At 43.9% G+C, this 72089-nt stretch overlaps 1 protein-coding gene across 3 annotated transcripts; it reads right to left on the bottom strand.

Moving 5' to 3' along the window:
- Positions 1-24155: 24155 nt before the first annotated feature.
- Positions 24156-53900, bottom strand: PTGFR (prostaglandin F receptor). 3 transcript variants are annotated; one of them, XM_030573966.1, is made up of 3 exons: positions 53659-53900; positions 50267-50784; positions 24156-25024 (listed from the first exon to the last, which is right to left on the bottom strand). In XM_030573966.1, exons 2-3 carry the CDS (start codon positions 50723-50725, stop codon positions 24719-24721), a joined length of 765 nt encoding a protein of 254 aa, XP_030429826.1. In that variant the 5' UTR covers positions 50726-50784; positions 53659-53900; the 3' UTR covers positions 24156-24718. The 3 variants fall into 3 exon arrangements, with proteins under 3 accessions (XP_030429826.1, XP_030429824.1, XP_030429825.1); XM_030573964.1 differs by having other exon boundaries at positions 49946-50784; XM_030573965.1 differs by lacking the exon at positions 53659-53900 and adding an exon at positions 51754-51856 and having other exon boundaries at positions 49946-50784.
- Positions 53901-72089: the final 18189 nt, after the last annotated feature.

Raw genomic sequence — 72089 nt, forward strand, 5'->3', positions numbered from 1 at the left:
GGCATTTCAGCTGCCACCTCTGCTAAAGGTCCACTGAGCTGTGGCCTCAATTCCACCATGTACTGGTCTTCAGGGATGCTGTACCCAAGACAGGCTCTTTCAAAATTTTTTAAGAAGGCCTCAGTGTCATCACCTGCCTTGTAGGTGGGAAATTTCTTGGGATGTGGAACCATAATTGGTGAAGGGTTGTTAGGATTGGCTGGAGCATGCTGCCCAGCCTGTGCTAACTCCAGTTCATGTTTTCTCTGTTTTTCCCTCTCTTCGCTTTCTTTTTGTTGTTTTTCCATTTCTCGGCGGTGGGCCATCTCTTCTTCTTCTAGTTTTCTGTGGTGGGCTGCATTTTTGGCATCTTGTTCTCTTTTATGGGCTGCCTGTTTGATCTGTTCTTCTCTTTCTTTCAGCTCCACCTCTTTTTCTCTTGTTCCCAGTTGTCGCCTGTGTTCTGCTTCTTTGATTTGTTTCCCCGCCTCCATTTTTGCCTTGGAAGTCATGGTTCTTGTTTTCTTGTGTTGGGGTGCCCTCCGGTGTTTATTGTCTGAACTGCAGGCTCTCTGTTGCCTCCTGGGGTCTGCCTAGCAACAGTGCCTTTTTCCCTTTCTTCCTCTAACTAATCTTTTAAATGTACAGTAAACCAGAAAAACCATTTTTTTTGCATGTGTATTGTGCTGGGTACTTGACTGTCAATCGGAGTGCTATTGTCTCACAAAAGACCCTTTGTCAATCCTTAATGGTTCCTTGCTTAATATGCAAGCTACTGCCAGGAGAGTACAGGAAAAAAATTTTCTCTCTGGTTCCTTTTAAAACCAAACCCTCTCTGCTTAAAAGCCCCTAGCAGAGAAAAGAAAATATAATATTCCTACTCGCTTCTGGATTCTATCTTTCCCACAACGCTGCACACCATGTCATAACATTTTTTCCCAGATCTGGACCTTAGCGTCCAAAATATGGGTGTTAGCATGAAAACCTCCAAGCTTAGTTACCAGCTTGGATGTGATAAAGCTGCCACCAGCCAGGTATTATACGGTGCCTAGCTCACTGTGGTCTCCCCAAAACCTTCCCTGGGGGACCCCCAGACTCAGATGCCTTGAGTCCTACAACAAAGGGAAATAGCCCCCTCCCCTTGTTTCCTGGTTACTTCCTCCCAGGCTCCCCTCCCTTGATGACCCTAGGAGATTCCCTGCTTCCAGCCCTGGAAACACAAGTACCGAGAGAGCTAATCTCTCTCCCCCCATCACCCAGAGGGTATGCAAAGTCAGGCTTAATAAATCTAACACAAAGAGATTGTCCCCCTGACTTCTTCCTCCCACCAATTCCCTGGTGAACTGTAGACTCAATTCCCTGGAGTCCCCACTAAAGAAAAACTCCAACAGGTCTTAAAAAGAAAGCTTTATAAAAAGAAAGAAAAATACATTAAAAATAGTGTCTGTATAAGGTGACAATCTACAGGGTCAATTGCTTAAGAAAAAAAAGTGAATAAACAGCCTTATTCCAAAAGAATACAATTTAACACATTCCAGCAACTACACACATGCAAACACAAAAAAACAATATAAACCTATTGTCTTACTATCCTTGTACTTACAACTTGGAAACAGCAGATTAGAAAGCCAGGAGATAGAAAAAAATCACTCTCAGAGCTGAGAGGGCACAGACACAAGACAAAGAACAGAAACTCACACCCAAACTTCCCTCCACCCAGATTTGAAAAAGTCTTGTTTCCTGATTGGTCCTCTGGTCAGGTGTTTGGTTCCCTGTGTTAACCCTTTACAGGTAAAAGAACATTAACCCTTAGCTATCTGTTTATGACACAACCAAATCCAACAGCAGTAGAGAAGGAATGAGGGGGCGGTTGGCTGCGCACACTGGGTAGCCGCTTGGAGTGGCACAAGACAGCTGCTGCACTTGCGCGGCCAACCGGGGCACTGCTACTGCAAATCTCCGACTAGAAGCACTGGGGTGCCCAAACGCCTAAAGTGGAGCACCCACATGGACACTCATTGAAGAAGTATAAAATATTCTGGATAAGTATCTGCAATTAGTACTGGTAAAGTTATTGACCGCAAATAATATTCTATTTAGATAATCCTGATTTCTGTTTGCAAATCATTTGCAAACAGAGCCTCATTTCTGGGAATATTTGTTAATTATTAGTTGCTGCATCATTTAGACAAATAATTTTCAGCCTATTGCATGTTCATGAATGGTGCAGTCTGGCTATTGTCATTCCTGTTTATATAGTATTCTTTCTGCTTCATGAGCGGCTGCTTGACATATTTATATTCGTGGTGGAGAGTCATTTAAAATATATATATCTGTTCTTCACAAAATTTGAAATTGTTCCACTATAGCTCTTTCATAGTATTCCAATATTCACCTAGGTCTTGATGCTGGCACTGGGAGTTTTGCCATAGCTTTCAATCCGAGCAGTATCAAATTCACAGGAAGAATGCAGAATAAAATATAGCACATTACAGCCTTGGAAAAAAACCCTTTTATTTAATTTTGTTCTAAGGCACTGATGGGGAATGATTTTGAAGTTTGAACTGAAATAGTACAGATGCCATGGCAGAAGAATGGTCCTGTCTTGCTTCAATGCATTTTTGAAAGAAAAGATGGATTACTGGAAAGAAGTGTGTATCAGTGATTGACATATTTATATAAAATTTAACTACTCTTTGCACGAAAGATACATCTGAGAATAGGGTAGAAAATACATTCACTCCGCACTAAATGCTAAAACAGTGCTGTCATAAACAGATGGTTAAGGGTTCATGCCTCTTTTACCTGTAAAGGGTTAAAAAGTTCACCTAGCCTAGCTAACACCTGACCAGAGGAACCAATGGGGGAACAGGATGTTTCAAAAGGAAGGAGGGAAGTTTTTCCTTTGTTTAGAGTTTCAGTTTCAGCCAGAGTGAAAAAGATCAAGGAACCAGCCTCTTATCAGAGTAGTAAGTTTTAGAAAGGAATAAATAGGGGCGGAGGGTGGGCGGGACATGCCCTCTCGCAGGACCCAGTCGAGGTAGGCCCGAGCAGCGGGCAGTAAAGCAGCCTTCACCTCCTGAAGTACGTGCCGGGGAGCACAAGGTCTGGAGAGTCCCATGCGCTGAGCGAGCATCAGGGGATCCAGCCAGTCTCCCCGGTCGTAGTCCAGGAGGTCTCTGACCCTGGTGACTCTCACCAAGACCAGCCTCTGGTGCACTGTGGGCTGGACTACCTGCGCCATACAGGAGCCTCTGCAGGGCCTGGAGGCAGAAGACATGGACCTGAGTGTGTAGGCACTCCAGGGGCAGGTGAAGGACCCCTGCAGAGACCCAGTGCATCCCCGGCCAAAAGAACTCCAGAATCGTCGTCCGGAGGTTGGCCAGGAAACCCGGGGCCGGGACCAGGGTGTTGAGCCGGTACCAGAGCACGGACAGGACTAGTTGATTGAGCACCACCGCCCTTCGTCGAACAGAGAGGCACCAGAGTAGTCCTCTCCATTTCCGGAGCTGTTCCGTCACCCTGCCCTCCAAACCGTGCCAGTTCTCCAATGGAGATGGATGCGTGGCAGAAAGGTAAACGCCGAGCTAGAGCAGCGGACCTGCGCTCCACCGGATGGCCTGAAGCGTGGGTGGGAGGGAGCTTGCCTGCCACCCGTCCCCGACCACCAGGCCAGAGCTCTTGACCCAGTTGACTCAGGCGGAGGAGGCTGCCGAGTAGATGGCCTGGCAAGCCTCCACCTGCACCAAGTCGCCAGGGTCCTGGACCACGAGGAGCACATCGTTGGCATACGCCGACACAACCAGCTGCAGCTTCAGCTCTCGAAGCACCAACCCCATCAGCTTCCAATGGAGGAGACAGAGGAAGAACTTGATCGCCAGAGCGTACAGCTGACCCGAGAGGGGACACACCTGCCGCACCCCTCGCCCGAAGCTGACCGGCTTGGTCAGGGTCCAGTTGAGCCTGACCAGACACTCTGCAGAAGCGTACAGCACCTAGAGAAAACCCACAAACCGGGGTCCAAAGTCGCACGCTCGCAGAGTGCTCAGGAGATACCCGTGAACCACCCTGTCAAACGCCTTCTCCTGATGCAGGGGCAAGAGGGCGAACAACAGACCATCCCTACACCCTAATTCCAGAAGGTCCCGGACCAGATACAGGTTATCAAAGATGGTGCAGCCCGGGACGGTGTAGGTCTGGTCTGGGTGGATCATGTCCACCAGCACGGACCCTAGCCACTTCGAGATGGCCTTCGCAATGATTTTGTAGTCTGTGCTGAGGAGCGAGATGGGATGCCAATTCCGTAAGTCACGGAGGTCCCCGCTCTTTGGCAATAAGGCGAGCACGTCCCAGAACATGCGGTAGAACTCCACGGTCAGCCCGTCCATGCCCGGAGATGTATTGGTGGACATGTGACGGAGGGCTTCCGAGAACTCAGTTGAGTGAGAGACAGCTCTAGCCGATCCCGGTAGCCCATGCTGACTGTCAGGAGACCATCCCAGAGCATTCTGCAAGCGTTAGGATCGGTCGGATCCGGGGAGAAAAGAGCCACGTAGAAGGCCAGGGCCCACTCGCACATCTCCATTGGATCCGTGAGGGGGGTGCCATCCTCCGCTAGGAGGCAGGTGACGTGCTTCTTGGCCTCCCTCCTTTTCTCCAAGGCATAGAAGAAGCGGGAGCCATGATCCATCTCCCAAAGGAGGAGATGCGTGATCGAACAAAGGCACCCCACGCCCTATGGTCTTTGAGGGCCCGGAGCTCCTCCCGCTTCTCCCGGCATGCTCCGCAGAGGGATGGATCCTCAGGGCTGGCAGCCAGACGCCTCTCCACCTCCAAGACCTCCCGTTCCAACTGCCCTATCACCAGATCCCTCCATCGGTGGCGCCCTGGGTGTAGTCAAGGCAGACGAGCCGGGCACAAACCTTCCCCAGATCCCACCACCGCCGCGCCAAGGGAAAGGCGCGCCTCTGCCCTCACCAGGCCAGTCAGAACTCCCGGAAGGACACCACGAAGCCCGCATCCTCCAGCAAACTATTATTAAAGTGCCAATAGGCCAGCCCCGGCCTCTCCACGCAGAGAGAGGCCATCACTGTGGCAAGGTGGTGATCTGAAAAGGGGGCCGGCCGAACGCTGGAGGAGTGGGCCCGTGAAAGGTGGAAACATGACAGGTAAATGCAGTCCAGCCGGGAGTGGCGAGACCGATGGGCCTCCACCCAGATGAAGGTGAACGTCAAGACATCGTCCAGGTGGTGGTCGCACCAGACGTCCACCAGGGAGTGGCGTTCGATGATCTCCCGGAGGACATCCACGGTGGCTGGGCACTGCTCGGTCCCCGAGCGGTCTCATTCCTCGAAGGTGGTGTTAAAGTCCCCTCCCAGGACCAGGCTCTCACGAGGATCCAGGGAGTTGAGGAAGGTACACGCCTGCTGAAAAAAACGCAACCTCTCCGGGCGTAGACATTGGGTGTCAGGGCGTAGACATTGACAAGATTAACCACAAGCCCTTCCATGCAGACCCGGAGGTGTAGCAGGCGGCCCAGCACAGCCTCGGCGACCCCCAGCACCTCGGGCCATAGGTCGGGGGAGAACAGGGTCGCCACTCCAGCCGTGCGAACCGAGAGGTGGCTAAAGTAGACCCTGTCCCCCAACTCCAGCCACTAGCTAGCCTCAGCGGCCGGATCCGTATGGGTGTCCTGCAGGAAAACCACAGAGTACCCCCCCTCCCGGAGGAAGGAAAGCACCTGGCTCCTGCGGAGACCCATCCTACAGCCCCAAGTGTTTAATGTGGCAAAGATGATCGATGCCATGAGGAGGGCTGAGGGGGATCCTTGCCAGCAGATATGCCCACGGCCTCCGTCGGGCCGCACAGCAATCCGTGACTTATCCTGTAGGTGAGTAAAGAGTCGCCGAAGAGGCGGACCTGCTGGTAGGCCGCAGCTGCCTGCTTCCCGGTCCTTTTACCTTCCCCCATGAGGGCCCTCACAGCCCGGAGGATCTGATGGAAATCCCCCCACCACTAAAGCACAAGTTGGACTTTGTTACGGGCTGACGCCAAGCGACCTACCCCACTCCTCGGTTCAACAAGGGGTGGTGGAAGGAAAACAGCAGTCCCTGATTCATCGAGACAGGGAAAAACTTCAAAAATCGCTCCTTGGGGGGCATCCCCAGGGGCGGCAATGGCATCACCGGAGGTGGAGGGGACAAGGACAGGGCTGGCATCAGGGATAGGGCAGGGGACAGGAGCATGGCGGGGATCAGGAAGAGAATCGGAGAGGGGGGCAGAAGTAGGATCCTGAGCCTCTATAGTCGGGCCACTGGAAGGTGGCCCCTCCTGGTTAGGCTCGGAGATCTGGGGAGTGGGAAGGAGACCCCCCAGCAATGCCGGGCTCAGCCCCTATGGTTTGGGCGGTAGCCCCGGCGTCAGGAGATGGATGGTCATCAACGGCGTCCCTGCCCGGGAAGGAGGTTGGGTGCTCCACACCCAAGAGGGACACCCCCTGGGAACCGGGTCCCGGCAGCAGAGCACCAGCCATTGCCTCAATGGGCTCGGCGGCGTCAGTAGGGTGCCACCTGCAGCCGGGCTGATGGAAGATTCCAGGGGACTCTCAGAGGCGGGAGCAGAAGCAGCGATTAGGGGAAGGGAACATGGGGACAAGGGGACCGGGGTGAGGTCCCCCAGATCGAGGCCTGCTGGCAGAGGGTCATCCTCCCCCTGCATGACCAGGGTCAGACCCAGGGCCTCGATCTCTTCATAGATGGAAGGGAGATCACCGTCCACCATCCCAGGGCCTTCCCTGCCAGCACCCGAGGCGACGCCCACCTCGGCGCTCGCAGGGGCTTTGGGTGGGAAGGGGGTGAGAGAGGCTCCCTCGGGGGTTTCCACAGGAAGGGACCCTGGAGGAGGGGCGGTTTCACCTACCGGTGCTGCCACGGTGTCCCCAGCCGGCACCACAGAACAGGAGTCATCAAAGGGCAAGGCAGAAAGCTCGTCATCGGTCCCCCCCTTCCTGCTCTTCCGGGGGGGTCTCCAAATCTAAAGGATGTAACAGGGCCCGAGCTTTCCGCTTGCCCCGCTTCCCCTGCACTAAGGACCAGTCCTCCATGGCATCATCCGGAGGCTGGCTAACAGGGGTCGGGTCGGGGGGCAAGGGCAATAGCTCAGGGACTCGTGGAGGCAATGGTGAGGTAGCAGGAATGAGGGAAGTTTCCCCCTGGGGCGAGCCCTCTCCCACATCCGGTGGTATCTCCACCAAACCCTCCTGCACAGCGATGGACCAAGAAGGAGGAGGGGCAGCTTCGGGTGCCGGACAGCCAGGGGTATTGGCGATGACAGGGCCGGCGCCTTGCCGGGGCTCGGGGATACCGGACGCTCCTCCGTGCTGGGCCAAGGGGCAGTCCCTCCAGACATGCCCCATCACCCAGCAGAGGTAGCATCGGGCCTCCCCCGTCAAATAATGCACCCGGTAGTGGGCTCCCTGGTAGGGGACCAGAAAGGACCCCTCGAGCACCTCTCCGCCACGCGCCGCCGGTGGCAGTTGAAGGTGCACTTGCCGGCAGAATGAGAGGACCTGACGGAGGGCGGGGTCCTTGCAGCCCAACGGGAGAGGGCTGATGACGGAGATGGGGTGCCCCAGGGCAGAAAGGGCGGGCAGCAGGGCGGCATTGGGCAGGAAGGGAGGGACGGAGGTCAGGATCAAGCGGATCCCCAGGTCTTCCAAAGGCTCCAGGGGGACGAACACGCCCCCCACTGCCAGGCCCGTCTCTACTGCCCTCCGATGCCAGGAAGAAGACCACCCTCCCATACATTTTGGAGGCCACCATGATGGCCGTGGGCCCCACCACCCTCTCCAACGCCCGCACGTAGGTCTCCACATGGGGTGAGGCGGACGCCATGCTTCCTGGTCAAGGTGGGGAAGGGGCCCCAGCCGCTGTAGATGGTAGTGGAAGCGGTGGTGGGAGAAGCAGAGGCAGACGGAGGGGCCGCCGCCACCTGGGCGTACGCCCTGGGAGCCAGGGGAGGGACACCTGCGGAGCTGGTGGAGGGAGTAGCGGGGAGGGACGCCGCGGCCGGTAGCAGGGCTGCGGCAGCGGGGGCAGTCCCTGCCATGGAGGGTCTGGCCTTCTAGTGGGGCCCTTACCCTTCTTCCCACCCGGACCCTTCCCACCGGCTGGGGGGGCTCCCCCCGAATCGGAAGGGGCGAGGGACGTGGCAGCAGCAGAGGTCTCCCCGGTACTCGCTGCCGCCAGTACCCCAGCAGGGGCGGAGGTAGGTGGATCGGCAGCGGCAGTTGAGGTAGAGGCTTGGGAAATGGACACGGGGGCAGGTGGAGGAGGGGCGGTGGGAGCATCGCGAGGGGTCTCCCCCGCCACATCCCCCGCCATAAAGAGAGTGGGGAGGGGGACAAACAGAGAGGGGAGTGGAAGGAGAGGAGGCGACCACCCCTCCCCGCTAGGCTGCAGGCAGGGGAGGAGGGTGCCAGAAGGAGAGGGCTAAAGGGGCTTGGGGAGCAACCAAGGCCTTAGGGGCGGGAGGGTGTCAGGTCACCGATTCAGAGGGGATTCCGGCTTCTCCAGTTGCACTAGGGGATATGGGGGGCCAACAGCATAGGGGAGTGCAGTGAACAAGGGCAAACTCAAATGGGGGAAGGGCACAAGCACATGGGAGGGGGCGTGGGTGCACGAGGGAAGGGACCAATCAGGGCTAGGGGATCACAGGGTGGGGGGAGGAGGGCGAGCTGGGAATGGGGTGGAGGGATCACAGGGCTAGCTGCAGGGCTGGGGCAGGACAATCAGGGCCGCAGAGGGAAACAGGTGGGGCAGACAAATAAGGCACAGGAAATGGGGTCAGTCCAGGGAGTAGGGGGCTGCGCCCATGGGCACTTGTGCAAAAAAGTCAATGCTTGGCTACTGTTGCTGCAGGCTCAATGGTGGAAGTGGGCGTGGTGAGCCAGGCGAGCAGCTCAGTCCCAGAGGCAGGAGTCCAAAGCAGAAGGAAATCAGTCAGCGGGGAAGGTGGAGGGGGCAACAATGGTGGTGGGGGCGAAGGGGGACACGAATGGACCGGGGGCAGGCTCCACGCCACACCCCCGGTGTCCCAACAGACACAGTCCAAACCCCCACCACAAGAGCACAGTTCGAAAAAATACTCAGTCCAGAAAATCCCCCTCCACAGTGGTCCTCACGCGGTCTTCCAGCAGTGGGTGATCCTCTTCTCCTCCTACTCCTTCTCCTCGAGGCTCCGACAGCTCTCCAGCAACAGCCACAGTAGCCCGGGCAGATCCAGGTGGTGGTGGTCTGGTGTCCAGGCAGGAGGGACCCCACTCAGATGGTGGTGTCCTCAGCAACAAGAACTGGGGTCCCTCACTCCCCTCCTTCTCTGGAAAGCAGGCCTTTAGCAGCCTTCCCCTCCCCCCCCAGGGCTGTAGGTGGAGTAACAGCAGTAGTTGAGGATAGCGGGGGTGAGGGGATCAGCAGCCAGCCAACTAGAGGGTAGCAGAGAAGGGGGTGGGTGGGATGAAAGTGGTGGTGTCTGGCCCAGCCAAGGGAGCAGCTGGGAGAACAGCAACAGCAGCAAGGAGGGCCAACGTTCAGCAGCAGCAGCAGCAGCCCTCTGCCTTCCTGCAGCCTCCAGGCCAGAGGGCTACAGAAGAGTGATAGAAGGCAGATATGTTAGTCCCAGATTAAGCAGGTCTCTTTTCCCTGGGTAAGGTAACAGGGGCAGTTCCAGAACAAGCAGGAACTTGCTGGAACCAATTAGGACAGGCTGGATAATCAGGGGACCTAGGTTTAAAAAGGACCTCACCTCAGCCAATGAGGCGTGCGCAAGGAGCTGGGAGCAAGAGGCACTAGGAGCTGAGAGTGGGAAGGCGTACTGCTGGAGGACTGAGGAGTACAAGTGTTATTGGACACCAGGAGGAAGGTCCTGTGGTGAAGATAAAGAAGGTGTTTGGAGGAGGCCATGGGGAAGTAGCCCAGGGAGTTGTAGCTGTCACACAGCTGTTACAGGAGAAAATCTAGACAGCTCAATCCACATGGTCTTGGGCTGGAACCCAGAGTAGAGGTCGAGCCTAGATTCCCCCCAAACCTCCCAACTCCTGATCAGACATAGCAGGAGTTGACCTGAGCTGTGGGTTCCACCAGAGGGAAGATCTCTGATCTGTTCCCCAACCCACTTGGTGGATCAGCAGAGACTGTGGGGATTGTTCTTCTTCCTTTTCCCCATGCTGGACAGTGATGAGGTTAGCTGAGTGAAGGGCAGATTTGAGCCATGAAAGTCGCCAGACTGAGGGCTGCCGTGAATGTCTGAGGCAAGCAAATCTGCCAATAAGCACAGATCCCACCAAAGCAGAGGAGGAACTTTGTTACAATATATATATCAGCATTGAGTGGCTCAGGAAGTGTCACTACAATGATGTGACAAAGCTCTCAGGGACTCATGTACAGTACACAGAAGGAAAAAATGCATATTTTGGGGGTATAGGTTCTTAATGATGTCCTCATTCTTTTTTTCTCTGTGGCTACTGCTCCAAGTACCATTCCCTTACCCTTCTCTGATTCTCCTGACATCATAGTGCAAGAGCAGGAGTGATTGCCTGTTAGAAGTATTTGCAGGGAAATATAAGACATGGGGCTCACACTGGGGGGCGAGAGAAATTTCCAGCAGTGAATGAGTTATTTTAATGTGTAATACATCTTAAAAATCACTTTAGTTTTTCTGAGTGATAAGTTTTCAGCAATGAATAAGATTTTTAACTTGCTATGTTGTATTTTCAAAGCTTTGACCTGAAGGGTGGTTTTTGTTTTGTTTTTTTAGCTTTAACAACGAATCACTACTGCAGTCCCCTCACCCTTTTCAGTGAATGCTCTTAGTAGCTGGTGGCAAGGGCTCTGGATGCATATAGGCCAGAAGAAGAGCAGGAGGATCTGCCCAACTCAGTGATTTTAAGAAGATAACTAGGGATTCTGTGATGAGGCATGATTCCATAGATGCAGAATGCTCCCTAAACTGGCATGTTCAGGAATTGGTATTGTTCAAGAATGTTTCCCTGCTCTTTTGGAACCTCAGAAGGTTCTTAGTGGTACAGAATACAGAATCATAAATCTGGGAACTCTGGTCATTTCATATTAATCAATGTATAAAGGCCAAAAGACTGTGCAAGTCGTGCATTTTCACTTCCTGGGCCAGATGGTAAGGGAAGGTTGTAGAGTGCGTACATAGGCTCTGAGGCCTTTAGCCACAGTAATGCAGAGAGGACTTGAGGGGTCAAAGGGGAGCGGTTTTAACAAGTAGATCTGAGGTTATGCAGATCTAGTGGCTGACCCCTCCAGCCCTCCTGGGTGCATGGGACATGGAGCAGCCAAGAAGTTATGACAGCTCATGAATTGCATTTGTAATATTAGTCCCCTGCCTGCAGGTCGGTATTCCGTCTCCTCAACCCCCATGATGTCCTTTCATTCAGGCACACAGAGGAACTAGACGTAGTGCTAAATCAATGTAAGGAACTACTTTAGGGTGAGCAGATGTCCCGATTTTATAGGGACAGTCCCAAAATTCAGGGCCTTTTTCAAATATAGGCACCTATTACCCCCTACACCCTGTCCTGATTTTTCACACTTGCTATCTGGTGACCCTAAGCTACTTTAACTGACTAGTTTTTACAGCATTAGTTGCTTTTCCTGCCACACTAATGTCTTTTGCTCTTCAGCATATGTACCTTACCTCTATACAACCACCTCTGAATTTGGCTAGGACTTCTGACTGCTTTCGGCCTGCATTGAGTATGACCCACTGTCCAGCCTCGAAAGAGATCCAGACTTCAATTCTAAAACCAGGACTATTCGTTGAAGGTGTCCCTTCAATGTTTAAAGCAAAAACTTGACTTACCTTAAAAACTGAAATAATCTGAGGAAGAATTTCTTGTAGGTTGTAAATATCTATTTTAGTAACTAATTTTAACTAATGACAAACAGAACTGTTGACAATGCAAGTTATTTATTGTTACATTGGCATTAAAAGATCATATGCCAGTCAAGACCATTAAAGATACCATGTACACAATGTAGGGGATTACAGCAGAGCTGAGGCATCGTAAATTATGGGTTATTATACAATATATGTACATTTATTGTAAGTTATAGCAGTAATATTTTTACAATGTATCCTCAAATAGCTCAAGTGTTACTTTAACACAGGCAGTAAGTCATTCCATTTCCCTTCATGCTTTTATTTTTGTAAAGCCCATTTCAATAGAGAATATTTGTTTTGCAACCATGGTGCTGAAATTAAACACAGATACCTGTTTATATTCCTTGTGACTGCAGGCAATAAATACTTATTTTTAAAAAGTCTCCATCAGCGTGTGATGAAAAAACAAAGTACTAAGTACATTCACAGCACCATATAACTGATTTGTGCTAACAATTAGATTTTTTGATTACATTGGGAATGACATTTTTAACTCTCTTACATTTTAACTGTTATTCTGATTACATGTTTTATATGGGACCTACAACACTGGTCATCCTAAGTGGGAAAATGAAGGAAAGGAGGAGGTAGTTTTGATCTTTTCTTAAAGCAGCAGCAAGTAGAGCTGACTAAACTATTAATAGCAAGCACTTTTTGGTCAGATTTTTATTAAATGTGTTAACAAGCTGTAGTACTTCTTAGAATGTTTGAAATTTAGGAGTTAAGTAACCAGTCACACAGTTTGAATACTAAGTCACATGATACGGTTTCTCTTCCCTGATTGGACAACCAGGCCTTTATAAACAGCAAATGTTGAAGAAATGTTAGGGCACTGAATCCCTAGAAAAGGAGGGAAAACTTCGAGGAGGAAAAATAACACTGCAGAAAAAGCTGGCCTGTGAAATTTAAAGCACAATCTTTTCCAGTCCTTTTTTGCCATGCTTAACTTTACGCACTGTGAGTACTGCCTTAGATTTCAGGGAGCCTTTAGAGTATGTAAAGCTCACATTAATCGGTGTTTGCAGGATCAGGGCCTTAGAAGTTAGTCCCTTTGGATCAGGATCTGTCTTTATGTTTGCACTAAGCTGGGTAAAGGCTTTTTCACACTCATCAGTCCACTTAACGGCATTTGGCTGGGTCTTTTTGGTTAGGTCGGTCAATGGGGCAGCGATTTGGCTGTAGTGTGGTACAAATCGCCTGTAGTATCCGGCCAAGCCTAAGAAGGATTGGACCTGCTTCTTGGACCGTGGGACAGGCCACTTTTGGATAGAATCCACCTTGGCCTGTAGGGGGTTTATGGTTCCTCGACCCACCTGGTGCCCCAGGTAAGTCACTCTGTTTTGGCCTATTTGACACTTTTGGGCCTTAACAGTTAGTCCGGCCTGCCTGATGCGCTCAAAGACCTTTTCCAGGTGTAGTAGGTGTTTGGGCCAGGAGTCTGAAAAAATGGCCACATCATCGAGGTAGGCAACTGCAAATTCTCCCAGTCCAGCTAGTAGACCATCTACCAGCCTCTGGAAGGTGGCGGGTGCATTTCGAAAGCCGAAAGGAAGGACATTGAATTCATACACCCCCGCATGGGTGATGAATGCTGACCTCTCCTTGGCAGGTTCATCTAGCGGTACTTGCCAGTACCCCTTGGTTAAGTCTTTTGTAGAGATGAACTGGGCACGTCCCAACTTTTCCAATAGCTCATCGGTGCGTGGCATTGGATAGTTGTCCGGACGAGTTACAGCATTTAGCTTACGGTAGTCCACGCAAAAGCGTATTTCCCCATCTGGTTTGGGTACCAGAACCACTGGAGATGCCCATGCACTGGTAGATGGGCGGATTATACCCATCTGTAGCATGTTCTGGATCTCCCGTTCTATAGCAGCTTGGGCATGAGGAGACACCCGGTAGGGTGGGGTTCTGATTGGGTGAGCATTACCTGTATCAATGGAGTGGTATGCCCGTTCAGTCCGTCCTGGGGTGGCTGAGAACAATGGGGCGAAGCTAGTGCACAGCTCCTTGATTTGTTGCCGCTGCAGACATTCCAGGGTGGTTGAGAGGTTCACCTCTTCCACGCCACCGTCTTTTTTCCCATTGTAGTAGACACCGTCAGGCCACTCAGCATCATCTCCCTGGACTGTAAACTGACAAACCTGTAAGTCTCTGGAATAAAAAGGCTTGAGAGAATTAACATGGTAAACTCTAGGTTTTAGTGAGGAATTGGGAAATGCTATGAGGTAATTCACAGTTCCCAGGCGCTCTTGGACCGTGAATGGCCCTTCCCATGATGCTTCCATCTTATGGGCCTGTTGCGCCTTCAAGACCATAACCTGGTCTCCTACCTTGAAGGAACGTTCTCTGGCATGTCTGTCATACCAGGCCTTTTGCTCTTCCTGAGCATCCTTTAGGTTCTCTCTAGCAAGGGCTAAAGAGTGTTGGAGGGTGCTTTGTAGGTTGCTTACAAAGTCCAGAATGTTAGTTCCTGGAGAAGGCGTAAACCCCTCCCATTGCTGCTTCACCAACTGTAATGGTCCCTTAACCTCGTGACCATACACAAGTTCAAATGGTAAAAACCCTAAACTGGGATGTGGTACAGCCCTGTAGGCAAACAGCAACTGCTGCAACACTAGGTCCCAATTATTGGAGAATTCATTGATGAATTTTCGTATCATGGCCCCCAAAGTTCCATTGAACCTTTCCACCAGGCCATTGGTTTGATGGTGGTACGGGGTGGCAACCAAGTGATTCACCCCATGAGTTTCCCACAGTTTTTCCATGGTCCCTGCCAGGAAATTAGACCCTGAATCTGTAAGGATGTCGGAGGGCCAACCTACCCTGGCAAAGATGTCTGTTAGGGCCAGGCACACAGTGTTAGCCCTGGTGTTGCCTAGAGCTACTGCTTCCGGCCATCGGGTAGCAAAGTCCACTAAAGTCAGTACGTACTGCTTTCCTCTGGGCATCTTTTTTGGGAAAGGGCCCAGAATATCCACAGCTACTCGCTGAAATGGGACCTCAATTATGGGGAGTGGCTGGAGAGGGGCCTTGACCTGGTCTTGAGGCTTTCCCGCTGTTTGGCATACCTCACAAGACCGGACATACTTGGCAACGTCCTTGCCCATCCCCTCCCAGTGGAAGGACTTCCCCAACCGGTCTTTGGTTCTGTTCACCCCAGCATGGCCACTGGGATGATCATGGGCTAAGCTTAAGAACTTCCCCCGGTACTTAGTTGGAACCACCAACTGTTTTTGCGGCTGCCATTCTTCCCGGTGTCCACCAGAAAGAATTTCCTTGTATAAAAGTCCTTGGTCTATAACAAACCGGGATCGATTAGAAGAGCTGAGAGGCGGTGGGGTGCTCCGTGCCGCCGCCCAAGCTTTCTGAAGGCTGTCATCTGCTTCCTGCTCAGTCTGGAACTGTTCCCTTGAGGCTGGGGTCACCAGTTCTTCCTCAGACTGTGGACTTGGGCTTGGTCCCTCTGGAAGCGATGTAGGTGATGGGGTTGTTTCCGTTGCTGGTGAACCACTCTCTGCTGGTGCACCTGAGGGTATTTCAGGCTCTGGCTGAGCCTTTTGGGTATGGCTGTCTTTTGCTTCTGCCAGTTCTGGCTCGCTGGCGCCCTCTGGTGTTGAGTTTGAAGATGTGGTTGCACTTGCTGGTGCTGGTTGCTGTTCCAGTTCCGGGCCTGGGACTGGAGATGCTGTGGCTGTTTCAGTGGTAGGCATGGAATCCGGGTCCACTACCTCTGTCTGGGTCTCTGGTAACACAGACGGGGCGTCTGTGGACGGCTCAGGAACAGGAATAGATCTGGAAGCTTGCCTGGTTTGGCTAGGTGTAACCATTCCCACTCTCTTGGCCCGCCTCACCTGGTTGGCCAAGTCTTCCCCCAGTAGCATGGGGATAGGATAATTGTCATAGACTGCAAAAGTCCACATTCCTGACCAGCCTTTGTACTGGACAGGCAGTTGAGCTGCAGGCAAGTCTACAGCTTGTGACATGAAGGGGTAAATTGTAACTTTGGCCTTTGGGTTGATGAATTTGGGGTCAACGAAGGATTGGTGGATAGCTGACACTTGTGCCCCCGTGTCTCTCCACGCAGTAACCTTCTTTCCGCCCACTCTCAAATTTTCCCTTCGCTCCAAGGGTATTTGAGAGGCATCCGGGCCTGGGGATCTTTGGTGTGATGGTGGTGTAATGAACTGCACTCGCATGGTGTTCTTGGGACAGTTGGCCTTGATATGTCCCAGTTCATTACACTTAAAGCATCTTCCATCTGATGGGTCACTGGGCCGAGGTGAGTTACTGGAGACTGGTGAGGTGGAAGGGTAGGGTGTCTGTGGCTTTACTTGGGTGGTATGTGGGGTCTTTGGCTGTCCTCGGTTGTAGGGTTTATGGTCTGTGTGCCCCCTGGGGTAATCGTTCCCCTTGACAGTAGCTTTCTTGCTTTCTGCCAGTTCCATCCATTTGGCTCCAATCTCCCCCGCCTCAGCGAGATCTTTGGGTTTTCCATCTTGTATGTACCGTGTGATGTCTTCAGGAACACCATCCAAGAACTGCTCCATTTGTATGAGGAGGTGCAGTTCTTCCAAGGTTTGAACGTTGTTTCCTGTTATCCAGGCCTCATAGTTTTTTGCAATGTAGTAGGCGAGTTTGGGAAATGACACCTCTGGTTTCCACTTTTGGGTTCTGAAGCACCGACGGGCATGATCTGGGGTTATTCCCATTCTGTATCTGGGCTTGGTTTGAAAAAGTTTATAGTCATTCATTTGCTGCTTAGGCATTTCAGCTGCCACCTCTGCTAAAGGTCCACTGAGCTGTGACCTCAATTCTACCATGTACTGGTCTTCGGGGATGTTGTACCCAAGACAGGCTCTTTCAAAATTTTCCAAGAAGGCCTCGGTGTCATCACCTGCCTTGTAGGCGGGAAATTTCCTGTGCTGTGGAGCAATAATTGGCGCCGGGTTGTTAGGGTTGGCTGGCACATGCAGCCCAGCTTTTGCCAAGTCCAGTTCATGTTTTCTCTGTTTTTCCTTCTCTTCATTCTCTTTTTGTTGTTTTCCATTTCTTTTTGTTGTTTTTCCATGTCTCGGCGGTGGGCCAACTCTTCTTCTGCTTGTTTCCTTCGGTGGGCCACCTCTTCTTCTTCTAGTTTTCTTTTGTGTGCTGCCTCTTTGGCTGCCTGTTCTCTTTGGAAGGCTGCCAGTTTGATGCTTTCTTCCTTTTCTTTCAGCTCCATCTCTTTTTGTTTTATTTCTAGTTCCTGTTTGTGTTTTTCCATCTCTCGCCTGTGTTCAGCTTCTTTGATTTGTTCTTCAGCCTCAATTTTTGCCTTAGAAGTCATGGTTCCTGTTTTCTTGTGTTGGGGTGCCCTCCGGTGTTTATCTTCTGAACTGCAGGTTCTCTGTTGCCTCCTGAAGTCTGCCTAGCAACAGTGCCTTTAGCTAATCTTCAATGTTAAGTAAACCTGAAAAACCACTTTATTTGCATTTATAGAGTGCTGGTAATGACTCTCAATGGGAGTGCTATTGTGTGACAAAAGACTCTTAATAGCACCTTAACGACTTCTTGCTTAACATGCAAGCCACAAACTGCCAGAGAGAGCAGAAAAAAAATATCTCTGGTTCCCTTTTAAAACCAACTGTTTCTCTCTGCTAAAAAGCCCTTAGCAGAGAAAAGAAAAATATAATATTCCTACTGGCTTCTGGATTCTGTCTATCTCCCAACCGCTGCTACACCATGTCATAACCTTAGTCCCAGATTTGGACCTTAACGTCCAAAATATGGGGGTTAGCATGAAAACCTCCAAGCTTAGCTACCAGCTTGGACCTGGTACTTGCTGCCACCACCCAAAAAATTAGAGTGTTTTGGGGCACTCTGGTCCCCCTGAAAAACCTTCCCTGGGGACCCCAAGACCCAAATCCCTTGAGTCTCACAACAAAGGGAAATAATCCTTTTTCCCTTCCCCCCTCCAGGTGCTCCTGGAGAGATACACAGACACCAGCTCTGTGAATCCAAACAGAGTGACTCCTCCTCTCCGTTTCCAGTCCTGGAAACAAAAGCACTTTCCTCTTCACCCAGAGGGAATGCAAAATCAGGCTAGCAAATCCAACACACACAGATTTCCCCCCTGATTTCTTCCTCCCACCAATTCCCTGGTGAGTACAGACTCAATTTCCCTGAAGTAAAGAAAAACTCCAACAGGTCTTAAAAGAAAGCTTTATATAAAAAGAAAGAAAAATACATACAAATGGTCTCTCTGTATTAAGGTGACACAATACAGGGTCAATTGCTTAAAAGAATATTGAATAAACAGCCTTATTCAAAAAGAAGACAAATCCAAGCACTCCAGCACTTATATTCATGCAAATACCAAAGAAAAGAAACCATATAACTTACTATCTGATCTCTTTGTCCTTACACTTAGAAACAGAAGATTAGAAAACAGAACTACTTCTCCAAAGCTCAGAGAAAGCAGGCAGACAGAAAACAAAAACTCAGACACAAACTTCCCTCCACCCAGAGTTGAAAAAAATCCGGTTTCCTGATTGGTCCTCTGGTCAGGTGCTTCAGGTGGAAGAGACATTAACCCTTAGCTATCTGTTTATGACAATGTTGTTTGTATTTAGGTATGTACAGTGCCTAGCCCAATAGGGTTTGGGCCACGATCCTGGTTTGGATCTCTAGGCACTAGTAAAATATAAATAATTCACAATTATTACATTTAGCTGCGTTATTTAACACAAACCCCAGATTTTAAAATATTCACTTTCCTTTCTGTCTGTGGGAGTGAGAAAGATAAGGCTGTTTAGCACAATTTACATTCACTTGTCTCCTACCATATTGCCATCAAATAACTGAGCATATATATGTGTAGCAGACCAGGCAAGCACTCTGGTGCAAATATGCTCATTCACTTAATATGCTCACTTAAATATTCATTTGCACATGAATACCTCCTATATTCACAAGAATAAAGGTACCTCGCCAAACATTTGTGTAAACAAATCCAAGCTGCTTGAACAGTAATGGCAAAATGAATTGCAACTGTGGTTGTATCGAACTCAGTCAGATTTAACATTTTTCTCATTATTCATCCAGCTCTAATTATTTACTAGTGTTGGCAACTGATCCAAATATTTTTAAGTTTGAGTTAATATTGATAACTCAAGACTGATTTAGAGTAATGAAGTTTAAGGGCAGGAGGGACCACGAAATCATCTAGTCTGACCTCCATATCGTACAGGCCATCAGCACTAGACAGCACCTGCACACTAAACTCAACAACTGAAATTAGAGCAAAGTATGATAGAATACAGGAGACCAAACTATTATGTCCCACAGTCAGAAAATAGGAGGGACGGAGGTGCATCAGTGCCCCAGGCCCCTGCAAAGGCAGGGAATTGATTAAGTGAGCCATACCCAGACCCTGCCGAGGATTTGCTTGGAAGGTAAAATTTTCCAAAAGCAACTAAAAGATTCAAACTCCTAAATCTTGTTTTGAGTTAATCTCAGGAGTCCAAGCCTCAGCCTAGGAAAGAGAAGTTTACTCCATATAAACTGCAATGGTTCTAAAATAAATTACTTTTGGATGAAAATATCAAATGAGAGTATTTTGGAGTGTGGTACTACAAGATATCCAGCTGTGATATTAGATTTTACAACAATCTCTTTTATTTAAAAGTAATTGCAATTTAGAATGTATTTAAATTGTAACTCGTTTATCCCAAATATAGCAGACTTAGGTAGGACCTGAGTGATCTATTAAATATGAAAAAGAAAATAAAAAAGCCTTTCAATAAAGTGAGAATGTGGTATCTCAGGCATAAGAAATGAAAAACTAGGAAGAAAATGTAAGAGGAATTAAAAATACTCAACTGACAGGAAGATGCAGCAACCAGCAGCCAGCTGCTAAATGACCACCACAGGGTGCCAGCTGTTTGTCTCTGACAGATTTAAAGGACTAACAGCCTCCCCCCTCCAAAAGGTATTCTGGTCATCAAAAAGATTGCAGGAGGGGGGGAGACTTAGATGGAGCAGACATTTATGGCATTAGTGGGCATGCAATAACCTATGAAGCAATGTCTTGTAAACTCCTTAAGAAGGGAATATTTTATGCTTAGTAGCTCTCTCCCAGCTTCTTTTCCTGTCCAACGCTCTGGGCCTGGCCACTAAGTTGCACAGACTTGAGTTCCAGAGGCAGGTATGCAGTGAAAGGATGTTACAGCATATTTACTTTTACCCTCCAAGTAACCACCAATACCCATTCCCACTATTTTTTTTGCAACATAGCTTTCTTCCCCACTGTACAGCATCTGTATTATGACTACTGTAACTACTGCAACCTAGAAATAGGTACCCTTTCCCTATCATGTGGAAAGCTGACTAGCGCTAACTATCCATGCTTCAATAGATACAATATAGTCTCTCATTTGATGCACTTGCATAACCCTGATCACTGCTAATGGGCTGTCCATATGCATGCTTAACTCCCATCACACACTGTGTGTTCTGATAACTCAGCTACCATTGAAAATTGTTTACATAAAGGTAGGATGAACTGCATTTTGTTTTTAACTGACATATCAATGTATTACTACAGTGCAATTTTGGCATCTGAAGTGTACATTCAGATTCTTATTGCAAGTGTGTATTGCAATTTTATCGCATTATTATCCTCCACAGGAGTTAATAGTTAAGGACTCTCTCAAGAATATGAAATGCTGCTGCTAATATTTATTTGCACCAGTCCCTTATTTCCATTCCTGTAGAATAAGGAATCTTCATGCATATCAGTTCAAAACTTTGCACTGCCAGTATTTAAGATTGGCCAACTTAAAAATAGTCTATTCTTGGGCAGTAACATTGTTCTGTTCCAAACGAAAGGACTGTTCCTCCCAGCCACGGTCGCACAACTGGGAGTTGGAAGATCTGTCTTACCAAAGTGAGAACAGAGAGCTTTGTTCTTTTTTTTGCTGTTGTTGTCGTCAGATTGATGGAGTTGAAATAAAATGGGTCTTACCATGTCCTCCCACCCTATTCCATCCTGGACAAAACAAAACAGTAAAAGATTTATTTAAGTCATAAACCGCACTTAGTGGAGCTTGCAGAGGTTAGGCTATATTTTAGGCTATACAGTCTGCAGAGATTTAATTACAGGTGCTTGAATAAAAATCCCACTTATTCTGCCTGTCTCCTCCAAAGATGAAATTCCTTGAAGTTCCAAGCTCTACCCTGTAGAAGGCCCAATTCTGTGGGGTGATAGCTGGGTGCTTCTGGAAATATGCTGAACCCTATCAACTCCAGTGGGAGCTGCATCTTGCAAGACTAGGACATCAGAGCCAGATCCTGCCTGCCTTACTTACAGCAGCACCCCCACTTACTTCTATGGGGCTATTCGTGAAATTAACGTGAACAAGGATTCAGCTTTAATTATTCAAAGCACACTGCTACCAAAACTGAAATTTACTAACTGTCTAGAACCCAATATGCCTCTCATGATGAAGAGATATGATTAAAAGCTGTAATCAATTATTTTTCAGTATTTTAGGTTTTTTATCATTGTAAAATATCATTACTCTCAAGACATTGTTTTAATAAGTTTAATGAGGCTCTACAATTTACATTCAATAGATATCAATACACAGAATATATGAAAACACATATACATATAAAGTTAAACCTTTTTACAATTCAGCCAGTATGAAAGTACACAAGCTATATTTATTCACAACACAATGGACTGCAGATATGCTTCATTCACTTGTCAAGTCTCTCAGTCTAACATTATTCTGCAGCCAATGAAGCAAAATTCTCACCCCAAAAGGATGAGCAACTTATTTATGTTACTAGACACATTTACAACAGGTTGTGTACAGTGAGGAGGACACATTCAGCACTAAATCATACTTACATTCATTTCAATGCAACCACATGGAGAGTGTCAGCACTGATTCTGGACCAACAATTTGCCAAAGTGGAACAGTTATATGAAGTGAAGTAGGTGAAGTTAACACTATTGTTTTCCACCCAGAAGCAACTCTTTCCTACTTAGAAACTCTACTCTACCTCCATTTTGTAATAACACAGTACAGTCACAAAATCAAAACTTCTTCTCTGTGACTCTTCTCTTGTTTTTAGAAGGAAATGAATAAGCATGATCAGTTATGCTACAATGATAGACTAATAAGTGCTTATTGAGTGCTTTTTTGTCTTTGATGGATTATATGCATTGGTTAGTAATTCTCTCCACATCCAAGCCAGTCACATGTCTTTTGCTGAAAAATGTGAGAAAGGATACACCTTTCAATCACCTGGCAAAGTTGATTATTCCACTACACTCCACCACTTCTTACAACGTGTTTCATCCAACCTCGGATAACACTGGGGACTGCAGCTGTACATTCTTCTCCTATGGATCATATTCAGTAGATACTGCATAGCAATGCTACCATTCGTATCAATCTCTTGCTCTTCAAGAAAGCCTGCCTATTACATAATAACGTCACAGGTTGACTGCACAATCCTGTGTGAATTCCCACAGTCTCCACAGGCTTGATCCTATTCTCACTGAAGTTAAGGGTTTTGCCACTGACCTCAATGGGGGGAGGATGATACCCTTATGAGTATAAAATGAATATCTACCTAGTGTTAGTACAAGGACTTCCAAAATACTCAGCTGATCCTTGGCATGTAATAATTTGCAACTAGTAGCATTACTTAAATGACATAGGAATGTAGATTACTGTACTTTTTATTTTCATAATATTGAACAAATGACATTCAGACAGTTGGAACTGAAATTTACATTGTACTTTGATATCAAATGAGTGATCAACAATAAGCATACAGGCTATATATAAAAATGATATGGTAAAATTAATTGCGAAGGGCCCTTTTTTCAAGGTGCCTCTAACATAGGTACTGAGGTACTCAGCTTCCACTGTAGGCATTCAGCCTTCAGCCTTGAATCCTACGTTTGCAAAGGAAGGCACAAATACACCTGCAAAAATTGAGAGTACTCCTTGCTCCCACAAATACCACCTATATTTGCTCACACAGGTGCTCATTTTGTTCATGCAAATTCTTGTCTGCATGCATCAGCGTGGGCCTCTGCAGATAAAACAGGCGTACTGTACACGTATTTTTGCAGATGCATCTGTGGCACCTTTCAAGAAATGTGTTACTGTTTTTTGATCAACTCTGTTCTTTACGTAGGCTCACATGGGTTTAGGTCTAAATTTGTTTGCTGCTGACCTCAATGGGAGTACTCATATAAGTAAGAGTTACAGGACTGGGCTCATAATTCTCATCTGTCCTGAGAAACTACATGCCGAGTTTGAGTCTGATAATGTAATTATAAACAGAAGCAATCACTGAGGGATCCGTTCTTGACCCTATGCTACTTAACATTTTTATCAATGACCTGGAATAAAACAAAATCATTGCTGATCAAATCTGCAGACGACACAAAGATTGGGAGCGTGGTAAATAATGAAGAGGACTGGTCACTGATACAGAGTGATCTGGAGCACTTGATAAACCGGTGCAAGCAAACAGGCATTTTAACATGGCAAAGTGTAAAGTCATACAGTACATCTCAGAACAAAGAACATAGACCATACTTACAAGATGGGGGACTCTATCTGGGGAAGCAGTGGATCTGAAAAGGACTGAGGGGTCATAGCAGATAATCAGCTGAACACAAACTCCCAGGGCAACACTGTGGCCACAAGTGCTAATGAGATCCTTAAAAGTATAAGCAGAGGAACATCAAGTAGAGAGGTTATATTACCTCTGTATTTGGCACTGGTGCAACTGCTACTGGAATACTGTATCCAGTTTGGTGTCCACATTTCAGGAAGGCTGTTGAAATATTGGAGAGGGTTCAAAGAAAAGCCACGAGGATGATTAAAGGATTGGAAAACATGCTGTACAGTAAATGACTCAAGGAGCTAATCCAAGAGAAGAGACGAGGTGTCTTGATCACAGTCTATAAGTACCTACATGAGGAGCAGAAATTTGATACAGAGGGCTCTTCAATCTGTCATACAAAAGAAGATCCAATGTCTGAAAGTTGAAACTAGAACAAAGTTAGAAATTATATTCTAATGGTAATTAGCCATCAGAATAATTTATCAAGAGTTCAGTGGATTACTGCACATTTTAAAATCAAGACTGGTTTTTTATTTTAAAGATATGTTCTTGTTTATTGGATTTGAAGCAGGAATTAATTCAGAGGGGTTCTATGTTATGTACGAGGTCAGACGAGATGATCATACTTATCCCTTCTGACCTTAAAAAGCTATGAAGACACTTAACTACTGAGGTGCCACTATCTGACAAAAGATTACCCTATTACCAACCAACAAGTTCTTCCCTCTCTTCACGTGCTCCTTGAGCCTAGTGCTGGTGACCATCTGTACTCACGACACCCAGCTTAACAGTTTCTGCCATTGGGCTCTGTAGTCAGTGGACGATGTGTTTTTGCTGCTGCAGGCACGGTAATGTGGAACTAACTCCACTCTGAAATCTGTCTTGTCTGATTAAACCCCATTTCTGAAAGACACTTCTTTCACCCAAAAGTGTTTTGAGAGTGATCACAGTTACTCAAGGGCACATCTTGGAATAACAATATCAAACTGGTAAACAATAAGACCAAACCACTCACAATTTGAAACAAATACCAAACCAGTTACCCTCATATTACCACAAAGACTAACAAATTTGAAGGTGTTCTCAGGGTATGATCATTACACTCCCATTACTTCTTCATAAGCTGTGTTTGATTTTATTGCCCTGTTGAGCTAAGTGGCTGTTGATTTATTTGTTTGGAACTAACTGGTGACTCAGAAATAGCTGCAACCTTTAAAGAATTCTTGATGGAGCTGAGTTCCCACATATGCAAGTTCATGATGTGCATTCCACAGCATCTCCTAGCAATCTTGTAGAGGGTTTTCAGCACAGCCTTCCTTAGAAGAATGTATACCCAGGGATCTAATATTTGATTCCACGTTGCCATTCGGAGAACAACAAGTATTGTTTCACAGGTTTCCATTGAACGATCTGCATTTATTCCAATATTGGCCATTGTCACCTGGAAAATGGAATATTTTTAATTAAATATTAGAAAGTCATTTTAAAACAGCATGCAAATAACTGAAGTGATTATTTCAAATTACTCTAAGCATTATCTGATAATCTTCCCACAGATTAATGCTCAATAACAAAATAATACTTTGTATGAACATAGCACGTTTCAATCCAGAAAAATCCCAAAATGATCTTATAAACAATATCTATGTTTAATGGAGGTAATCAGAAAATTTCCAGCAGAGCACTGTTTCAATAAAATCTGCTAATTCAGCAAAATCAGATCATTTTGCAAGGATAGCCCAATTTTGCTGAAGTTCCAGCAGAACCCAGGCCGGGTTCAGTACCTTGGCTAGCTTTCTGCCAGTGAGGCCACCTGGATTCTTGGCAACCCCCTCCCACCCACACCTCCCCAAGAACTGCCCTGGAACTCCATTCCCTTTTGCAAAGAATTTTAGAATTTTTGGTTTTCATTCCCAATTGGAATGGAACTAGGTTTCAAACAACCGAAATCCTCTATGAAATAGAATTACCTGTCTCTGCACAGTTCTAATGGTTAGCTACTAAAATGCAACCACCCCTGCAAAGGGGGCTGGCTGGCTGCAAAATAGGGAGGAGAAGATATAGTGGCCAATGATACCAAGGTAAATCTTTGGGCTTGCAAAATATGCCATGGATTCTCTAGATGTAGATTTTCATTTATACAGATATTGGCCATTTTCACTTGGGAAATTTTTACACATAGACCTAGCCTCTCACATTTTGAAAATATAAATCTGTCTAGAGAGCACAGGACCTTCGTTTTCTAAAGTTCCATGCACATTAAACTACAATGGAATGCAACTTAACTACCTCAAAGACAAAGGGTTGAGCTGCCTCTGCCAAGATTCAAACCAGCAGATCCTAAGAGCCTATATACATTGCACACCTGATGCTTAGGCCAATAATCCATCCCCTCTTGCTAATGAACACTCAGAGGATTTCATTCATCCTCAGAAGCACTGGGAGAAAATTACACCTGTATTCCAGCATTACTGCTACTGCCTGCCGTTGTAGTTCCCTCACAGGAAGGCAGTTTTCACTTCCAGATGCCATTCAACAGGACCATTTCTGACAGGGGAAGCCTGGGAGAGACACAGATTCAATGCATTTCAAAGGCACCATGACCATGTCCTCTCTTCCTGGCTAGCCTCACCACTTTCTGGGCTGCTGTGGGTAGCTTTGACACACCACCCAATAAGCAAAGGCTGACAGAGTCTTGTGCCACTGAGACATCTGCCTCTCCATGTAGGCTTTCTGCCACCAGGGACTTGCAACCTGGATTCCTCTGGCTGAGTCAGTCTGCTGGGGAATGTTAAATTGTCTCTTTAGATTAATAACATTAAAAGCACCAGACATTTTTAGCAGGAGTACAAGGTCCAAATTCTCAGACTCAAAAAGGATGCAGCACTATTGGGAACCAGTTCCAAAGCCCATAAAGTGAGTTAGAAAAGTAATTAGGAAACAAGATACTTTATAACTGACACTGTGACTACACTGATCTATTAGGTGTTGTAAGGATAGGTCAGTCTGTTCAAGTGCTAGTCTGGCATTTGTACAAACAGGGAATGGAAAAAAAGAAAAGGAAAAAAAGAAGAGTGAGTGAGGAAAGAAAACTACTGTTGAAGAATCCAACTTGTTTATCTGACATTTTTAAAATAACCTGTTGTATTCCCGGCTCCTGAATCTGGTTTGCTGCAAAGAGGTAGCGCACTGCATCTGATTATAAATTGAAGGGTGCAACAGAGAAGAACTTGAAATGTGACTGCATTTATTTGTATAATGTTTCTGTATGAGCATGTGAAGGAGTGAACTGGAGGACCCATAGAGACTGTCTGAAAAAAAGCTGGTAAGCTTGGCAGGAAGATGGCTGGGAATTGGTATGAAAGTGAGGAATGTCTGAGTGCCATGCCAGTATAAACAGCTTTAAGCCAGCTTCTCTGAACCTGCTTTTCGCTCTACAGTCATTGGGCATATTCCTTTCTGACATCAACAGTCCATCGAGACTTGGAGGACTCTTATGGCTTCTGCATGGGATCTATTCTCAGGAAGCTTTTCATTTTATTTATTAGAAGCACAATTCTGCAAACCTCACACACACACACACACACACACACACACACACACACACACACACACACACACACACACACACACACACACACCTTACTCATTCCATAAAACTAGTTTACAGCAAAAGGAAGCACAAGAAAAAGTAGCAGAATTAGAGCTAAAACAACGGTATAAAGAATTGAAAAAGCAGATATCATATAAGTGTGTATTTTATTCACCATATGATTTTTAAATAGAGATTTATAGTTTTCAAACATACCCCAAGGTCTCTTATTTACATGTACTTTCTAAAGATCCATCTGTTATTGTTCAAATCTGGATTCTGCAATTTTAAGCAATCCAAATTGGAATTCTGTACATTTTGGGGAAAGGGATTGCATAGCTTTCCAAGAAACAGAATTTCTCTATTTTGATTTTATTAAAACTGTGTATTGTTTTTTTCTTCCACACGCATAGTGAATTTTAGAATACTAATCTATACAACTTCTATGATTCTCTTCCATTCTAGTGTTAATCACTTTTAAGGAGGATCAATTTTCCATTATTTATAGTGCTGAAATAGGGAAATATTATTTACTTTAATAGTGAATTTATTCCTTTGTATCATTTTAAGATCAGGAAAAAATATTTGAATTGGATATATAATATTTATGGTTTACATTATTTGGTAAGGTGTAACTGCTAGGACAGTTAATCTACAAGTTTGGTCTGTGTAAGAAATGGACATATGCAAACCCCCAAATAAAAATTGTTATGTATATACTCTACAAAGTGCTGAAATAACTCAGCTTTGGAATCCTTACATAGAACATGTTGCGATAAAGAGATATTATCTATAATATTTTCATAACTATAAAACTTTGCTTCACAACCATGTTATTTAAAATACTTTCTACATAGAGTTCCAGCTTAAGTTCAATGAATGAAAGAGAAAATAACATTTTCTGATTATTAGTCATATGTTTGGACTCCAATCCCACTTAAAAGTAGTATATGACGAATAACTTCATTGAAGTCAATGGAGTAACACTGACATAAAACCAGTCAGATCAGAATCTAGCCATGCAAGCATGCAAATTGCTATACCAAATGCAAGATTACCAAAGATTCTGGAAATCAGGTTCAGAGAAGCCAGTGATGGAAATGCCTAGCAGATAATTAAGTCTATTCTCTTGCCAATGCCAGATTGTAGAACAATCTGTCTGGGGAGGAAGAAGAAAAAGACCCTGTTCTGACCTCTAAACGCCTACATATAATGTTCATGAGATACCCTCCCCTGTATGGGAGAATAAGAGTTAATAGAGTCTGTTCAGACACAATAATTCAGGATTCATTTTATTAACTGAACTGGGTGCCTAGACACTATTATGATAAATACATGATAAATCAGATATGCTTTTAGTGCTTTGTCGAATCTAGAGGGTGACCAGATAGCAAGTTTGAAAAACTGGGACAGAGGTAATAGGAGCCCATATTAAAAAAAAAACAACCAATATTGAGACTGTCCCTATAAAATCGGGACATCTGGTCACCCTAAGTCTTGTTTTAAATGTGCCCAGTAACAGAGCTCCCATTACTTTCCTTGGAAGATTATTTCCATTTCATAGACGTCACCAAAAGGAAAGGATTTTTGATACTTAGCCTAAGTTTTTCTTTTCTCTCTCAACATATTTATTTTTCATTCGTATTATCATAGTGCCTCTAACTTTATCTCATTACTAGATAGTGGAAATTTGTATTTGCAAATAATGTGTACTATACAGTTGACAGACATAACATGTTAACTACCACAGCTATGCCCATTACTCCTTGATCATGTTAAATAATCCCTTGCCCTCCTTAATAGTATTTGCACTAGACATGAGCAAATGCATTTCCAAATCCACTAGAACTTTATCATTTCAGTATTAGGAAGAGAACTTGATTTGCTAATCACTAAGCATTATGTACATTTATTACATGAAGAGTTCACGATGATTTGTGAGGTTATCATAAGCAGAAACATATTCCTTAAAGATAAATGTAACATTACAATAATTCACTACTTCAGACTTGGTTGTCTCACATCTCTCCAACCAGCAACCAAACCCAATGGGGATCCTGGGCCACGTACCCCCATTGAAGCTTGAGGATTGGGGGGGAATAAATCTTCCCAGTCTCTTTCTCCATTAGACCACTTCCAGTTGTGCAGGCTATCTCCATACTTAACTATGGTTCTCTCTGAAGAGGCACAATTGCCTACTAAATTCCATTGCTCTTTGAGAAGCAAGTTATTTTCTCCCATCTTCTTTTATCAGGAAGCCTGCAGCAAAAGCCAATACCACCTTCCAAATCCAAGTAAGGCCTTTCTGGTGGCTAGCCCATCCACAGTCTGAGCTAAGTGGGCCCAGAAAAACACTCCTTCTATGCCTGCTATCCCAGACTTTTAAGAACTATGAGGCAGCCATATTGCACTGGGCTAACTGAAGCAAACCATCCCCAAATCCTATCATAACTGGCATTACCATAAGTATTTCAGCCCCATAGTATTTAAACAGCCAGAGCAGCAAGCCTTGGAGAAGCGTGCCTCAGTCATGTTGTTGCTTCCTGCCCCAGAATAACCTCTGTTATGGTGAGAGGCAGGGGGCGACTTTGTTAGATCCTCACAGAAAAGGTGCAGGAAGAGCAAGATAACTGGAGGAAGCCACTTGCATACTCATCCCCAACCCCTAACCTCAGAAAACAAAAGTGAGAAGGGAGAGCCCAGGTTCTGTTGGAGGAGGTTGGCAGATGAACAACCTGAGAATTCCCTGCCCATGAAATTAAGAATATGTGGAACCAAAGAACTTAATACTGCAGAGTCAGAGGATAATCTGCAGTGAGTAGCAGCTCCACCTCTTCTTCCTATGTTAGGTTTCACAAAACGCAGGCTCATTTTGCAACACCCAACATGTCTGGTGAAAAAAATTTAAAACATTTTCCTCAATAGCTATAAATCCCCCCTCAGCCCAACTTTACATCCTTCAGATCTCTGCAGAAGGTTGGTACCCCCATAGAGGCCTCCCTTGATGCAACTAAAATTAAAAGGCGCCAAGATTCCACATCACGCTCCAAATATAAATATCACATAGCTTGTGTTTCACTTCCAGTTGGATCTCGATGCCATGAGAACAACTAATAGGCTAAATGGCAAGTCGCCTTCCTGTTCCTATTTAGAGACCTACAAACCAACCAGTCAAAACAAAAAGCACATTTCACAGCTAGTTATGAAACAGGACATACTGCGTTACTGGCTTTTGTACACTAAGCCTAAACTCTCCAAACCCATCTCTCTCCCACTGCTCCCTCCTGTGCTGCAAAAAACTGCATAAAAGCAGGCCAAGAGGTTGGGTCTGGAAAGCAGAGCTGGTGCTAGGCATAAGCAGACTAAGCAATTGCTTAGGGCCCAAGCAGGTCAAGGAAGCCCCCTATTAATTATTAGCATGTGCTGGGGGGAGGGGGAGGGTCACAAAAATATTCTGCTCAGGGCCCCCACTGGGCTAGCACCAGCACTGGCTTAGGATCCCACTTTCTAGATGGAAATATAAGAATCTATGGGTTGGAGCAACTTTTCCCCCCCCATAGATTGTTAGGCTCCACGGGCTTTGTATGTGCCCCTCAGTCCCCTTGAGGGGAGCCTTCATGTACCTTGCAGAGTTTGCAGAATTCTCTTCCCCCTCCCATAAGTTTCACCACAGACAAGATCCTATCTGTAGAAGTGCATGGTCTGACAAGCTTTAATACAGTAATAGAGTTGTAGCCAAATTACATGTTATCATTAAATCGCACATGGCAGTAACAAGGTAGTGCTGCATATCTCCACAAAAACTTGTGGAAAAATAATCAGTGTGCGTTTTATTCCTGCAAAAAGTTATTTAAATATTTTGCTCTTCCAGAAGTCTGAACAACTGACATTTATAAGAGGCCATGTACTGTACATAAAGCTGCAACAGTCCGTACAAGCTGCCTAGAAGATTCAATTTTGTAGCATTTTATCAACAATGGAATTAAGAAGTCATATACATCTTTTATCTATAATGTTATATTCCCTGAACCATAAGAGTTATCAAAGATGTGCTGACACCAACTTACCTATAGCACTGCTATAAAAGTGTCACAGCTTGTAAATGGAGAATGGAAGTTACTCTTGAGCCAAACAGAGTCCATGCAATAATTACATTTTTATTTGATTTCTTATTTTATATTAGTCAATTAAAAAGCAAGGAGTTCTCAGAATAACATCACATGGTGCATGTGCTTCTGTTGCCACTCACATATACACACCTAGTTTTACACTGCAGTATTTACAACAATATTTGGACTACAGCTTCTATTTTTCCCTAATGATCTCTTCCTCCCTATTTTAGAAACTATGGGCCATATCCTCATCTGGTGTAGATGGGATGTGCTCTTTTGCACTAACTGTGCATGTGGCCCTTGTAGTTAAATTAAAACCAAGCGTGTGGCTTTTCTATAGAACTGTGGATAAGAAAGCTAACAGGAGAAAAAGGAAATGTTGCACCTGTTTTATTGTTTGTTTGTTTTTAAAAAGTGAAAGTGACGTCAGTAGAACTATTTGTATGAGTAAAGATTACTCACGGGAATAAGGGCTGCAATCAGCTAGTGTTTCCTCAAGTCCACACTGTGGAAAATCTAGGTCTAATGATCATGATAATCCTGGAGAGTCACTTACAAAGAAAAGAAAATATGATGATGATTATATAAAATATGGCTTTAAATGTATTGGTGATCAAGAACATCCAAAACCACTGTATGTGATTTGTGGTGATGTTCTAGCAAACAGCAGCCCCAAACCTTCTCTACTTCAGCGCCATTTAGAAACTAGGCATCCTGCACAACTCAACAAGCCTGTTGATTTTTTCAAGAAAATTAGCTGAGAGGAAAAGTGACATTACCAGTTTTATATCCAAAGCAAGTTCTGATAATGAAAATGCACCTGAAGCATTATACCGCGCGTGAACTACCAAGTAGCAAAAGCATCAGAAGTCAATACCATAGCAGAGAGCTTGATTGGTCCATGTATAAAAGACGTAGTTCATTGCATGCTCGGAGAAAAAGCTGCAAAAAGGACTAACATGGTACCTTCGTCCAATAGTATGTTGTCATGAAGAATTAATGACGTCAAATAATGTAGAGACTACAATTGTACATAGAGTGAAAAATAGTCCATATTATGCTATACATTTGGATGAATCAACTAATGAAGCTAATCTAGCTATTTTGCTACTGTTTATACATTATGTGAATGAAGGTATGGCTGAAGAAGGCTTGTTGTTTTGCCGACCACTGGAAGAATGTACAACTGGAGAAGATATCTTCAGTCTGACTAATACATATTTTCAAGAAAAGGAAATAGATTGGTCTCGTTGCCTAGGCATTTGCCCTGATGGGGCCACATCAATGACGGGGAAGTATACTGGATTTGTAGCTCGAACAAAAAAAGGTTGCATCAAAAGTCTCTCAAACTCATTGCAGTATCCATAGACAAGCCATCACAACAAAACACATGCCTGAGGGACTGAAGGAAGTGCTGGACCATGCAGTGAAAATAGTGAATTTCATAAAATCACAGTCAACAAATTCCAGAATATTTCACACACTTTGTGAAGAAATGGGTAGTATACACAATTGTCTGTTGACCCATACTGAAGTTAGATGGCTCTCACAGGGCAAAATCCTTGTGTACTTGTTTGAGCTTAGAACGGAAATCCTAGTTTTTTTCCCCCAACAACCACCCTTTCCACCTTGGCAGCTGTATGGAAAATAAAATCTGGCTCTAGAGCCTAGCTTATTTAGCAGATGTTTTCTCAAGAATTAATGACTTAAATTTATCTCTTCAGAGCCTCAGTATAACAGTTTTCAATGTGCAAGAGCGAGTTGAATCCATGATAAAGAAGTTGCAGTTCTAGGAAAGTTGTTTGGAAAACAATCAAACTGAGGGTTTCAGTAACCTTCATAACTTCCTGGCAGAATATAAACTTCAGTTGGATCAGTGCACTAAAACCAATATACCTGCACACCTAAAAAGGACTTTGCACAACTTTCAGGGAATACTTTCCAGCTATGTCAGGCAATAATGACTGGATTCACAACCCTTTTGATGATACCACTTTCTCAACACAGATCTTGAACACTGAGGAAAAAAAGAAATTGATTGAGATCTCCTGTGAGTAGGAACTGAAAAGGAGTTTCAGAAATCTGTCATTGATCAACTTTTGGCTGAGTTTAAGTAACGAGTACCCCCTTCCGGCAGAAAAAGCTACTACAGTTTTATCATCATTTTCAACAACATACTTGTGCGAGAAAGTGTTTTCCTCATATGCACGTCTAAAAACCAAATACAGAAACAGACTTGATGCCAAACCAGACCTGAGACTATCTTTCTCCAGTGGTTCCGGACTTCCAAGAACTATGCAGAGCAAAGCAACACATCCATCACACTGAGGAAATTTAAACTTAAATCCCTGGAAATATACATTTTTAGGAGGGAGTTAATGAGATTTCACAATTTAGTGACAGGTGTTCCCAGGTTGTTAAAGTTTGGGAACCACTGTACTAGAGGCAAATGAGACGCAAGGGGGCAGATTCTCAGATGGTATAAACTAGCATAGATCTGTCTGACGGTATACCAAATCTACTCCAGGTAGGAGTCTGGCCCAGTATGTGTACATTCAAGTCCATGTCTGTTTGCTGCTAATACGTATTCACTTACATACACCAATTCACTGATTATCCTTCTGAACACAGTTACCTTGAGAAAGAGCAGTCAGGCACTATGTAGGTGTGAAGGACACTATCCTGGGAAAATATATGGTGAAGAGAAGTGCAGAGTCCTAGAGAGCTGGTGCTACCAATTAGGAAAATCAAATGTCCAAAGTTCAGAAAAGATTCTGGCATCCAGGTTTGCCTGAGGATACCCAGACTACAGAGGTCTTATGGTTAACACAACTTGGCTGGAGATCTGGGTTCCATTCCTAGCCCTGCCATGGCCTTCCTGTGTTACTTTGGATAATTCATTTAATCTCTGTGCCTTAGTTTTCCCCATCTGTAAAACAGAGTTCAACATAACTCACAGGAGTATTGTGAAGCTAAAATCATTAAGGTTTGTGAGGTGCTCAGATACAGCAGTGTGGTGAGAAATGCCAGAGGAAAAGCCTACAGCTGTATTAATAGATTTCCAATCAAATAATAAAAGGTCACTTTTATTATTAGTGAGTCAGATGACACATTAAAATGTCTTAGGACAGAGAATACTGCTGTATGCACACACTACTGTTCAAGTATCACATTTGTATACAGTTTCTCAACTCAGATCAGAGAATTAGAGGTAGTGTCACTGATCATCCTGTAAAGTTCCTGGGACGGATTCTGATCTCACACAAATGTTATACAGTTGTAACGTCAAGGAAATTATTTCAGCTTTACATCACCATAATTTTGATTAAAATAAGACTCCATGGTAATCTGCTGTCTGACAATCCAGCTACTTCTGACCTAGAGGTGTAAGCAGTTCTTGGTGCGGTTGTTGAGCTGGCCAGCACAACCCTCAACCCCTGCCGCTTTCTGCAGTCCCCGTTGGCCTGGAGCGGTGAACCGTGGCCAGTGGGAGCTGCAATCGGCCGAACTTGCGGATGCTGCAGGTAAACAAACCATCCTGGCCCACCAGCAGATTTCCCTGACAGACCGCATGCCAAAGGTTGCCAATCCCTGGTCTAGGACCTACACACGGGTACCAAACTGTGCCCAGCAAGAGACCACAAGAAGGAAGCTGTCCACCCCAATCTTGGCTCTTTTGAAAACCAATGATGGGCCACTCCTGGAGCATTCCATAATGGGGCACAAATATGTCTTCTGCATGTTATCCCCTTGTACACCCCTGAAATGACTAGTTAGCACACTAGGTAGTGTAAGCACAGGGCAGTGACTAGCCACTTGAGTATAAACCCACCTTGACCCTGCGGGTATGTACTCAGGGCAGCTAGCCTGTGCCACCACTTGTTGCTGTCTGTGCTTCCATGACTACACTACTCAATGAGTAGGTTCATGCAAGCTGGGACTCACACCCCTAGTTACAAGGGTAGATGTAGCCTTAGTGCACGGCAAGCTAGTGCAGGGTAGATTTACACCATGCCTTGCCACAAACTACGTGTTTGTGTGGACAAGCCCTAAAATCAGTTACAGTCTCAATGTTCTTGGGTTATCTGATTGGAAAGCGAAGAAATTTTGAAGCTGAAAATAGTAGATAACTCCACATACAATGCAAAGGCACATAGTGCCCAAAAAAGATGCCAGCTAAAGAAATTGCCCTTGTAAGACTGTTTATAAGGCATGAAGAATGAGGTTGTTACATGTAGTATTTTTTATAAATATCGTATGCTCCTTAGGTCTCAAGTCTATTATTTATTATGTAAGAATTCAATATAGGGATGAATTCCGTAAGTGTTCCTTGCTCCTACTGACTTAAAGGATGCCACAAAATCAGACCCATGCTCAGAAGGAGCATACAAAGGGGTGGGGGGAGATCATAATTACATAATGGAGGCCTTTTCCCCTCCCTCTCCTTTAGGATGCAAAAAACACTGTATGCATGGATGTGGGGCCCAATCTTGCAAGCCCTTGATGCAAAGGTCTCACAAGGACTTCAAGCAGTCTACTGATTTGTGAGCCAGTGAAACCCACTGTTCAGTGTGTTGTACATTCCCATCTAATGACTAGTCCACAGAGTTAACGTGCTGGCTGCCTGCTAGAAGAATTATTCCCTTAGTTCAAAAGGCAGGGTGCTGCTTTTAGCTCTGGCAATCATGGGTTTGATCTCTGGTTGTAACCCACAGTGGTGGTCATTAGAAAGACAGAAATGGACATTTATTCATAGTTATCTGTTTATAGTACATGTGTCTCGTAGGGTTGAGAAAACAAAAGATATATCTTAAACACTAGTGGCCAAATCCTCATGTACATTCATTTAAGCCAATGGATCGATGGCGATTTAGAACATCTACAGATCTGGGCCTAAGCAAAAGTGAATGTGCCTTTTTTTAGTGTTATAAAATATTCTCAAAACTCTAAAAGACTAGCTCACTTTTATTCAAATAGCTTTACAAGAAGTGTTTGTTAAAGGCTATGCACTGAAACAGCAGGGAGAGTGAATCACTATTACATTTACTTGTTGGAATAAATAAATTACAACTAAATAAATTTTATTTTTTAACTGTTGACAAACAAATTAATCACACTATAAATCCTAATAAAGATGGTCATGAAACTGTTTTATCTTTTATTATTAAAGAGAGACGAGAAAGAGAGATCTAATCTTCATTTAAGGATGATTTATTTTTCTCTCCTCTCCTCAGGCTTCAGAGCTTGAGCTCCAGCCCAAATCAAAACTTCAAAGCGCTATCTGCAATGCTATTTTTAGAGCACAAGTGGGAGCCCCACTAGCCTGAGTCTGTTGACCAATGCTGGGAGGCTCACTTCCTCAGGCTGTGTAGGCATAGACAGAGAGAAAGTACAGTCTCTGCCCCAGAGAGCTTCCAAGATAAGTAACTGGCTGCACTTCAACGGTGAATGAATACTGTCATGTAAATATAAGATGTCATTATTAAGATAGTTTTAAAGAGTGTTAAAAGCTGGACAAGAACCTGCAATAAGTAAGTTTCATAGCTAGCACTTGGTCTCCTATCACTATGATATTCAGCAAGCAGAAACACAGAGGTGGCTGAGAGAAGTTAGCTAGAGCAAAGTGAGAAGCCAAGAAGAGGATTTAAATAATGATCACTCAAATATGAGTTGATCCTGCAGTCAGGGCCGGCGCTTCCATTTAGGCGACCCAGGCGGTCACCTAGGGCGCCAGGATTCGGGGGGGGTGGCATTTTGCTGCCCTCAGCGGCAATTCGGCACTGGGGTGGTCCTTCCGCACTCCGAGTCTTCGGCGGCAATTCTGCGGCGGGTCCTTCACTCACTCCGGGACCCACTGCCGAAGTGCCCCGAAGACCAGGAGCACAGAAGGACCCCTCACCGCAGAATTGCCACCAACGACCGAGAGCACGGAAGGACCCCCGCCTAGGGTGCCAAAAACCCTAGCACCGCTCCTGCCTGCAGTACTGTTTGACATAGCTTTAACAGCTGTTTAAAGAAAGCAATAATTAATCTATAATCATCTTGGGGAGGGGAGATCAGGATTTCACATTAATACCAAAATTAACTATCCATAATGATACCTTGGACAGCTTGGAGTATCAATATTACAGAAATAGTATAAGACATTAATTTATCAAATTAAAACTGGCTAATATGGAAGAATTGCTGGAAATGTTCCATGCAAACTTATTTTGGGAAAGAAGGTTTAGGTCACATATTTACCATTTAAAGAATTTATCAGCCCACAGGACAAAGATGCAATCTCAGTCTAGGCAGCTATCCAAAATTGATTATTCAGTATATGATTTTTCAAGCAAAAAAGACCTGAGTGCATAACTATCTTAGCCAAAGAACAAGGCCAATTCTACAATAACTGAATACAAATTGGAATGTTTCCTATTTTGGATCAAATAGCAAATTATAAGTCTTTAATGAAATGAGCAAGTCTTGAAGTTTACTAACTGCAGGCATGCAAGATAGAGATAGATATTAAATCTGGGTGGAGATCAGAAATACTCTTTTATGGAGGATTTCGAGATTCTGTAGTTGCTTTCATTCTGATTCAGAATAAAACCCAAAACCCAAACTTTCCAGGAAAGGATTTTTTGAAGAGTTTTGAAACATTTTGTTTAGACAAAAATGAGAAACACTTCAATTTCAGTTAATTTTTATTTTATAATATAGTAATCCTCACTTAATGTCATCCCAGTTAATGTTGTTATGTTGCTGATCAATTAGGGAACATACTCATTGAAAGTTGTGTAATGCTCCCTTCTAATGTTGTTGTGATGTAATGTTCCTGCTGCTTGCAGGAAGAGCAGCCCATTGCAGCTAGCTGGTGAGGGCTTGGAACCACGGTGGACTGGCAGCCCCTTAATTATCAGCTCTCCGCTTCCCTAAGTTTCCTGCAGCTGCCCAACAGGCTAGCAATTGCAGCTGTCCCTCCCCCCACTGCCATGTGCTGCTCCTGCCCTCTGCCTTGGAGCTGCTCCCCAAGACTCCTGCTTGCTGTGGGGGGGGAGGAAAGAAGAGAGGGGCTAATGTCAGGGTGTCCTCTCCCCTCTGCTCCTGCACCCCGCTTACCCCATCTTCCATAGAGCAGAGGGGACATACCACGGCTCAGGATGGAGGGAGCTTGCAGCAGCTGTGGTCTGAGCAAGCTGATCTAATTAACAAGGCAGTGTACTTAAAAGGGGAAATGCGCATATCTCCCTCCATTCCTGCTGCCTTTAGAGTGAGAAAGTTAACCCTTGAGGGCTCAGCCAATTGCTAATTCATCATTTAGCAGTAAGGGAAATATCCCACCCTCTGACTCCTCCACCTCAACCAAGCTTCACAATCATCATCATCGTGTACCAGTATTAAATTGTTTGTTTAAAACTTATACTGTGTATGTGTAGATATATATATAGAGAGAGAGAGAGACAGAAAGTCTTTTGTCTGGTGAAAAAAATTTCCCTGGAACCTAACCCCTTCATTTACATTAATTCTTATGGGGAAATTGGATTCACTTACCATCGTTTCACTTAAAGTTGCATTTTTCAGGAACATAACTACAACGCTAAATGAGGAATTACTGTACCACCAAATTTAAAAATCAAACCAAAACATCATTTTGAAAGGAAAAAAAATCAAAACATTTTGTTCCAAAAAATGGCAAAAAAAATGGACTGCTTTAACATAGAAAAGAATTCCTACATTCTCCTACCCTGCCTTTCCCAAAATAAAATGTTGTTAAAATCATCTTTATTTTGCAAAGCATTTCCATTTTGATGGAATTGCGTTTTTCAAATGAAAACTGTTCCACTGAAGTTTTTTCAACTAGCTCTAGTAAATATGAACAATGAGGGTGAAACCCAGAAATAATGGTTTGGCAAAACCCACTCCCATGCCAGCTGTTGGTAAGTCAGGGTGATGTCACTAATTTAGGGCTCTGTCTTAAATATCAGTCTCAGTCTGATAAGTATCTGATAAAACCAAAAGCTCCTCTCCCCTTCCAGAGCCACTTGGCTGCTGCAAGAGAAGAGATTTTCTACTCTTCTACCAGAGCCTTTTTACTACTGTGATGACCGTCTTCATCTGGCTTTCTTCTCCTCCCAGCCCCCTGAGTGTTGTACTGCCAGATCTGGAGAAGAACAATTTCTAAATAGCCTGTGAGTAAACTACACCATGACTACTTTTAGAAAGCATTCAAAGATACCTCATTCGAAACAGTTTGAAAACTGACATGAACTCTACATAAACTCACATAAATAAGTTGAAAATATTTCTCCTCCTCTGTATACCATGGCTAGTCTAATCTCTGCAACCCAAATCAGTCCCATACAGCAAATTATTTCTCTGAAAGGCTGAGGCCAATTGGAATTTTACCAAACTTGAGAAAAAACAGATCACTTATGAAGACAGACATTTGTGAAACTCTAGCATTACCCTAGGTATATAATAGAGCGTAAGCCCATGATTTAATTCTACACAGTGCAAAAAATATATACAGCTATTTATAGTCAATTCTATGTAATGTGATGCTATGACTGAGAAAGATATGGCATAGTTATGGTTCCACCACAGATATATTTTATTTTATTCAAAGAAACTATATTTCTGAGGGTAGGGTGGGAAATCATTAAATTAAAGGCTGTACCAGTCCCAAAAGTGGCATAAACTAGTGTAACTCCAGTAAAATCAATGGAACTATGCAGATTTACATGAGCTTAGGATCTGCTCAATGGTTCGCATAGCTACCTCTCTCCAAATAAAGCATTACAAATTCGGTTTACACATGTGTGCAAGCATCAGGAAATTCAAAGCTCTGATTCCCACAGCAACCATAATTATTTAAGTATGGTACTATATGAGGTTTGTGTGTATGTATATATGGTACTATGGTTTAACTGTGGCTGCTGCAGAAATCAGAGCTTTGAATTTCCTGATGTTAGTTTGTAAATTGAAACAAGCAAATTTGATATAAATTTACCAGACATTCCTCCAAACAAACACAAACCAAAAATTCTTTCTATACAACAATTCCTTTGTACTGACAATAAGCAGCTGAAATTTCAGCCAAAACAGCCAATTTTTCCCCAGAAATTTATAAACACCTAAAAACACAGGCTCATAAAAAGGTTCATAGCAATGTTCCAATAATAAAACTATTTAGTACATTAGCAGTTCATTCAGAGGAAATCAAACGGGAATGATAATTGAATTCTCCCTATGCTAAAGGACATACTCTAAAAGCTGTCTGACCATCCAGAGCCCACCAGATCAGGAAGAATGAGTCTGTTTCTCCCAATGAAGCTTGCAAGTCTGATCAACACACAACAGAAGATTTATTTTTCCATAAGGACTCAGAAAAGACTGTTTTCAGTCTCACAGATCCTCCTACTGAGCTAAGTAGCAGGTCTGAAGAAGAAAATCTCTAGAGGACAGTAATCTTTATAAAATTGATTCTAATGAGTAAAGATAATGAGCCAGATCCTGCAGACGTTTTTCAGGCAAAAACCTCTCTTTTCTTTCCCCTATAAAATTAGTTCACTTCTTTTAGATGAGGTGAAAGATGTACGCTCTTGAAATGGGCTTGAATTGGGACTATGTGCTGGATTCATTAGAGTAATGTCTATTTCTTTTTAAGCTTGTGCACCAGGTCAGCATTTTCCTTGGATGGGTCAGCCTGCTGCAGAGCCAGGTGGTAATGTTAGCAAGATCTGGCACTAAATTTATCAACTTTCTCCTATCAAGGCATTTTGTCTTTATCTTTCCCTTTGCAGCAGAAAAAAGAACCAAGTATATCAACCTACTAGTTTTCAAACATCTCAAACTAACAAAAGTAAGGATAAAAGTAGATTTGTTTCTACCAGTTCTATTTTAAACTCTCGAGTTTGCTGAACAGAAATACTAAGGGTGCCATTCGTGACACTGTTTTTTTCTGTAGCTGCAACTTTTAAAGAGCTACTTGGCCAGATGAGTGAAGAGATTTAATATTACCACCAACAATCTTCAGAAACACATTTGTACCAATTCAAAGACTAATTTAGCCTTATTCAAATAAAAAGTTAATTATTTTTCATTGGGATGCAACATCCTCTAGAAAGTTAGCCTGAAGCTCATAAAATAAACACCTAAATCCCTTCTTTATGAAATTTTCCATTCAGAAATACTTACCCTCTCAAATGTATGATTCAGCTACCAAAAATCAACTGCCAGAGACCATAAGAGAGAATCTATTGTACTTTAAAGATATTTTATTTTGCCAGGAAATAAAAGGAGATTCCGGGGCAGGGGGGTGTTCGTTTGTTTGAGATAAACTGCAGAAAGAAAGCAATGAGCAGATATAAAGGTGATGAGATTTCGTACATATCAGCATAAGGTAATATGGAGATTTAATCAGCCAAGACACAAAAGTGTGATACAGAAAGCAGTAATGCAGAGACAGACTTCAGGGTTAGCATGAGAAATACATTGGATATAAATTTGCAGGGTAATACCACTGTATTAAAACACATATACACACACGTACTAAAGTGATATGTATAGAAGTTCTTGTAAAACAAAGGCGGTAAGAATGCTTTCTACTATACTAGTAATAAATAAGGGCCAGATCCTCAGCTGATGTTAATCAGTGAGCACCACTGACCTCCAAGAACCTTTGCCGATTTACATCAGCTGAGAATCTGGCCCCAGTGATGGAATTCTACATGCGGCAGCCGCAGCCCAGAACAGAGGCAGTAAATTGTACTCCAACCATACAGCCTCCTTCACTAACATGCCCTTCCCTTCTCACCTCATAACAAGAGGCACAAGGGCATGCAGAAGAGCCATTTTGCCAGCTGTACTCTACCCAAGGAACGTTCCCTACATGTGCTATTCTCAAGGTGGCCAGTTCCAGGCAGCTTAGGGTCCCTTTAAACTAGCTAAACTGGGGGGAGGGGGGGAAGCTAACCAGAATCGGTACTCAGGGGCCTTGAAACCCAGCTCCCTGTTGTAACTACTACACCACTCCGGCATTTTAATAAAGATAATAAAAGGACAATGAAGAGTTATGGTAAGTTCAGAGAACTGCAATTAAAATAAATGGAAAAGATGTTTCTCTATAGCCGGAATGTGATCCTGTACAAAAACGTACTCTCAGACCCATCCCATGTGGAATTACAGGAAGTACATTTTACTCCTCCAAATAGCAAAATATTGAGAAATGCAATTACCTCTTCAGCCACAGAGAATTTATGTGACAAAGTCAGAATCTCCTCAGATGAATGTAGCTTCAAAAACAAGCGGTTTCAAGAAATAGGTTAGGTAGCATGTCACCGTCAAAAGAGCAGCTCTGTGTAGCAGCGTATATTGTTATTGATATGCATGCCACAAAATGCTGCAATTCCTTCTGCTTTCTTGGAAATCCAACCTCTTGGGGCCAAACCATGCTGACCTTACTCATAAAAAAAATTCCCCATATGCTTTTATGATTAAGAATGAGCAGGAATTGCCCTTTGGCAACACAAAACATGACTTGACACAATCTGGTTCAGCACAGAAGTTGTGTGTTAACATTTTTGGAAAATATTATCATGAAACAGTCTTTCAGATTATCAGGCAATCCACAACAAGCATAGAGTCACTGGGACCATTCATCCCACACGTGGGTCATGCCCATACAGGGAACAGTAAAATATGTGAGTTTCTTCTTCTGGAGTTTCCTATGAATTCTCCCATGATGATGAAAGAGGAATGGAATGAGCAGGATGTTCAGTTCCCCCAAACTAGCAGATCCCCCAAGAGCTGCATTACTCCAAGGGAGAGCATGGAAACTGTGCTCTGCACTGCATCTGCACTCTCTCCTGCTCCCTTGAAGCCAGGCTCCCGCATGATGGCAGAAAGCAAATCCTCACAGCCCTGCTCATCACTGACCTGCTCATTTCTGGCTAGGAAGCATAAGAAAGTCACTGCCTCAATGGACATTAGGTAAGAGTCATGAGTATTTTTATTATTATGCACATATTTGTACTGCACAAGCCCCTAGAGGCTCCAATCAAGATTGAGATCCATTGTCCTAGATGTTGTACTTACACACAGAAACAGACAGTCCCTGTGCAAAGAGCTTGCCATCAAAACAGAATACTTTGGCACAGAAGAAAGACTTAATATTTAAATCATATATGTAAAAGTATTAACTACAAAGAGAAAAAAGTTATATTGCATTTAAATATTTAACAGTGGGTATCAATCAATGGATAGATGTGCAATATTTGGGAATATTGGTTTTATAATGAAAACTGAATATCTTCATTTAGATAGTAGGTGCCATTCAGTATTACTGAAACAGAGTAGAAAGTTACACATAGCAGTGTGCACGTAGCAGTTAACGATAAACTCGATTAGAACTAAAAACAAGATGTGCAGTTCTACGGAGGTAAACTCCTGCCTTTGTATTTGTAATCCTTATCCTCCACCACCTTTACCGCCATCATTTTCCCATCCCAGACTTTGTCACACCTCTACCTAACTCATGTCAGCACAACTCCCACTCACATCAAGCTCTCTAGTGTACTAGTTCTTCAAGACAGAGAGTAGAACCCCAGTCCATTGACTTCAGTGAGAAAGACTCCCATTACCTTTTCTTTAATATGAAATGTAGCATACGTTTGGCTACTCAGGGAATGAACAGCAAATAATAATTCATGATAAATGGATGGAAAGCCCTTTTGGAAAGCTAGGACTATATTTTAGGCACTTGCTCATTTAAAAGGTATTTTTACATGAAATATTAGTAAGAATCCCCTACATTGGTGGATAAGTGTGATACAAATATTAATTTAATATTTTGCTAAATAATATGTCTGATTTGATGCCTTATCTTTTTCATTCAGGTGCATATTATATTATATCATCTAAAGCAAATAATTTATCCAAAATCTATTTATAAATCCCACTTGTCAAAAGCGTTTAGGAGAAGATCAAAAATATGTGACTATTTGGCTTTCAAATACAGGACAAGGAACTGAGAAAGTGATGTGCACCAGACAACATAAATTTAGAAGGGATGGAGTCTGGATAAATGGATTTTATTATGTACTGTATATACATATATGCATGATGCTTGTGTTCTGATTTATGAAAGCAAAACTCCACCAATGGACTAATAAAATGGCATGTGTTCCATCATAGCTATTCAGTTCCATTCAAAGAACAGGTGGGTAGCAGAACAGCCCAGACTAGCCCGATACATGCACATAACTGAAGCCAGATGGAAAACACAGAATTAAGATCCCAATCCTACCAAGTGCTGAGTGCCCTCAACTCCTGCTGAAGTTAACTAAAATTATGCCTGTTTTGACCAGAAAAAAGTAACTATATATTCCATTCGAAATTAGCCTTATTCAGGCATAAACAGATAAACTAAGAGGACATTCACTCTATTATATTATTCAGTTCAATGCTGAAAGTGTCTTTCGTATTCATATTCTCATTTACCCCAGATGATTTTCTTTGCCCAACTGAATATTCTTTGGAATCATCCCTAAAATGCCCCTTCAGTTCAGTACTACCATGAGAAATAATACTTACTGCTGAATTCTGGATATGTTGCAGATGTCTCCAGTTTATAACAACGCATTCTTGACGATATTTTATTTTCACTACCTATGTATGCTCCATTATGCTCTAATAAAATGCAGTAGTACTGTAGTTACCTTATAATGATGCGTTTATCTTCTCTGAACAACTTTTAAAATAAAACAAAAATGCCTAAGTGCTGACAAATCAGGAAATTAACTTTTATATCCTCAGTAGAATCAAAATAGTTAAAGACAGTAAATCCCCAATTCTGCAAAGACTTACAAATGTGCTTAACTTTATGAATAGGCACATAGAAGTCACTGTAGGGCCAGGGTCTAGACCATCAATTCCATTCCTCTGCAAGAACATGGCTTAATCCCACAATAGAAGACATCAGGTTGTTAAAAAAAAAAGTTTATGCTGAAGTTTAGCCAAAAATGGCAATTTAATACACCCTTATGTAACCATTTTACTAGCAATCTGGGAATTGCAACAATCTATGGGTTAAAGGACTTGTCTTTCACCTCAACACTTGGGTTTCTAAATCAAATGTGAAAGTAAGTTTGTGATTTTATTCTCATCCCCAAAGAACATTTGTCCACCCTGCAAAAGCCAGCACAATATTTGATGACAATCTGGCAAGCCTGGACTTGAGACATTCAGAGGGTGAATTTCAGAAGTGCTGAATATGCACAATGCGGTACACTGGCAGACCTGTGAAGAAGATTTCGATAACACCTGCCAGTACTACCCACCTCTAACCAGAGCTGTCACTTCACTGAAGAACATATTTATATAAATTTTCAATTATAAAAATTAAGCATTAAGTCATTTGTCATTATAAATCTCAAACAGAAGAGAGATCTAAACAGCAGGATTCAGAGTAAAGCTTATCAAGATAACAGTAATTCATATTTAACTACAACCTATATGATGCAAAATATTTTATCAAGAGTGCAACGATTTCAAAATATTTATGGGAGCACTCATCCATCTACAAGCTTTAGAAAAAATGTGTATGTACTTAGGAGATTGAAAGTTCAGCATTTTTTCCTCTAGAACGGAGGCAACAGAAAGGGCACAGTAAGGAAACGAATGAGTGATAATGAAAACAATTAGAGTAGTTGTAATTCAGTGTTTCATCATATATTGCATAAACAGAACATCTCTTTTGAATGAAAAGTCAGGTTAATAGTTCTTTTGACATTCAAAGTCCTTCTGGAATGAAATCAACTGCAATCTTTAAGGACAAATATTTTATCTGAAAATAAATATTGGAACTGGATAATATACTGAGGTTTTTTTGACAAGTAAACTGACACTTCAATTACTTTTCTGGATAGTCAATCTGCACTTGCCTCAAATTTATTTCAGGACGTCACTGGAAGTAAGCGTTCATTAAAAAAAAAAGCCTACATTATTATCCTGAAGACTTCGTCCACAAAGTATGTATGAGAGACATGAGACTGACAATAATGTTACAAAAAGCTAAGATTAGTTTAAACGGTATTGTGGTGCAAGTCTAGAGAAATCAATAAAAAAAACAGAGGGGAAATTCTTTTGACCCTTTTGAAGTCAATGGCAAAACTCCCTTTGATTTCAGTAGGGCCAGGATTTCACCCCATGTCTTCACTGGTCTCTATTATAGCAGATACTCTTGTTCTGATCACACACCCGTTTTCCACCAGTGTAAGAGGAGCATAGGGCATAGGTGCTGATTTCCCCTCTACCTGGGGGGTACTCGACTTCCCCCTGCCCAGGCCCCGACCCCACTCCACCCCTTCCCCCAAGCCCTCGCCCCCATCCTGCCTCTTCCCACCCCCACTCCACCCTTCCCCCCCAAGTCCCCACCCCACCTCTTTCCGCCCCCTCTCCTCAGCATGCCCCACTCCTCCCCATCCCACCCCACCTGCATGTTTCAAAACTGCTGTTCGTGGCAGGTGGGAGGCACTGGAGGGAGGGGGAAGGAGTGGTCAGCAGGGCTGGCAGCAGGGGAGAGGTGCTGGGGGGTAGGGAGAGCTTGGTTACCAGTGGGTGCTGAGCACCCACTAATTTTTCTCTGTGGAGCACCCACGGAATCAGCACCTATGGTATAGGCCCTCTTTCTAAAAGAAGAATTAAGATACAGTGTTGCTCATGTCTTAACATCCCTCACACTAGTACAAAGTTAAACTCTTTCAAAACAGTTTACGTGGTTAAGTTAAACCATTTTCATAAGTGTGTGAACATGCACACTATCCCTGGGACCCAATTCAGATGTGCTTTATAATGCCATCATAGAACAGAGTAAGAAACTTTAGGATTCTTTACTATATGATAATCAAGTGTGTTCCAACTCTGATTTCTGACATATTTTATACCAGTGGTGGGCAACATTACCCATCAGGGTAATCTGATAGCAAAATGTCTCCCGGCCCGCAGACGTCGACCATCTGTAGGCACAGCCTCCTGCAGCTCCCAGTGGCCGCAGTTCACTGTTCCTGGCCAATGGGAACTGCAGGAAGTGGCAGCCAGCACATCCTTGCAGCCCACTGCTTCCCGCAGCTTCCATTGGCCAGGAGCGGAGAACTGCAGCTGTGAGGGGCTGTGCCTGCGGACTGTCAACATCAGCAAAATGTCTCACGGCCTGCAATCAGATTACTCTGATGGGCCGCAGGTTGCCCACCACTGGTTTATACTGACCTGACCTGCATTAAGCAGTTTGGAAGAACCGCTGCAGCCAGTAACATGCAAGTACTAGGTTCTCTGCTGTGTTTTGGGGGATTGGCTTGGAGCACTAACTCCTAATACTGATCTGCAACAAACTTTGCTAAAGCTCTGTTTAGACTACAATTAAACCAGGTCACTTATATGTAAACCATACTTGAAATTAAGCCTTTACCAAAAACATCACGTACAGCTCAACCACTGTTCTTTAACGCAATTCTGAAACGGATTTAAAACCTATGAGTTGCATCAACATATTAGGCAGTGTGGCCAAGTGGGCAAAGCACTGACATGAACCCTATTCCAGCTCTGCCATTGATCTCCTGGGATACCTTGGACAAATCACTTCACCTCTTTGCCTGTTTCCCCATCTGTAAAATGAGGATAATAAAACTTCCCTTTGTAAAGTGCTTTGAGATCTAATGAGGAAAGTTGCTTTATAAAAGTGACATGACATCATTAACTATCTCTAAACTTTACCTCCCTTAAGACGGTTTACAACTTGTAGTGTGAAGTGGACTTTATAGGCCTCATCTGTGACCATGGTGCCCACCACTAACAACTGACAGAGCCCCCCCACACACATACCTAACTCACATCAAGCCTGGCACACTCATTGTTGTCATCAGATATAACTCAAAGGTGTCACGTACGGTATCTTATGTAAACTGGTGACATGCTGGTCCATGAGTATCATTGCATGATGTATGCACAGATGGGGTGTAAAGAATTGTGCCTGTGTGCTGGAACTGTGTTCCTAAAATATATTTTGGGGGCAAACTTGATAAACAAGTTTGGCTTGGACAAAGGACTATGGATTCACTTGTTTGTCCTCTGGTTTACAAAGCTTGGCCCAATGAAAGCATATTTACATATAAGGTAAATAAAGCTATCAAGCTAATTGAGAAGGGGAGAAGGCACTTAATCACATTGGAGGAGTGGGACAACAGAATCCACATCCCTAAAAAGCCTTCCTGGCTCTTGAAACAGAGACAATAGACCTTGGATAATATAAGTGGGGAAGGGGCTGAGGAAACATTTTAATTATCCTTCACTTAGGGGATGATAGCATGCAGATGCCTTTGAGCCTAGGAAAGCTGGATCCTCTTGAACCGAAAGGCAAGAGTTGCTGGAGACTTAATGTAAGTGAGAAAGCTGCTTAGACAAATATTGCAATCTGCTGAAATTGAGTTTTAATCACTAGGGCTATGCCTACACTGGCAACTGAACAACAAAAGTTTTGTCTTTTAGAGGTGTTAATGCCCCTCCCTGAAAGAAGAGTTTTGCCAACGACAAACGCCAGCGTAAACAGCATGGCAATCTAATCTTCCACCCCCCGCTCATTGGAGATGGACGTTTTTTGTCGGCAGGAGAGCCGACAAACAGCAGCTACATGGCATGACTTTTAGTGGCATGGCTGTAGCAACACAGCGGTGTTGCTAAAAGCTGTGTAGTGTAAACACAGCCTTAGAAGCAGGTTTGTTTGTAACCAGAGCTGGTTTTTGTTCTCGCTTAGCATCACTAAAATCTCTGTTCTTCGTTAACAAACTTATTCTTGTTTTATTATAAAAACATCTCAGTGCTATGTATTAAAGTAGAGAGTGAATTCGCAGCTAGCCAAACAGGCTGGTGTGTGCTCTGTCTCTTTAAAGGCAGTGAACTTAATTTCTGGGAGTGTCCAGTGGGAGAGACTGGACACTGCAGAGAGATGCCTCTGGGGAACTCGGGTTCATCGATTGTTACCTGCGGCAAAGTTTAAACTGGCAGTGTCCTCAAGAGTTTGCTGGGAAGGCAGACAAGCTGCTGTGTCAGGGAGCTGACACACATCTTAGCAGCAGCCAACTCTCACTTGCTGAAGCTGAGATGGGTAACACAGGGGCTCATAATTCTGGGTACCCCATGCAAGACTCACACCATCCTCACTATAAGCATAACTACACATAAAGAGTTGTGAAACACAGCTTGGGACCTAACAGTGTTACAGCACCGTATTTTCAGACAGGTCTACATGGAAAATTTTTGGGAATCTCCTACTGTTGCACTAACACCCATGTTAACCTTAGGTTAGACTGGAGACCAGTGTTTTAGCACTGCATCATGACACTGTAAACAGGCTTTTATGATCATCATATTCTGCTTACTGATAAATCTATTTCAGTTCTAGTCAGAAATGAAAACAAATACCATCTTTGTTACAGATGCATAGGTAAGACTGCCACATGCAATTGAAATAATAGGATGCTTGTAAGCATAACATATGGATGTTAAAAGTGTGAACTGTGGTGTTCACCACAGCCAGCCACTGTCAAAGACCTGCAGATAAAAAAGACAAGCTTCAGACACAGATGTGCATTAAAAATTGGCAAACGTATTAGGCTCTTACCAGAAATGGACTCCAGCAAATGCAAGAGACACACATTATAGCCAATAGCTGAATGATCATTTCAAAATGATGAGATCGGCCTTGTCTTTGTTGACTTTTAAATTTGACTCTTAAGAGAGTAATTCCTGTGACAGCATTGCACAAGAACGAAACAGCAAGGGCTAGTAGCCCAAGGCAAGAAAAAAGTAATAGATAAAATCTGTCTTCCCAGTCCTCAATATGTTCTGTTTTATAGAAGCACCAGGTCCTCGATGCTTGAATTTGATATGCTCTAAAGCTAAGAATAGGCAGCAAAGCTATAAAAACAGCAAAGAGACATACCGTAGTCAAAATCATTTTTACATGTTTAGAAGTCATTTTTGTAGAATGAAATATTGGTTTAGTGACTCCAATGCAACGTTCAACAGCCATCACACTGCCCAGAAAGAGAGGGCACAGACCAAAGAATACCATACATATGCCAAAAACACTGCAGAGAATGTTTGATTGATTAAATCGAATCCAGTCTTTGTCAGAGGCATACACAAACACGGCAATAGTTCCATTGATGAGATGGCCAAAAAGATCTGTGACAACCAAACCACTGGCAAAAAGCAAAAAGGATGCTTTTGATTTCTGTCTAAATCTCTGATATGCCTTCATGAGAATTGCTATTGCAAGACTGTTGGATAAAATTCCCACCGTCATGAATATTATTGAAAAAAATACCGAAATCTTATTGTGTGCGTTGCAGGTTGTGTTTCCTAATCCGTCCAGCACTGGTGATTTTGTACTGTTCATTGTTGGAAAAGTAGCTGCAGCACTCAATACATTTCAGCACTCGTACAATCAAAAGGCATCTGTAATATTGAAAAGAAAAACATTATAAAAGGCATATCACTCATTTGATATTTGAAACAGCCGCTCCAGGTAGTGGTGGAAATCTAATTTCCCTGACCTATCAGGTGAATGATGTGGCATAACATCTTTGAGCATTTACATCAGGTATAAATTGTAAATTTAATAATGCTGGAGCCCTGCCAAAATGATCTCAAATTACTAATTCTGTCACACCTGAGACAGCCTCCCAACTCTATCTTGTGTGGAGTCCACCACACGATCAGGCACCCATATTCAAGACCTAACATTGTATCAAGCAACTTTATCTCACAACCACCCCAAGCAGCATTCTCTATTGCCCACTCTTTGCTACCCGCAGTGAGCAGAGTCAACGGTGCCAGCACGCAGGGAAGGACTCGAGCGATTCTCTCACGCCAGCTGGGGCAGCAGCTAACTCACACCTCCAGGGAAAACCCCTCTGCGACCCAACCACTGACAGACCCATGCAAACCGCAGCACAGTAATCGTCCTGCGAGAAGGCGGGACTGGGTAAAGCAAATCCCTCTGCAAGTTCGCAGCCCCTTCCCTGCTTGCAACGTCCCGCTACAAGAGGCAGCAAGCCTCCGCCAGACACCATCCGCGGTCGGCCCGGCCACTATCAATCAGCTGCAGCTCAAACAGCAGCAGCCGCGCTCCAAAGAGCTCCGCTTACGATTAAAGCCCGCGCACCGCACTACAGAACACATTAGCAGGGGCAGAAGTTCGGTGCGCCTTTCGGTGCAAACTGGGGTGCCTACGTCCCTCACCTCTTTGCAAAAGCGAGTTTCGCAAAGCCATTTAAATACAGCTAAAGAAACCGAGAGAGACGGGACGGCAATTTGCATTTGCCTAAACGCTGCCTTTTGTTAAGGAGGGGGAGGGGGGATTTTTCTTGCATTACAGAAACAGACCCTAATATTAAATGAGTTAGGGACCCTGTCAACTCCTACCTGCGCTGATCGTGCACCGGGATCGTGCACCCGGGATCGTGCACCGATAGAGCGGCTGGGCGCCTTCCTCTGCCTCTCACACGAGCAGCAGCTCGGGCTTTGCGCACACCGGCGAGTTTGCAAAAGGTGGAAAGTTTCTACGCGCTCCCCAGACCCTCCCTCCCTGCAGCCGGCTCCGCAAAGAGCTCGACCAATATCCCACTCCTCCCGCCAGCTGGATCAGCTCCGGGGCTTCCCACTCTGCCTTCGGTGTCGTGTACCCATGAATAGGGGAGCCAGCCGCCGCTGCACCCTTCCCCAGGGGAGGGGGCGAGCCCAGCCCACCCGCAGCTCTGATCACAGCGCAGCCTACCGAGAGCAGAGCCCACCGCGTACCCTCCTCTTCCCCGCACTGAGCCCGACCGCCCCCCTCTCCATCCCCTCCTGCCGGTCAGTCCAGGCGGAGAGTCACGCACAACCCACTCCGCAAGTCCCCACGCCCTGGAGCGTCGCTCTGCCCCGGATCCCTTCAGCCGCAAGACACCCTGCAGCCTTCACCGCCTCTCTGCATTAGCCTGAGCTTAGGCAGGGCCAGCCCCGCCAACCCTTGTGCGCTCTCTTGACCTCCCACGCTGAAGAGCCCCGTGGAAGTCAGGTGAGCAGGAACTACTCACGCAAGGCAGGCTCAGGCCAGCAACTGGCCGTAATACAACGAACCTGTGAAGTCTCCTATGCACTACAGCGATAGATAAAGAAGGGCTAGATTAGGCAGTAGAAACCAACGGGAGCAGGAGTCTGCTGCCCTATGCCCATGAAGCGCTACATGCGGCAGAACTAATTTCTAAATCCCAGGGAATCGGGATGTTTGAAAACGCCAAGGGGAAAAGCGAATGCAAAGTATCGTCATTTTTAAATAGTGCCTCCCGGGTAACCCGCCCAGCCTTTTGCTCCCTCTAGTTTGTTAACGTTGTTCCTATTCAGAAGTGTGCACGAGTTCCTGCCCCGCATCCAGCGCCTGAAAACAGCCTGTCAGCAGCAGCCTGCACCACCGGTTGGGTACAGGCCGCCACTTCCAGCTAGCGCTTTGTTTTATCTATATTTAAACTGGGACTGCGGGACATGCTGGAGTGAGTCACACCGTAGGGTTGCCAACTTTGGTTGGACGAATTCTTGGAGATCTATGACATCATCTTTAATTAAAAATTAATCTTTAATTGCTGGAGCCTCCAGGACAATCCTGGAGGGTTGGCAAGCCTAGTCACAGGGATCCCCATAGCATGTAACTCCGATGGTGGGAGTTCAGCGTTTGCCCTGCCAGCCACCTTCGCAAGGGGACAGCGAGTATCCCGGAGTGAAAAATCACTTCGGGCAAGACCAAGTCATCTCTTACTCACTGCTCAACCCAGGTGCTCGACGCTTTCCCCTGCTACTTTCCCCGCATTTCTTGCGACACACAGCTCTGCCCTCCAACTTTCTGAACTTTAAATGAGCATTGCTCAAGCAACAAGCCGGCGGGGGAGATGGGCCTCTCTGGGGGAGAGCCTGGCAGAAGCCGCTTTCAGCGCACAGAGGAGTTGCAACAGCTGTTCATTTAAAGAGGCCGGATTTACATTCAGGGCTTTCAGGACTGCCCCGCAGACACGTGCGTCGCCCGCTGCTAGCGGGCAGCTGAGCATGGCTGTGCAGCTGCCTGGCAGCAGCTTCTGTTTCATTTCCTACCCCTGCCGCCCCAGCGCTGTTCTGCTGGGGGATGCCTGGCAGCCCAGGAGCGCCTGGCCTGGAACGGCGGCGCGGGCCAGGCTTCCAGCGACCCTCCCATCGGAGCCCCTCGCGCCCCAGGCTCAGCAGCGCGAGCCGGGCAAAGTTTGCCAAGCGGAGCAGCGGCGCTGGGGGCAGGGGGGAAGCGAAGCGGAGCCGCATATTCACCTTTAGTGTCTCCAGTGCCAAGCGGCGCGGCTCACCCCCCAGCTCCAGTCTCCCCCTGCATGGCGGTGGGGGCTGCGCTGCTGCAGCCAGTTGCTCCGCGGCGCGCACAGTTCGCCCCGCTGGCCGCATGCTGCCCTCTGCATCGCACCAGCTGTGGAGGCTCCTGTCCCGCCGCGTTTCCCCGAGCCTTGCGCGCCGTCCCTCCCTCGGGGCAGGCGCTCACGTCACGCTGTCTGCACCCCCCCCCCCCAACGTTTCTCCGCGGCGGGGCGGGAGGGCCTCCTAGGGCCGCTCCTGCGTAGCGTCTCCGCGGGCAGAGCCAGCCACGCAACTGGCAAAGGTTCCTTTGCACGAGTGACCGGGGAAGGGGAGGTGTCTCGTGGATACATCTGGTCCGTTTCCATGGAGCTTGGCACTAATAATGAGCAAGATGTTGCTTGTTTACTTCTGCTGGCAGCTGATTTAATGAGATCACAGACCAATATGTAGCACTTGACATCTTCAAAGCCCCGGATAGACAGGGCAGGGCTGCAGCTGCCCAGGGCAACCACCCCTCTCAGCCGCCCATCCGCATGGGCTGAGCATGCCAGGAGCCCGCACAGACCCAGCTTCAGGCAGGGGGATGCTCTTCCTGAGCCCAGTGCTCCTTGACTTTGGGGGGGAGGGGGCTAGGATTCCTCAGGAGCAGGGAGACCTTAGCCCTCCCCCACCAAACAGAGGAGTCTGAGGGGCAAAGGCTGCCCTCCTGCCACCTCTTAAGAGGGTCCTGTCAATGGATACACCTCTTAAAACTGCAGCATAGCCTCTAAAGTGAGTGGGGTGGCAACACAGAGCTCTCCACTGGGCAGGATGGTGTTGGCAGGTGCCCCTCTACACATCCAGAGGCCCAGGCAGCACAGTCCCCCTCATAAGTGCAGCTTGGTCCAGGCAAGATGAGGGGTGACTGAGTGAAATGTGGCAGTAGCAGATGGAGGTCCCCATCATCTGGTAGCTCAGAGGACAAGCAGCAATGGCAGTTAGATCAACCCTCTCCTTCCTCAGGCACCTAGAAGAGGTAGTGGCAGTGTACTAGAGTCCCCATCCTCCCACAGCTGCCCAGAGGAATGAGCAGTGTCCAATGATGTTGTCATGTGTTATTGGAGCTAACCTCCATGTCGAACTAGACACAGGCCTATTGGTTAATCTGAGCCTACCAACAAATACTAATCCTCACAGTGCCCCATGTAAATGTTTTTTTACAGGTGGTGAAGCTGAAACACAAGTGACTTGAACACGACCAGACCATGAGCTGTTGGGATACCTTAGCTAGAACTGGGAATCAAGAGTTTCTTACTTCCAATCACATGCTCAGACCGCTAGACACTGGTGCCTTACATCACTTTTGAGTTTGCATACAGGGGCGGCTCTAGACATTTTGCCACCCCAAGCATGGTGTCATGCCGCGGGGGCGCTCTGCCAGTCCACCGAAGCCACAGGACCAGCAGACCCTCTGAAGGCACGCCTGCGGAAGGTACACCAGAGCTGCGGGATGCCGTCCTCCCGGCGACCGGCAGAGCGCCCCCCGCGGCATGCCGCCCCAAGCACGCACTTGGCGTGCTGGGTTCTGGAGCTGCCCCTGTTTGCATATACTATGTTGGGGGACTATAAACACAGGATGAAGGATAGCTTTGAGGTGTATCTTCCCCTGACTACAGAAATGGTCCAAAACATCACAATTTACAATTTTACAGTTTGTGGCAACTAGGAATACTGTAATATTTTTGTTTGTGTGTTTTTATTGCAGAACAATCTCAATATCTGCTGACAGAGGAAGAAAGTTATTTAAAAATTAATTCACAAAGCCATTGCAATTTTCCCCTAATATCAAGCTTTTAGTCTCACTGCTAGCAAAGCAATTTGCCATGTGGCCCAATCCACCAGCCACATCATGCAGGCCAGCTGAATTCATTTGTTTTCTAGTTCTTCCCTTCAAATAGTATCGCTGGTTACATACATAGAGAGTTAAACACACTATGTCTGGTTTTTTCATCCGTATAATATCTTTCAGATTTTGGCATCTTTCTCCATGATGAGCTGCAGTGATCGAAACTGCAACCACAACAGAAATAATTTCATTTTGATTCTGATCTGAATGGGACCAATAAATTCTTAGAAATTCTTTTTAAAAGTATAATAAAATATCCAATTTTATCCATTAGCTTTAGAAACAAAGTGTTGATTCAACATGTTTGAAAGTTATAAACTGAGATGAAGACTTGAAATTGCAAACTGCTAGCTGTATCATGACATTAGTTTTTAAGCAAAACTTGCCCCTTGAAATGAGTAGAAAGTTCTTAAAAAAAAAAAAGTTGATGACACTGCATAGCCCCATTCTTTGTGAAAGAGAAATTAAAAAATCATTCTCATGTATTTCAGGCTCAAATTTTGCCAACACTTAAAATCTAAAGCCTTGTTCACCACAAAAACAAAGACACCAGTAATAAGAACTTGTTTAAGAAGGAAAAGGCAATTTAAAAGAAAGGTAGCTGCAGCTAGTAAGGCTGCTATTGCAAAATGCAGGCTTTCTATATTGCTGATTTGCCTCTGTCAGGAATATATGGTTTTTTATTCACAACCAACTGCAGGATATAATATACTTCTAAAGTGTATAAACCCTAAAGAATGGTAATTTAGATGCTGAGCACTGAGAGTTCCCAGTGAAGTCAACATTTCTCAGGATCTGGCTTCTATTAAAGAGGATAAACCCCTTGAGGGTATGTCTACACTTCAAGTTAGGGATGTGATTCCCAGCTAGCACACTAAAAATAGAATGACAGAGTCCTGTGGCACCTTATAGACTAGCAGACATATTGGAGCATAAGCTTTTGTCTGCATAAGCATAAGCATGAGTCTGAGGAAGTGGGTATTCACCCACAAAAGCTTATGCTTCAATATGTCTGTTAGTCTATAAGGTGCCACAGGACTCTTTGTCACTTTTTACAGATCCAGACTAACACGGCTACCCCTCTGATATTTAAAAATAGAACATAGCTGTGGTGGCGCCAGATGCTAGCCAACAGAGTGCATGCCCATCCAAGACCCTAGGAACATATTTTGGGCAGCTAGCTCCTCCCACTGCTTGCACTGCTGCCTCTACACTCTACTTATAGCACGCCAGCTCCATCAGAACTGACACCAGCATGTCTCCTCGAGGTGGGAATTACATGCACACCCCAGTTGAAGTGCAGACATACCCTCATAATTCTCGAGAGAGGAGAAAAAAAACCCTAAGATAGAGACATTTACTGCTTGCAGAAATACAGTCAAGAGTGGGAAAAAGTATAGGCTTATAGAGCTCATCCAGCAAAGGGACATGTTCAGTCAAAGGCAGAAAGAGTGAAATTTCAGTTCTTACAGAAATGGGATCAATGAAGACAAGCAAGCAAAATAATGTCAATTAGAAGCAATCCCCTAGAGACAGCAGCTGCAGAAAGTGCTGTACCTCTGCAGACTTGAGCCACAGAAACCACAACATTGCAGCTTTGCATGATTCAGGACTGCTCATAGGTAAGCTTTGTAAACAGACATACAAGTGAATGAGGGAGACATATTTACAGCCCAGCTCTCCTCTGTAGGCTGTTGTAAGTGATGTATCATGCTAGATTAGGGAAAAACTGAAGTGGGAGAGTCCAAGGAATAATGTAGTATTGTCTGGGGTGAGGGGGAGCATATAAACTGATGTAGTTGGCCAGATCCTCAACTGGTGTTAATTGGCATTGAGGTCAACAAAACTACATTGATTTACACTAGCGGAGGGAGGAGCTGGCATTTTATGTTTACAACCAGAAATCAAAACACTCAACAACAAAACAAGGAGAAACAGCACATGTTCACACTTTCAGTTTAACTGTAAACCTATAGCCTTGCCTTCCAAGAGGCAATCTTCCAAGCAATCATCTAATGAGGCTCCCATGGTCACCTGTGTAAGATGAGATGCAAAATGAGGCAAGATTAACCTCTTATTCACCAAGGACCAGATGATGGCTCTCCACTTTATCAGCAAGCAGTTTGACAAACAGCCCTCATATACCTGTATTTGAAAGAGAGTCACAGATAGGACTGAAAGAAAAGCCTTTGGTGCAAGAGCTGTGTGGAGAGGCTTAATTGGGTCCCAGTATTGCTCTGGTTTGCGTAAAAGCCAGAACAAAGATATGCTACATTCTGCCCTTGAATGCATTAACAGAACTCCTCTTGACTTCAGCATTTCTGTGTGAACTGGAGAGCAAAATTTGGCCCAAAGAATTTTTTTTGTTTGTTTCTTAGTTGTTTGTTTTGTATTTGTTTATTTTATATTCCTGAGCTCCTGAAGCTGTGAGCCAGTGCAAGAATGATGAAAGTGCACAGCAGTTGTCTGGTTTCTGGTCCAGGTTGGAAACCTTGGCTAAATGTTCCCTGCTCATGCATGATATGCCGGCTTTGAATACTTGGAGGCAAGACAAAAATAGAGAGGTGTTGGTATAAGAAATATGTAGTGATAAAATGACAGCCTGCATCTCCACTTACTCAGATAATTTCTGTCAACTGACCAAATACCACGCAAAGCATCCAAAATCCAGATAGTGAAAGGACAGGACAAGAAATCGTTTCTGGACTGAGATGTATGTTTTCTTGTATATTAATTACCTTCAATGCTTGTTAAATTTCTGGTGTGGTTTGTTAGTTATTATTATATTTTTGTTGTCTCCCATGTTTAACCTTACTCTCTGCAAGATTCCAAGCACCTCTTTTGTTTTTTGCATCGGATGATACTAGAATATATCAGGAGGAGCCTGGTCCACCAGAAAAAAAATAAAACAAAAAAACCCCCAAAACTGAGTCGTGCTCCATCCTTGTGCGCCAGGTCACAAACCCACTCAAATTTGGCCCAGCTGCCCCTACATCATGTCAGAGGATTGGCTGGGCCAAACCTGAGTGGCACTGCAACCCCATATATCAAGTTGCAACACCATTCACTCAAATTTGGCCAAACTGCCACCACCCCCATCATGATGGTGGGGTAGTTGGGCCAAACCTGAGTAAGTGGCACTGTGACCTGGCATTTAGCAAGCCCCACCAACTTCTATGATAACCACCAAGCCATCAGAAGACTTGCTGTGCTCTCCACCCCCCCTTAGAGAACCTCTGTTCTAGGGGATAGAAAGAGGGCAGCACACTGGAGTTTGTCTAAGGCAGAAATTATCTTGCATATCACATGCTCTGTCTAGTTTAAGGAAGGTGAGGGGGGTGGAATGTCCATAATGCCCAGGACCCCATACTACTTTAATCTGCTCATTATTTCTAAGAGACTGAACTGTAGAATATCGGGATTGGAAGGGACCTCAGAAGGTCATCTAGTCCAACCCCCTGCTCAAAGCTGGACCAATCCCCATGCCAATTTTTGCCCCAGATCCCTAAATGGCCCCCTTAAGGATTGAACTCACAACCCTGAGTTTAGCGGGCCAATGCACAAACCACTGAGTTATCCCTCCTGATGTAACAGAGTTAAGATGAATGTAGTTGTGTTAATGTAACACTGACAGACCCCGGTCGGCGGCAGGCAGGATTGAACCTGGGGTCTCTGAGAGCTTGGTGCATGAGCCTCTACAGCAACTCTCACTGAAATTCCTTTGATTGAAAACAAAATGGGAGTAAGGCACCTAAGCTTGTGGTGGCGGTGGTGGTGGTTGTGTGTCCTGTAATAATCATAGCAGACTATTGTAGCCTGATCTATAGTTTATGAATAAAAATTCCCAGTTATCACTTGGAGAGTTGACAGGTTCTTGTCCCAAGATCAGGCCCAGTATTATTAAAATTATTATATAGTTGTAACCCCGATGTGCACTGATGCAACACTCACACTATAGGAACTCCTATACATTTACAAATAAATAATTTATAACTACATTTAGCAAAGTCACACACACTCTAACTCAGTAAGGTAGGTAGAGATAATACAGAAAGTACATCTGAACATCCATACTCACACCATCCCTTGCAGAACAACCTAAAATGTTGGCCACTGTCTTCCTCATCACTGTCCCTTTCCTCATCTTCATCAGTGACCATCATTCTGGCCCCTCCCAAGGGCTACATTTCTCCCTCCTATTGCCCTGAGATGCCACTTTAATATATTACATTGATGTTACCATGTCTAATGCATATTCAGTAGGGGTTTCTCCCCTCTTCCTAATTTGCATTTCCTCCACTTACCAATGTTAAGATGTCCTACTATAGGTTAGTGTATTTATGATTTCACCCCATTATCATATATGTCAATTTGTTGCCATGGCACTCTTGCGGTTGGATGTTCCATCCAAAACCTTCCAGAAGCCAATGTCCATTCATGTTCTGTGGTTGGCTGATGTCATTATGGACAAAATTTCCCCCTACACTCTACTTTCAGTTCTCCAAAACTTATGAGTTACCTAAGTTTATCTATGCCATAGTTCATAGGCCTCAAGCCTCATGCTAACTGCTGAAGCCAGTGTCTTACAGGATACAAGCCTGTATGTTCCTTGCATTACTGCTGAATATAATAAAGCTGAATAAAATGCAAAGCAGTGAATATCATAGAGATAATCTGGCGTACTGGGCTACACTATACAGAATGAATCTGGCAACTGGCACAGGGTTCTTTTTAAAGACTAGCTGCAAGATGTCCAATCCAAAAAATTTCACTTTCCTTACATTACTACATTCAAATGCATGAGCGACAATGTGGGCAAGGTAATATCTTTTACTGGACCAACCGAAGTTGATCCTGTAAAAGGTATTACCTCACCCACCTTGCATCTCTAATATCCTGGGACCAACACAGCTAAAACTACACTACTTTCAAAATCACAGACAGGTGTTAACGTGTGCTTCCAACACATCTTGCAGAGTGGCTATATTTTGGTCCCATCTCTATTGATTTTCATTCCTGCAATGTGCTCTGTCTGCAATCTCATGACAGTGGATGTTAGTGTCTAAGATACTTTGATATCAAATCAGTGGATCTTTCATCTTTGAACCATTTATTTCAGCTAATACTTCCCTTCAGAGGGCATCAATATCCTCAGGCGTTCTCATTCTAACCTGAATTTCTGATCTAGTTTTAGCCAGGTCATCAGCTATTCACTACTGTATATACTATTGTGTGATGTAATCCATTGAAAAATCAATTTATTGCTTCTCTCTCCAAGCCTCCTTATGAGTTGCATTGTTGATGTCAGTTCCTTTAGAAGAAACCAGAATGCTAAGTCAAAAAAATCATATCTGCCTCCATTTCTGCTCTATTTATTTATCATTCAGTGAGAATAGCTTTCAGTTTGGCCATATAGTTCCACTTTAGGAAGAAGGTTGAAGGCAGGTAGTTTGACATCTGTGAAATATCGGGTGCAATCCAGACCAGTGAGAAACTGTGTCACCCTTGCCCTACAACCGTGGGTGCCTTACTTGCTCGTAGTAGCTCCCAGCTTGGGCTGCTCACAAACAGCCTTCCGCCATGCAAGTCACACTCTGAGTATCTGTGCATAACTGCAGTCTGCTAGCCACACTTGGGTTATGCTCCGGCTCTCACTAATGTTGGCTATATTGCAGGGTAACCCCAACATAATCCCAGTCCTGGATTTTTGCCCAGAAATATATATTTTATATTGCCCAACCCTTTCCTGGACAGTCCAAATCTAGTAAACCTGTCATTCCTTAAAGGAATAATATTCACCAGTTTACCCCCTTAAATGGAGTTACCTGGACACATTCATTTAAATGCACTAGATTAGATAAAACAATGAAATAAGTTTATTAATGACCAAGACATAGATTTTAAGTGAGTGCAAGCAATACAGCATAAAAGTCAGAAATAGTTACAAGAAAATAAAGATTAAATATGCTTTCTAGTGCCTTGCTTAAACTGTATTAGATTTAAAACAAAGTTTCTCATCACATGCTTCCAACAGCATTGCTGACCAAACTTTCAGGTCAGGACCCCTCCCTTGGTGTCTGGCAGCTGTTTCCTTTGTCTTCTCAGGTGCGGAGAATGAGATGAACATGGAGAGAAAGAGAGGTTCCTTGGGGTGTTCGCCCCTCCTTTTTATAGTTTCAGTCCCACTTTGAAAAGCATTTCCAGCTGAGAACCAAGAGACAGGATGTCTGGTGAAGGAAGGCAACCTCATGCTGTTTCTTTACTAAGAGGCAGATCTCCTTGTCCATGCTCCCCTTTCTTGCCAAAGAATGGCCACTTGATAGGTGATGGCTCATCTGTTTTGTTGACACCTGATTGGGGCATCAGCTTGCCCTTTGTCTTGGAGAAACTGAGCCATTCCCAGACTTATCTGGGAAACACACACCAGTCATGATTTAAGCCTAACTTTACATATAATGTTGCTACATGCATTTTACTATGGTAATACTGATCCGCAAGTTTTGAGTTTTCAAATGATACATCTCAAGGCATGCCGTGTACAAAGATTATTATAATAGCGTGTAGGGTGTGAATACAGGGGAGCCTGCCATCACAACATCATAAACGAATCATGGTTAAAAGGGAAGATACCTAAATGGTGGAAGTGAGCAGTTATTGTCCCTCTTCTTAAGACTGGCAAGGATGCCACTTCTCCAGGCAGCTATCAGCTTGAATCTTCAAGTCACCTTTGAAAGATAATGGAAAGAATGATTCAAACAAGGCTTCTGTGCTGGCTTTTAACAAAAAGGAAAATAGAACCTACCCAAAGGCATACAGGCTCTTTCATTCAACTATGGACATCTGGTTGGCCTTCTGTCAGACTATTATTGATGGATTCCAACATAAGCCACCAGTCATCAATAGGAGTCTTTTTGGATCTCTGTGCGGCATTTGATAGGTTTGACATGATAAGCTCTTAGTGAAGGTGAGATGGGAATCTGTGGTAAAAATGTACCTTTAGATAAGAGATTTACTAAGGTATAGGGAAATACAAATAAGATTAAATGGTACCTTTTCGGAGACTAGGCCACTCAGGGTGGGAGTTCCTCAGGACTCAGTCTGAAGTTCTCTTCTTCTACTACTATACTCCTCTGGACTGTCAGGTGGCTTGAAATAAACTGTGTACATGTATGCAGGTGTTATTATGCTTCATCATGGGTTGTGAAATAGAGGTACTGGAAAAGGATTGAATGAGGACTTGAAAATTGTAATTAGATGGGCAAAGGAACATAAATTCCAGCTGAATCCAGCAAAAATAAATTCCACCTATTTTACCACTAATCACAGGACATTCAACTACAGTCTGAAACTGACATTCGCTGGAGAAGGTATTGCCATATGATTGAGATGAACTTGATATATCCTGGGGATGACCTTGAACACAGGACTAAGGTTTGGCCTATGTAGTGTTTCATGGCCAACAGTCAGGCTTGGAGGAAGGCTAATCTGCCTCACTCCATCAAACAGTGAAATTACAGGAGATTAGCAGTCTTTGGCCTAGATTCCTAGCTAGGCAGACAACAATTAGTCTACCACCTGGGCCCCTTGGGGTAGGGCAGAGTAACAAGTCATCTTTAGTCTAGCCTCTTGTCTAGGGACTACAGTCTGAAGCTCTGCCCCTCGGGGTGGAGCAGAGCAGGGAGCCGTCTATAGCCCAAGCCTCCTGACTACTGCAGACAGCAAACAAGAGAGTCTGGGGCTCACAGACTTCTAGCTGGGGTAAGCCACAGATAATGCACAGGCCTTCTGGCCTAGGATGAGTAGGATGCCACCCCAGAGGTGGGGTTTGCAGCAGGAGATAGGGGAGCCCAGGCCCACTCTACTCCATTGGGTCCTGCCCAGGGCCCTAACAGTGGCAGGTAGTCCTGCCGCTGGGTCACCGGGGATCCTACTGAAACATGCGGCCTCGTCTGTTCTCAGCACTATAACCAGACTAATGCCCGTTTCCCCTGGGCTACTTCCTATCACCCTTTCTTGGCATGGCTCCATCATCTATGGGTCCTCTATCTCCTCAGGGTAAACAATGGATGGCAGTCCCAACAACTCCTCACCGCAGTTGGTCTCCTCTGGGGGTAGGGTAATGCACAGCTTGGTGCCTGGTCCAGAGTTCTGCAGCAAGGGAGAGATGCCTGCCTCCTTCCCTATCTCCAGCCCAATTGACTTGGAGGGCCAACCTCTTATACTTCCTCGTCTACACCTCTCTTCCAGTGTGGGGGGGCAGGACTGGCCTGGTCTGCCAACTAGGGGGCATGGGGCCATCCCTCCCCATTAGGTCTGGAGGAAGGATGCTGTCTTACCACAGACCACGTCAGAAAAGTGGCAGCCAAAGGAAAGAAGAGATTGAATCTTTTCTGATGTATTACCAATGCCAACTGGGTTCATGTATTAGGACACTGAAAATAACATCCTGCCTCAGCTGTCTGATCACATACTGTTGCCAGTAATCTTAGGCATTTGTGAATCCCATAGGGTGCCTACCTGCAACTTAAGATGCCTAAATGCCATTGTATATCTGAGTCTTGGTGGTTCAGAGAGAGGGTTGGGATAGCCCAGTGAGAGTCTGCATGAGCGCAAGTACAACTTCAGCGAGACCCTTAAAACAGACAACTGAAATATTCAAGCTGGGCAGTGATTAATGCATGAATTAAAATCTAAGTGGAGGCAAGATCAATTGTGAGAATATTGAATTCTCACAATGTTCTGGAGGTAGCAGTAGGCAGACATACAAACATGGGTGGAATGAGCAATTACATTCATGGAGGACTATAAATTGAACAGATTTATTGTTAAAAGAAAAACAAAAAGTACAATTAATCCATTTAGAATTATTAATAGTATGCAAAAATAAGATAAATGTGCTTTACAATACATGGAAATTTTATTTTATATGGGCTTTTCATCCTATTTTAAAAGAGAAATTTATTTCAAATAATTTGTCAGTGAAGGTGTCATAAACAGATAAGTAAGAGTTAATAGAACAGAAGTACTTCATATCTCTTTTGCCTGTAAAGGGTTAACAAGATCAGTGAGCCTGGCTGTCACCTGACCAGAGGACCAATCAGGGGACAGGATACTTTCAAATCTTGAGGGAGGGAAGTTTGTTTGTATGCTGTTAGAATTTGGTGGTTGTTCTCTCTGGGTTCTTGAGAGTGACCAGACGTGCAACCAGGTTTCTCTCCAATCTCTCTGATACAGTCTCTTATATCTCCAGAATAGTAAGTACTAGATAGAATAGGTGAGTTAGGCTTATGTTTTCTTTCTTTATTTGCAAATGTGTATTTGGCTGGAAGGAGTTCAAATTTGTATTTGGCTGGAAGGAGTTCAAATTTGTATTTTGCTGAAAGGATTTTACTTTGTACTTATATCCTTAGGCTGGGAGGGTATTCCCCGTGTCTATAGCTGAAAGACCCTGTAACATATTCCATCTTAAATTTACAAAGATAATTTTTACTGATTTTTCTTTCTTTAATTAAAAGCTTTTCTTGTTTAAGAACCTGATTTTTTTTTTTATTCTGGTGAGACCCCAAGGGACTGGGTCTGGATTCACCAGGGAATTGGTGGGGAGAAAGGAGGGAAGGGGGAGAGAAAGGTTAATTTTCTCTCTGGGTTAGGATTACTTTCTCTCTCAGGGAGAGTCTGAGAGGGGAAGAGAGAAGGAGGGGGGAAGGTGGATTTTCCTCTCTGTTTCAAGATTCAAGGAGTTTGAATCACAGTGATCTTCCAGAGTAACCCAGGAAAGGGAAGCCTGGGAGAGGCAACGGTGGGGGAAAGGGTTTACTTTCCTTGTGTTAAGATCCAGAGGGTCTGGATCTTGGGGGTCCCCGGGCAAGGTTTTGTGGGGACCAGAGTGTACCAGGCACTGGAATTCCTGGTTGGTGGCAGCGCTACAAGTACTAAGCTGGTAATTGAGCTTAGAGGAATTCATGCTGGTACCCCATCTTTTGGACGCTAAGGTTCAGAGTGGGGAATGATACCATGACAGAAGGATAATTCACTACATCATTTCCTGAAACAACCAAGCCCCGGTCTACACTACAAAATTACTTCACTATAACAATGTTGCTCAGGGGTATGAATAATCCATACCCCTGAGCAACATAATGATGCCGACCTAAGAGCCAGTGGAGACAGTGCTATGTCAATGGGAGAGCTTCTCCCATTAACATAGCTGCTGTTTCTCATGGAGGTGGATTAACTACACAGACGGGAGAGTTCTCTCCTGTCATAATAGAGCACCTTCATTAAAGTGCTACAGTGGTGCAGCTACACTGGTGCAGCTGTGCCAATGCAGCATTTCAAGTACAGACCTGCCCTAAGGCTGGACTGAGTTTGCATCAAAAATTATGTTTACCTCATGACTGGAATATGTTGTCAGGAATTGAGGCCAGTGATATGGCAGGTGACAAAGTATATAATAATACTGCTCTTAGAAGCATATTTAGCTTGTTACTACAATATGTCACCAATTCGTAAGTCTTCAAAAGCACAAAATACTGTAATAAAAGCAAAAAAAAACATCCTTTAAAGAATTATCCATTCATGATAGCCCTTTTTAAGATCAATTATCATTTGTGAATTCTGTGCTGGGTTGATAGTTATAAGTTCCTACCTGAGTTAGAAAATAAAGTCTGTAGGGCTGTGTAAATAAAGCAAAGTTATTTCTTGTGTGCACTCATGTCAGAAATACTGCATTAAATACTTAGCACATAGAGTGAGTTGGAATTTCTCCTTCATCGGTCTGTGCAGCTGACTCATGGTAATAGGGTTGCCTGATTTTAGAGGCAACAGGGTAAAATAAATACTATCAATTACAATTTCTAAAGCTCTAACATTTTTTTAAAATGCTTTTTTCTGTAAAATATGTTTGCATAACAGAATACGCTCATTTGGGATTACCTGAATAATTCATTCTTGGCTTTTCCACTCAGGTAATGTGACCAGCCTTTATCTAGGCCACTCAAACTTTTATGCCACACTCTCAGGGTATTCTGTATGTACCATGTACATAGTGGTCCCGGTAAGTTCTGAGATACAGGTCACTAATCCTGGACTGAATATTTCCTGTGTCCTTGGTGGAGGAAATTCCTAGGTAATTAAATATAAATAATTGGCAGTTTGTAACAACAAGCCCTAAATTAACTTACAAAGTAAAAACACACCAGTGTTCATTTCCTACCAATGTGGAATAAAAAACAAAATGTCATCAGAAATAGTCTGAATAAATATACATCTTTCTGATGCAATCTCTGTCTGCTGAAAAGGAGCAAGGTATGTTTGCTTGTACTGGAAGCACAACTGTGGGAATTTTGCAGGGGTTGCCAGGGTTTTGTCATCCTCTCCTTCCCTCCACTCCCAAGTATCACAGCTAAGAAGTTTAGTCTGACCATCCCAGTGGTGACGCGTGTCTTCTGAAAAACAAAAGAATTGCTGCCCTTTATAGAGCTAAGAAAAACAATGTGTATAATCCACATGGTGAGTTTTAGAGTCATCACAAAAAGAACGGTGTGGTTCTCTTTGCCGGAGGGTGGGGCATCCATACTAGAATACTTTTTATTGCTATTACAAACAGAAAACTATATTAAATTAAGAGTTGTAACCTAAGTCTTGACCTTGTCAGAGCAGAGGCATCAACCCAGAAGTCTTTTCAGGGGCATGCAAGCCAAGACCCTGTTTTCATTCCTTTAGGCTGGGATTTTCATAGCTGTTTAAGGGAGCTGGGCACCTAGCTACAATCAAATTCCAATGGGAGTTGAGCACCTTTGAAAATCCCAGATTTAGTTATTTTGCTCCCAACTTGTACAAACCATGCTGAATGGATGAGATGCGGGAGACAGCCCTTTCAAGACATTTGAGAATTGTGAAAAAGATGGCCCTCCATTTTCTCCTTCAAACTAGCACTGTCTGGAGAATATGAGGAGCTCGACATCATCTGAACTGTCAGAACAGAGACCAGAAAAAGCCAGGAATGTGTAAGCAGTTGGGATAGATACTGCTCTCAGATACCATAATGGTGGGTGTTGTATATAATTTTGAGGGGGCGGGTGGTGTCACTAACGCGATGCACTGGCACCAGTTAAGAAAAAATCTGCAACAGATAACTAGAAACATTAACAATGAGGCATGCAGTGATGAATCCTTTCAAACAAAATTGGTTACTTTGCACTAAGACAATAAACTATTTTGTCTGTGATTTATAGAGAATATGTCTCATTTAAGAGAGATCCTGTGAGGCTCCAAGTTATTATTATTATATTATCATTATACAGTGGCTTAGCAAAGGGTAGTTAAAGCCTCTTACCTCATCTGAGATGAAACTTTCCTAAGTGATAGAGAGACAAAATGTGTGAGGTAATATCTTGACTTTAATTCAACCAATTTCTGTTGATGAAAGAGGGAGGCTTTCGAGTTACATAGACATTCTTCAGGTCTTGGAATGGTAATCAGCATGTGTCAGCTAAATAAACGGAGTATATTCCAGACCTGAAGAAGAGCTCTGTGTAGCTCAAATGCTTGTCCGTTTAAGCAACAGAAGTTGGTTCAATAAAAGATATTATCTTACTCACCTTTTCTCTCTCTCATATCCTGGGCCCAGTATGCACTGCAAACAAAAATCACTTGCTAACAGAGTGCTGAAGCCAATAGTAAATATTCGAGGTGGCCACTGAAGACTTTCATTTTATCAGTTTTTTAAATGACATTTCTTTCTACTTACAGGGAAATGGTCAATTTAATAATGATACTTTTCCTCAAAATTGTTTTACCTACTATAGTCACAAGGGACTCTTAAAATTACTATAACCAAAAAGGGTTGAAAGAAAAAAATCTTGTTTTTTTTTCTGGGGTTTGCTTAGTTGTTTGATAATACTTTGGAAGTTGAAACTGATTTTTTTTTATTACATCATTGCAGAACTTGTGAGAGGATACCAAGTCCCTTGTATCTAATGAATTTAACTTTTTCCTTGTGCTGTCAGTGAGTGTTTCTTGCTGTTTATGTGGCTTTTTCAAACAGAAGAAGGGGGCAAAGGAATATTTAAAAAAAATAAGAAAATGTAAAATCACAAAAAATAGGCAGGGGAACAGGTATAGTCCCAGGTATCTCTTTTAACTCCTTTTTTTAATTAACTCTATTTCAAGTTGATTGAATGGAGTCTTGATTACCTTTGGATTTATGCACTTCCTGTGAACACTTCTAGAGATTTTCATGCTATAATTTGATACCTATCTCCCCAAGCATCTAATTGGCCATAATCAATATAAAATTCTAATTGATTTTAAAAGTATTTCTTGTTTATTACATTTACATGTGGATTTAGAAGCCTGACTTCCAGCTCCTACTTTTTGAAAATCTTGGTCCTTTAGCCTAACTGTACAGGACTCACAGGGAGCCATAAACATCTCTAGAAATGACGCAAAATGGCTTCAAAGATATGGTTTTAAAGTCCAATATGATGGCATCTCAACGGATAGAAGCAAAGAATCTCCCCTTCCCCTATTTTTAGCACTGTGGGGCCATGAGAAATTAGACTTCAGAGATTAATCATTTTTATGTTTAGACAAGTTGTCACTGCATGCTGTAGGTCTGAATCTTACCTATTCTGATCATTGGGCAAGCTGTCCACATCAGGGTGGAAGTACTATCCTATCCATAACTATGGTGTCACTATAACATATTTGAGATAATTTTAAATGTTCAGTACAAAATATTCTGTCTTATGGATCACCTCTTTAATATTCTGATGCAAGTTTTTTGTCCTTATGCAACATGATATTAAATGCTGTGTCATATTAATTCTTTTCCGGAATGGAGACATAGCAAGAGATAGGCTCTCTTGGAAGTCTAAACCAGAAGGAAACATGCATTATTCTCTTCAATCATTCTGCTCAGATGAAATTAAATAAAGAAATCATTTCCTTCAAACTATCCTAACATATTATGTTTATGACGTGACATAACTGCTAAAATAAATCTATTATGTGAATAAATCTCATTAGTATACGTCTGCTACATGCTCTCATCAAGTTATGTGGTATTATTTATTTGGCTACTGCAGCATTTTCAAAGATTTAATATATGGTTCAAACACTAAAAAATGGTATTTTAAAATAAATACATAGGGCCCTATTGTTCTGCCACTTCCAACAAGAATTCCCCAGTCATTTCAGTGAAGAGTTCTCCTTAAAAAATTGATGGCCCATACATTATGGATCTAATTAAAATACTGTATTATGACACAATTTAATTTCTAGCATTATCCAGAAGATAGAAGACTATCCCACAGGATTTTGTCACTTAAGTAATTTTACAACAAATTAAGATCCTCTCAGCACTTCAATAAACAATATCATAACTATACTCTTTCATTATATGCCTGAGGATAAAACACTAACATAAATACATTAAACTAAGATCAGTTGTTTCTGTGAGCTCTTCCTTATTTTTAATTGTGTGATACCACATAGCTTTGGAGGATGCACCATGTGTTACACTTAATTATAACCCTCTGCAGCTTTAAATCAAGGAGGGGAACTCAAAACAATGGGGGCTTCTGTTAAATATAATTGCTTTCCATTGCTGGTCTGTTGGTAAAAGGACAGCTACTAAATGAGGGCGAGTATTAATGCAGGGGGCTTTTCTAGTAATTAAGAAAGGAGACAATATTTAAAACAATACTGTGATTTTATAGGAAGAAGTTAATTCTAGACAACCTCATTGCCCAATAATTTTTTTGTATTGACATGCTGGAATAGGTCTCAGAAGCCTCCGGTGGTTCCCACAAGCCCCTTGTTAAAATTCTACCACCAAACTAGAAGATTGGGTTCATTTCTCTGCCTCTCCAGGGGTTCATTCCCCACTGAATTCTGGATCATCCCTGACAGAGATAACTTATTCCTGAGGCACATAATAATAATTAATCTCAAAAACAAGTTTTTCTGCTTTTGAAAAGAATAAGATTTAACCACATGGAAGGCATTTTAAAAACATTTCCTAGATCCTCATTTCCCAAAGTTATCTTTAGGTTAGGTGGATTCTAGTCATTCCAACTCATGTAGCATCACACAGAAAGCTGATTATTGAGGGAAGGGCTGGGGTAGAAGGAAGAAGGTGTACATGATGGTCTTATTATTTATATTACAGCAATGCAGAGGAGCCCCAGTCAAGAGCGGGTCCCATTATATAGACACATAGTAAGAAAAGGCCCTCCCCCAAGAGTTTACAATCTAAATAGAAAAATAGTGGGAAAGAGTGGTAATGTGAGTTGTACAAGGACAGGAAGAGAAACCAGGTCTCTTGACTCCCAGTCCAGGGCCCATTGCACTAAACCTCACTGCCCCTCAAACTCTAAAACAAATGAAGAAGTAGTATGATGTTAACAACTTCTTTCATTTTCTACATACATGCCATTATAATCAGGAACATATATTGTGATTTAGATTAATGGGAACGGGTTTTAAACTGAATAAATATTCAAGGAAGTGGCCTGTACGAAAAATGCAAAATGCGATTCAGTGTCAGTATGGGTTTTAGTGTTGCTTATGAGCATAACTCTAGGTTTGTCAGAGCTGTGACTGAGTGAAATTCTTCTTTGTGGTTTAATAATCTGTAACTAATGTTGCTTGTGTTTGTTTAAAAAAAAAAAAAAGCATTCTTTTCCAGATTCTGGTTCTGTGACAGAAATGTGGTTGGATGAATAATAGCTGCTCTGATTACTGAAAGGATCAGGAAACAGAACACAGTTACGTGTTTTTAAAACAGCAACCATTTCTTTTTGGTGTAAAAACTCACAAAATTTCATATTAATATATTAATGGGGTGCTATGAATTAAGAATAATCTACACAATTTACCAATAGTGTTATTTTAAAATAACACTATCTGAAGTGGGACCATTTCCTCATTTTTATATATGCTGGGCCATGATATCAGAGCTAATATTTATCATTGCCTGTGCATCAACTTTGTGCTAGACATGTACTGTGTCATGTCAGCATCAAAAATTCAATAAAGACTTCAAGCTGAGGATAGGATTTAGGTGGATGTACAAAAGACTTGCATATGTTCTCACTAAATTCTCTTTTATATATGACTGTTGGTTATTAGATATCCAAAGCCCACTGAAAGCAACACGACGCTGTTCCTTAACTTCAAAGGGCTTTGATCATGCCCAGAGTTGCATTATATTTTGAGAGAGCTAGCTAAGCTATACAACCCTGTGAGGTCAGTAGGTAAGAACTATTCACGCTCAATCCTTCTTATACAAAATAGAAAAACAAACACAAAGGGTACGTTTACATGGCAAGCAGCAGTGAGTCTCAGAGCCCAGGTCTGCAGACTTGGGCTCACACTATAGCACTAAAAACAGTTGTGTAAATGTTTGGGCTCAGGCTAGGGATCAAGCTCTAAAGATTCTGAACAGGAGTGGTGTAAAAGCTTTTCATAAAACTTCCTGTGCATCGCCATATGAGCTGCA

Source organism: Gopherus evgoodei, chromosome 8 (genome assembly GCF_007399415.2).
Source record: "Gopherus evgoodei ecotype Sinaloan lineage chromosome 8, rGopEvg1_v1.p, whole genome shotgun sequence".
Classification (NCBI taxonomy): domain Eukaryota; kingdom Metazoa; phylum Chordata; order Testudines; family Testudinidae; genus Gopherus; species Gopherus evgoodei.

Coding starts and splice junctions, on each gene's coding strand:
- PTGFR (XM_030573964.1), bottom strand. CDS start 50,725: ATGAACAGTACAAAATCACCAGTGCTGGACGGATTAGGAAACACAACC. Junction 25,025..49,945: donor TTTGCTGGAGTCCATTTCTG/GTAAGAGCCTAA, acceptor TCCATTTTCCAG/GTGACAATGGCCAATATTGG.